Source organism: Pristiophorus japonicus, unplaced genomic scaffold, assembly GCF_044704955.1.
Source record: "Pristiophorus japonicus isolate sPriJap1 unplaced genomic scaffold, sPriJap1.hap1 HAP1_SCAFFOLD_89, whole genome shotgun sequence".
Taxonomy (NCBI): domain Eukaryota; kingdom Metazoa; phylum Chordata; class Chondrichthyes; family Pristiophoridae; genus Pristiophorus; species Pristiophorus japonicus.
The window spans coordinates 2,707,340-2,779,428 of NW_027254813.1; the positions used below are offsets into that span (position 1 = coordinate 2,707,340).

The window sequence follows — 72,089 nt, forward strand, 5'->3', positions numbered from 1 at the left end:
CAGGACTTAGCATGTGCCTACAGCAGTTATTGAGAGAAGCGACTGCATCTCTTTCGACACTCAGCTGGTAAACGGCCTCTCCCTGATGTGTTTTCACCTAACGTACATCTGCATCCATTCCCACTGTCCCCACATTCACAGTGTTGAATCAGCTGGGCACACGAGTCTCACAGGCTAGAAAATTGGTTGAAGGTGCATCCATACACAAAACATATGTCCTGTTTCTCCTCGCTGTGATTGGTGTTTTCCCAAAGGCTGATGATAAGGTGATCCTGATGAAACTGATGATTCCCTCAAATCATGACGTGATGGTTGGTTTGAGCTTCCAAGCTGCAGATCCTCCCCTTCTAATACCCTGCAAATGGAGGTTACAAAAGTAGTTACTTTAAGTAAAGGATAGACATTTCCACTCTGATAGGCCTCAGAGCCGAGTTCAATCCTGCCCTCAAGTGACATCCACACAATTCCCAGTTGATGTCACTGGATCGGTATCAATAGCAAGGGCAATGAATAATTCTTACTTATATTTAGCCCAGTGGTAGTGACGACAATTAGAACCCCTGAACTGCTGCCTTGACTGAGAACAACTAACAGCCCAGATCAAGGACCGAACTTGGGCCGGTCCCAGTCAGTATTGCAGAGCGTTCTAAAATTTGTGGAGTTGGGGGAGGGTTAGAAAGAATATTTTCAAAGAAAATTAAATTCTCCTTTAAACAAAACCTTCGTCACAATGCACAATTCTGAAATCCTTTCAAATTAGAAAAGCAAATCAAATGGATCATCAAAAACAACTGAGACATTATAGAAAGGCTCAAGTCACTGAAAATAAACAGCTCTACAATCACTTCACAATACAGAAGGGAGCGACTGTTAATGGGAGCACGGCTTGTGAAGTCCTCCGACACTCCGAGATAAACTGGACTGTTCTTTTAAGTATAACTAGGCAGAGAAAAGGGAGTCCCTGTCCCTTTAAATATCTGCTCCATTCCTCCAGGTAGCGGGAGGAGCAGTAGCGTGCGGTATCTTTATATCCTGACACAGCAAGACCTAATAAAACATATTGCATCAGCTTAAGTACAACAACTGAAAAGTGTGCACACAAAGTCTTTGCTACATATATATGTGTAAGTGTGTGTGTGTGTAAACTAAACACATAATTTTTATTGTTTGCTCGTGAATTCCACAGAGATAAGCTATTATCTTCGCCAGTTATTTTTCAGCATTTATTTCCTATTATTTACAATGTAATTGCAGAGTGTTTAATCCCTTTACCATTTATTGATGACCCATTGCCTTGTGTGCCCTTGTTTAGAAAGTGATGTCACACTGACCATTCCGTTACCGAGGTGACCATCTGTACGCAGTATTCAGTGGGAAAGCGGATTAAATTACACCGAGGGTAATGAGCAGCCACCCACCAGTCTCTGCACTTTATTGTCCAATGACCACCGCACCATCACACAGACGCTCCTCAGATTTAACTCCAGTGTGGATGACTTGTTTCAGTGATGTTGAAAATGAAATTGTAGGGGTGAAATAGGAGTTGGGGGACGGGTTTGGAGAGAAGGGTGAAAGAGAAGTTTGGGTGAGGGTTTGAAAGAAATGGGGTGAGAGAGGAGTTGGGGTGAGGGGTTTGGAGAGTAGGGGCGAAAGAGTAGTTGGTGAGGAGGAGTTGGAGAGTCGAGGTGAATGAGGTGTATCAGTGAGGAGTATTTATTGCCCATTAATTTCCTTTGTTGATCGGGTTTATTTTTCCTTTAAAATGTTTTGTATTGTGTGTTCCACCGAAGTTAGACATGGGGCTGCAGTTCCTTGCAGGCACTGGGCTGTTTCTGGTGAATTAATGTGGGTAGTGTTAATTGGGAATAGATTTTCGTGGGATCATTCTGTGCTGAATGCGTTGCTGGGCTGCGGGGCTGTCCATCGTCCCAATGATGAGGTGCTGTTGACAACAAATCCGGGATTCCCTTACATAGTGACACCAAATCAAGGGACCACTTACATTGTGACACCAAATCTGACATGTCCTTACTATACCGTATAAATGCACACGAGGCCCATACGTGAGAGAAGGTCACTCTGTGACCAGTTACCTTTATTACCAAGACCTCAAGTGATGAAGGTGGGTGGTGCTTCCCCTTTTATACTTGAAAGTTCAGATTAGGAGTGTCTCCCACAAGTTCACCCCCTTGTCTTCAATGTTCTCACGGTGTACAACTTCGGTCAGCTTATACATGGATTACAATGATAGTTGAATATATGACATCATCTCCCCGCAAAGTCTTATTGAGATCACAGGTTAAGTCTCTCTGGTGGTTTACACTCCCTTGTAGAGCGCCTGAGTTGGGGCTCCGGTTGTGGGGCGCTGGCCTGATTGTCTGCTGTTTGCGGTGCCTCAGGACTGTCTGGACTGCCGACAGTGACTGGGTTCTCCTCCACTTGGTTCCGGTGTTCAGTCACCTGTGGTGGAGTAAACTCTACGTCGTGTTCTTCCACTGCTTTTTCTATGGGGTTGGTGAACCTCTTTTTAGTTTGATCCACATGTTTGCGGCAGATTTGTCCATTGGTAAGTTTAACTACCAAATCCCTAAATCCCGTCTTTGGCAATCAGAGTGCCTGGATGCCATTTGGACCCTGCAGCGTAATTAAGGACGAAAACAGTGTATTGACATCAATAATGGCGCCCTCGCATTCCTCTCATGATAGTCAAATTGTGACTGGCGCCTGCTCTCAATAATTTATTTTCATAGCAGGTTGTATAAGGGATAATCTGGTTTTGACCGTCCTTTTCATTAGCAGCTCTGCGGGTGCAATCCCTGTGAGCGAGTGTGGTCGGGATCTATTGGCCTACAGGAGGCGTGATAAAGCAGCTTTAAAGGGAACCCCCTTGGATTCTGAGCATCCCCTGTTTGATTATCTGCACTGCTCGTTATGCCTGGCCATTTGAGGACGGCTTGAACAGTGCCGTTCTGACATGGTTGATTCCATTGGCTGCCATGAAGTCTTGGAAATCAATGCTTGTGAAGCACGGGCCATTGTGGCTGACCATGACATCCGGTAGACCACGGGCGGCGAACATTGCCCGTAGACTTTCGACCACAGAGGATGTGCTTGAATTTAAAATGGCACACTCAATCCATTTTCAGTAGGCATCTACAACAACCAAAAACAGTTTTCCCATGAAAGGACCCGCGTAGTCCACATGGATGCGTCACCATGGCTTGGCGGGCCAGGACCAGGGGATAAGGGGGGCTTCCCTCGGTGCGTTGACCAGCAGAGCACACGTGTTGCACCTGCGAACACAAAGTTCCAGGTCTGCATCTATCCCTGTCCACTAAATGAGTGACCTGGCATTTGCCTTCATCATGACAATGACCAAGTGCTCATTGTGAAGTTTTCTGATAAACACCTGTCTGCCCCTCTGGGACATGACGACTCGATTTCCCCATAGCAGGCAATCGGCCTGAATGGAGAGTTCAACCTTGCGCCTATGAAACGGTTTAATTTTCTCAGGGCATGCCCTGTACGTGGCTTTCCAGTCCCCATTCAAGACACATTTCTTAACTAAAGACAGTAGCGGGTCTTTATTTGTCCAGACTTTAAGCTGACGGGCTGTCAGGGGTGAACCTTCGCTTTCGAAAGCTTCAACAGCCATGACCATCTCAGCATCGTGCTCAGTTGCCCCCTCAGTGGTGGCTAGTGGGAGCCTGCTGAGTGCATCGGCAGAGTGTTCAGTGCCCGATCTGTGCTGAATTGTGTAGTCATAGGCGGCTAACGTAAGTGCCCACCTCTGTATGTGGGCCGACGCATTAGCATTTATGGCCTTGTTGTTAGGGATTTGTGATCTGTCTCCAGCTCAAATTTCCTGCCAAACTAGGGCCTTACAAGAGCAATTCTTGTACCTCAGCCTGAGCCAGAAGCAGTGTGGGAGGTGTCTGCTCTTTACAAAGGAGGTGCTCACAGATCTCTGCCACTACTTGTAACCAAACCTGCAGCCTCACTCTATGACAAGGACAGCGCTGCTACTTGCTGTGAAGGTGACCGTGATTCTTAATTTCCTCACTCTGGGATCCTTCCAGGCAGCCTTCTCTCTTTCCAGAGAGATGCAGGTAGAGCATGGGTCATATAATGTTAACAGTTTGTTGGAGCATAACAAGTTGCGTGCTCTATCAAAAGCCCTTTCCTGGTTGTTCCCCCAGACCCAATCGCGACCTTTGCGTGGGAGCACGTGTAGCGGCTCTAACAGCATGCTCAATTTCGGAAGAAAGTTACCAAAAAAGTTTAAGAATGAATGCAGCTCCGTCGTGTTACGGGGTCTGGGTGCTCTCCGGATCGCTTCCGTTTTGGACAAAGTAGGTCTGATCCCATCTGCTGCTACCATCCTCCCCAGGAATTCCACCTCTGGAGCTAAGAAGATGCACTTTGCCTTTTTCAGTCGCAGCCCTACCCGGTCCAGACTGCGTAGCATCTCATCCACGTCGTGGAGATGTTCTTCAGCATCGCGACCCATGATGAGGATGTTGTCCTGAAAAACCACCATCCTTGGAATCGACTTGAGGAGGCTTTCCATATTTTGCTGAAAGATCACGACGGCTGAACGAATCCCAAACAGATATCTGTTATACTCAAACAACCCCTTGTGTGTCGTGATGGTGGTCAGCCTTTTTGAATCACTCGCCAGCTCCTGGGTCATGGGAGCTGAGGTCAGGTCCAATTTTTGAAAAAAGTTTGCCAGCGGATAGTGTCGCAAAGAGGTCCTGCACTCTCGGTAGCGGGTACTGGTCTTGGAGTGAGACCCGGTTGATGGTGGCCTTGTAAGCGCCTCATACCCTGACCGACCCATCCGCTTTGTGCACTGGCACGATCGGGCTCGCCCAGTCACTGAATTCAACTGGCAAGATGATGCCTTCCCTCTGCAGGCGGTCGAATTCGCATTCTATTTTTTCCCGCATCACGTACGGCACCGCTCTTGCCTTGTGGTGTACTGGCCTGGCGTCCGGGTTAATGTGAATCACTACCTTAGCCCCCATGAAAGTGCCGATGTCGGGTTGAAATAATGAGTCAAATTTGTCTTGGACCTGTGAGCATGATACTCGCTCCACAAAAGAAATGCATTGACATCGCCCCATTTTCAGTTCATGACAGCAAGCAAACTCCTCCCCAGGAGTGTGGGATCTTCCGCCGGGACAATCCAGAGTGGCAACCTGTTCTCCGAATATAGCACCGGAATAATCTCCTTTGTATATGTCCGTAGCTGTGCATCAATCGGCAATAATTTTGGTCTCCTGGCCTTGGACACCCACAACCTTTCTAACTGGTTGATACTCATCAAGGACTGGCTGTCCCCCGTGTCTAGCTCCATTAATACTGGGATGCCATTGAGGAGCACTTTCATCATTATTGGTGGCGTCCTGGCATATAAACTGTATATGTGCTCCACATGAACTCGCTGAACTTCAGCTTCCTGTGAATTTCCACAGTATTAATTTGGCCTCGTAGGGCTTACATCCAGCTTGTCCTCCTCGTACTTCAACCTGGCTGCAGGCTTCCTGCATATACGCGCCAAATGACCGCTGACGTTGCAGTTTCTGCAGGTATATTGCTGATAGCTGCAGGCTCTGTCTGGATGTTTGGCTTCACACCTCCAGCATGAGCTGGAGGACCCGTTGTTGGAAACAAAAGGTCCATTACCAGTCGATCGTCTCTGACTGTCTCTGTAACTGTCCTTAAATGCACCATTAACAGGTGTTGATGGCCCCATTACTGGCCGCATTGCCCATGAAAATGGCATGATTCACCGTTCAGCTATCCATTGTCTCTGTTGAATTCCCCTGTCGGGTTCGACTGCATGGTGGGACATGTCCGATTGCCCTTGTCTGCCTCGAGAACTGTGTGCCGCGATAACAATGTTGACTCCCTGGTCATTTGCCGCATTTGAGCCAAGATTTTTGTCATACATCATTCTGGTCTCTTGCTCCCCTGAGTTAAAGTCTGGGCTGTCAGAGCCGCTTCCAAGGTCAAGTCTTTGGTCTCAATCAGTTTCCTGAAAACCCCAGCATGCCCGATGCCCTCAATAAAAAAGTCTTGCATCATTTCTGCTCTGCCGGCATCTGTGAACTTACATAGGCTCGCCAGTCGCTGGAGATCTGCCACGATGTCAGGACCGCTTTGCCCTTCTCACCGCCAGTTCATGTAAAACTGGTGTCTCGCTTTCTGCATGCTGCTCGCAGGTTTAATGTGTTCCGCGATCAATTTACTGAACTCTTCGAATGTCTTGTCTCCGGCTTCTCTGGTGCTAAAATGGCCTTCATCAGGAAGTACATTCTGGATCCACAAACCGTCGCGATGAGCCCTGCGTTTGTCGGCCGAATCCTGTCCCAAACTTTCCTTAGTGACAAAACTTTGCTGTAGTCTCTCAATAAAGTCGTCCCAATCACCACCAACAGAGTACCTCTCTTCTCTGCTGCTAGTGGCCATACTCGCGTGGTTTAAATCCCAGTTTCTCGTCGCCAATGATATGTCCTTACTATACAGTATAAATGGACACGAGGCCCATACTTGAGAGAAGGTCACTCTGTGACCAGTTCCCTTTATTACCAAGATCTCAAGCGATGAAGGTGGGTGGAGCTTCCCCTTTTATACCTGAAAGTCCAGGTTAGGAGTGTCTGCCACAAGTTCACCCCCTTGTGGTCAATGTTCTCAAGGTGTACAACTTAGGTCAGCTTATACATGGGTTACAATGATAGTTGAATACATGACAAAATCCAGGGACCACCAACATTAAGACACCAAATCCAGGAACCACTTTCATGGTAACTCCAAATCCAGGGACCACTTGCACTGGGGCATCAAATCCAGGGGCCATTTGCACTGGGGCATCAAATCCAGGGACAACTTACACTGAGGCACCAAATCCAGGGACCCCTTACACTGAGCAATCAAATCCAGGGACCACTTACACTGAGGCATCAAATCCAGGGACCCCTTATACTGAGGCATCAAATCCAGGGACCCCTTACACTGAGACATCAAATGCAGGGACCCCTTACACTGAGACATTAAATCCGGGGACCCCTTACACTGAGGCACCAAATCCAGGGACCCCTTACACTGAGGCACAAAATCCAGGGACCCCTTACACTGAGTCAGCAAATCAAGAGACCCCTTACACTGAGGCACCAAATCCAGGGACCCGTTACACTGAGGCACCAAATCCATGGACCCCTTACACTGAGGCACCAAATCCAGGGACCCCTTACACTGAGGCACAAAATCCATGGACCCCTTACACTGAGGCACCAAATCCAGGGACCCCTTACACTGAGGCACCAAACCCAGGCACCCCTTACACTGAGGCACCAAATCCAGGGACCAGTTACAATGAATCATCAAATCCAGGGAACACTAACAATGAGACTACAAAATTACAGAATTACACAGAAATGAGCCACTCGGACTAACCAGTCTGTGCCGGTGATTATGCTCTGCTTGATAATGAGATAGCCTCAGTATGGAGAATGGTCATGCCGGTGAAAACAGCTCCAGTTAGGGGGAATGGTGGATAATGAATGAAGAGACGGTGGAGGAATCAGACGGTGACTGGTGGGGCCTGGTGACAGATTATTGCCAGAAGTCCTTTTCAGGCAGGTTGATGATTAGATGTAACCAGTGCAACAACTGTATCCATCTGTTATTGTTCCAAAATACCCAAATCTAATGTCACTAATTTATTTTTCCATGAGAAATGTTGAGATTACGATGTGTTGTTGACAGAAAGAAATGAGGCTTGTGCAGGAAAGCTGGTTCCTTGAATGAACACATTGTGAGGCTGTTTTGTGGCTCGGATTTGTGAGGTTAAAAACATGAAATGGAAAAGGGCATGTCCAGTAACACTTATATTGCCAATAGTGCTTTCTAATTTAATCATTATATCCTAAGCCGAATATCCTATTGACTATACCAATCACTAATTCCAATCCTAAACAAATAACCACAAACCACAACCACTAAACCTACATCTAAATCCAGCCCCTAACCAACGCTAACAACATAAGAAATAGGGGCAGCAGCAGCTATCTGGCCCCTTCAGCCCACCCTGCCATTCAATAAGATCTTGGCTGATCTGATCTTGGCCTCAATTCCGCTTCCCTGCCCTCTCCTCATAAACCTTGACTCCACTCTCTTTCAAAAATCACTCTATCTGCAACTTAAATATTTTCAATGACCCAGACTCCACTGTTCTTTGGGGTAGAGAATTTCAGAGATTCACAACCCTCTGAGAGAAGAAATTCCTCTTCATTTCCATGTTAATTGGGGCCCTCCTTAAGCTCAGATTTTGCCACCTACTTCTCGATTCTCCCACAAGAAGAAACAGAGATCAGTGGGGAAGCTAAAAACCTGATAAAGAAAGTATTTAAACAATTATTTTGATGCAAGAAATACTGCAAGGTATGTTAGTAACAAGTAATTGTAATCAACTAACCCATCAAAATTAGCAAAGGCAATTACAAAGATCAGAAAATTTCAAAGTTGATCACATGCAGTATGTGTGAAGATCTATTAACCGCATTCAGCAATCGTTAAATACAGGAAATAACAGATTTACAGTCTTACGAAAGATAGTTCTTTCAAGGGTTGGTTGAAAGGAACGTTAAATGAGTGTAAAGTGAGACACGCCGGTTCAGTCTGAGACATCCACAACCCGGATACTCAAATGAAACAAGTTTGGGATTTGATGTGGGAAAAGATGAATTACGTGAGAAGTGAAACAATCTAGAGTAAGAAAAGTCCCAGAATGGAAGTGAAGGGAACATTAATTAGTCTATTTTTGTGGAGAAATCCAATATTGGACACAGGGTGTTTGAAACAATACTGAGACAGAACATTACTGTCCAGCTCAGGGACAGGGTTATACAGAGCAGCAGGAACAATGACTGAGTGCCAGAATGACCATGTTCAGTGGCCAATGGGGGCCCAGGAAATCCTGTCCCAGTCATGACGTTCCATTCCTATTTACCCAGCATTCCCCGCGACGGAGGACGTGCCGAGCCCAGACTACAGGGGCCCAGTGCGCAGGTGCGAGACCGAGCTGTGTTTGGAGCATGCGCGGTGCGTGTAATGGCGGTCAGGACATGGTGAAATGTGTTCCGCAAAACATTCCTTTCTCCGCGGGGCGGAGGGGAGTAATGGAGCAGCGGGGAGCCGTCATAAACAACCGATGCCCGCCGGAAGCCCGGAATAACAACCGGAATATCGGCGGCTGCAGCCTCGAGGCTTTCTCCCGGTCACAGGCCGAGGGTAACGGCGGCCATCTTTGTACAGGAAGGCAGGGTCAGTCCTCCGCCATCTTGGTTCAGTGAGCAGCAAAGCGCATGCGCGGCCAGCTTGGTAAAGTAACAGCTGAGTTCCTTTGCTCAGATTCTGATAAAAGTAAATTGATTTTTACAGATTGAATTAATACAGAGAGCTGCACATGCGCGGTTCAGCCCACCCCCTGTGTCATTCCCAGTGAGCAGAATAGCACATGCACCCTCCCCTGCCCCAGCCCTGCCTGGGATCACCATTCACTCAGTGAGTGGAAGAAGGTGGTTTAAAACAGCCGGGATTGGAGACACCACGACCCCGGGGTAAGGCTCAGAGATCAGCATTGAGTCCGGGGGGAGTTCAGGGGGAGTCGGGGGCTGTGTGTAAGGGGCAGAGTGGACCAAGAACCAGTCTCAGTGCGTGGTGTGAGTGGGGGAAGGGAGAGGCCATTCTCGGGCTGTGTGTGGACAGTGTGTGTCCAGGGTAAGGGAGACAGAATGGTCAGAATCCGCTATTTACAATCTGCTGCTTTCTCTCTCCAAACCAGGAGTGAACGTTCTGGTTTAGTTCCCTCGGGGGCTGTGTGTAAGAGGCAGAGTGGAGCAGGAACTCGTTCCGGGACATGGTGTGAGTGGGGGAAGGGGGAGGCCATTCTCGGGCTGTGTGTGGACAGTGTAAGGTAACAGAGAAAGTAAACCACCTCGCTCTTTCAAATCATTGCTGCTTTCTTTCCCCAAATCAGTAGTGAATGTTCCTGATTCAGTTACAATCTCACCGTGTCTGTTCTTGGACAGTGAGCAGTGGAAACACAGTCTGACAGTGAGGATGTGGGAAATTTCACAAAGTGCATCTATTGCAGGTACCAGGAGAGGAGAGTGGGAGAAAATATTTTAAAGACGCGTTATATTTCGGTGAACTGAGTTCCCCAAAACCGTGTTGCTGATGATCGCGAGCTACATTGTCACTCCCTCAGATACATCGTATTGTCCCCCGAATCCATATCTTAGAACTAATAATGTTCTCGTATTATTATTCTCACAGCAAAATTCTTCAACCAGCCAGAACAAATTAGATCTTTCCTCCACCCAGAATACAAGGAACAGTGCAGGCAGGTCCTTCTCACACACAGTAAGTAGATTATCACTCAGAGTGCACAGACACACAGAACTGGCCTCAATCCTATTGTCACAGACAGCAGAAGCTGTCAGTCCCACAGTGATCCGAAGTGACAGAGTTACATTGTGAATCTTACAGCCACATGGAGCAGTAGAATCAGATGCTGTTTCACCATTGAAACAGATCACACTGACAGGTACATTAAACACACACACTCACTTGCCAGAAACTGGCAGGTAGAGAATAAAACACAATCATCTATCAGAAAAAATGTCAAACAGAAAGTATAAACCACACTCGCATATCAGAAGCTGACGGGTACAGAGCAAAAGCCATATTCATGTTTCAGAATCTGACGTATTCAGTATTTAACCCGCCGAACATACCAGAAGATGACAGGTGCAGAATACAACCTACATTCCCGTACCACAGACTGACAGATACAGTATACAACACACACCCACATATATGAAAGTGACAGTAACAGAATAAAATCCCCACTTACATACCAGAGAGTGACAGGTAAAGTGTAAATCCCATGTGCACATGTCGGAAAACTGAAAGACAGTAAGTAAAATTGTTACTTACTTCGCAGAAACTGATCGGGGCAGAGTAAAACCCACACACACACATCTGAAAAATGACATGTGGAAGGCAAAATCTTCACTAACATATCAGAGAAATACAGGTTTAAAAAGTTAAATTGATTATCACGTTCACATACCAGAGACTGGCAAATACAGATTAAACCCAGACGACCATCGCAGAAACTGAGAGGCACAGATTAAACCTCAACACACACCAAAACCTGACAGTTACAGAAAAATACACACACTTGCATATCAGAGACTGAGAGATACAGTATAAAACCCACACTCACATATCAGAGGCTCACATGTTAAAATCCATATTCCCATAACATAAATTGACATACAGTGACATGCCCATACTCAGGAACCAGGAATTGACAGGTACAGGGTAAAGAACTCTCTTTCATTCCAGAAACTGACAGGTACAAAGGAAAGTCCACTCATAATTAAACAGAAACAGGCAGTTATAGAGTAAGGCCCACAATCACATATCAGAGCTTGACGGGTACAGAATAAAACCCAGGCTCCTATAACAGAAATGGAGAGATACAGAGAAAGGCCCACACTCACATACCAGAGGCAGCTCGATACAGAGTAAAACTCAGATTCAATTACCAGGACCGACAGATTCAGCATAAAACTCACCTCCATAACACAAATTGACAGTTGGAAAGCAAAACCAATACTCTATCAGGAATTGGTGGTACACAGTAAAACAATACCAACATACTGGAGAATGCCGGGTATGGAGTAGAGCTCACATTCACATTACAGAGATGGACAGATACAGCACAGAACACACACTCACACACCAGGAATGGAAAGAAATATAGAAACATAGAAAATAGGTGCAGGAGCAGGCCATTCAGCCCTTCGAGCCTGCACTGCCATTCAATATGATCATGGCTGATCATGCAGCTTCAGTACCCCACTCCCGCTTTCTTTCCATACCCCCTGATCCCCTTAGCCGTAAAGACCTCATCTAACTCCCTCTTGAATATATCCAACGAACTGGGCTCCACAACTTTCTGTGGTAGAGAATTGCACAGGTTTACCACTCTCTGGGTGAAAAAGTTTCTCCTCATTTCAGTCCGATATGGCTTACCCCTTATCCTGAGACTGTGACCCCTGATTCTGGACTTCCCCAACATCGAGAACATTCTCCTGCATCTAACCTGTCCAGTCCTGTCATAGTTTTATATGTTTCTATGAGATCCCCTCTCATTCTTCTAAATTCCAGTGAGTGTTAGCCTAGCCGATCCAGTCTTTCGTCATATGTCAGACCTGCCATCCCGGGAATCAGTCTGGTGAACTTTCGCTGCACTCCCTCAATAGCAAGAATGTCCTTGCTCAGATTAAGACATCAAACCTGCACACAGTAGTCAAGGTGTGGTCTCACCAAGGCCCTGTACAACTGTAGTAAGACTTCCCTACTCCTATACTCAAATCCTCTTGCTATGAAGGCCAGAATGCCAGTTGTTTTCTTTACTGCATGCCTACCTTCAGTGACTGATGTACCATGACACCCAGATCTCTTTGCACCTCCCATTTTACTAATCTGTCACCATTCAGATAATAATCTGCCTTCCTGTTTTTGCCACCAAAGTGGATAACCTCAATTTATCCACATTATACTGCATCTGCCATGCAATTGCCCATTCACCTAACCTGTCCAAGTCACCTTGCAGCCTCTGAGCATCCTACTCACAGCTCACACTGCCACCCAGCTAAGTATCATCTGCAAACTTGGTGATATTACCTTCTATTCCATCATCTAAATCATTAATATATATTGTAAATATATGGGATCCCAGCACTGAACCTTGCGGCACCGCACTAGTCACTGCCTGCCATTCTGAAAAAGACCTGTTTATTCCTACTCTTTGCTTCCTGTCTGCCAACCAGTTCTCTATCCACGTCAATACATTACCCCCAATACCATGTGCTTTAATTTTGCACGCTAATCTCTTGTGTGGGACCTTGTCAAAAGTTTTTTGAAATTCCAAATACATCACATCCACTGATTCTCCCTTATCCACTCTACGAGTTACATCCTCATAAAACTCTAGAAGATTTGTCAAGCATGATTTCCCTTTCATAAATCCAAGCTGACATGGACCAATCCTGTCACTGCTTTCCAAATGATCTGCTATTACATCTTTAATAATTGATTTCAGCATTTTCCCCACCACCGATGTCAGGCTAACCGGTCTATAATTCCCTGTTTTCTCTCCCCCTCCTTTTGTTTAAAAAGTGGGGTTACATTTGCTACCCTCCAATCTATAGATACTGATCCATAGTCCATGGAATTCTGGAACATGACCACTAATGCATCTACTATTTCTAGGGCCACTTCTTTAACTACTCAGACTATCAGACCCTGGGGATTTATCGGCCTTCAGTCCCATCAGTTTCCCTGCAAACATTTCCTGACTAATAAGGATTTCCCTCAGTTCCTCCTTCCCGCTAGATCCTCGGGAGGTTATTCGTGTCTTCCTTAGTGAAGACAGAACCAAAGTATTTGTTCAATTGGTCTGCCATTTCCTTGTTCCCTATTATGAATTCACCTGATTCTGACTGCAAGGGACCACGTTTGTCTTCGTTAATCTTTTTCTCTTCACATACCTCTTGAAGCTTTTGCAGTCAGTTTTTAATGTTCCCTGCAAGCTTACTCTCATAGTCTATTTTCCACCTCCTAATTAGACCCTTCGTCCTCCTCTGCTGAATTCTAAATTTCTCCCAGTCCTCAGGTTTGCTGTGTTTTCTGGCCAATTTATATGCCTCTTCCTTGGATTGAACACTGTCCCTAATTTTCCTTGTTAGCCACGGTTGAGCCACCTTTTCGGTTTTATTTTTATGCCAGACAGGGATGTACAATAGTTGTAATTCATCCATGTGATCTTTAAATGTTTGCCATTGCCTATCCACCGTCAACCTTTTAAGTATCATTCGTCAGATAATCCAAGCCAAATCACGTCTCATACCATTGAAGTTTCCTTTAAGTTCAGGACCCTAGTCTCTGAGTTAACAGTGTCACTCTCCAGCTTAATGAAGAATTCTACCATATTATGGTCACTCTTCCCCAAGGGGCCACGCATGACCAGATTGCTAATTAATCCTCTCTCGTTGCACACGACCCAGTCTAGGATGGCCAGCTCTCCAGTTGGTTCCTCGACATATTGGTCTAGAAAACCATCCCTTATACACTCCAGAAAATCCTCCTCCACAGTATTGCTACAAGTTTGGTTAGCCCAATCAATATCTAGGTTAAGGTCACCCATGATAACTGCATTATCCTTATTGCACGCATCCCTAATTTCCTGTTTGATGCCATCCCCAACCTCCCTACTACTGTTTGGTGGTCTGTACACAACCCCAACTAACGTTTTCTGCCCTTTGGTGTTTCGCAGCTCGACCCATATAGGTTCCACATCATCCCAGCCAATGTCCTTCCTTACTATTGCATTAACCTCCTCTTTAACCATTAACACTACCCCACCTCCTTTTCCTTTCTGGCTATCCTTTCTGAATATTGAATTCCCCTGGATGTTATGTTCCCAGCCTTGGTTACCCTGGAGCCATGTCTCAGTAATCCCAATTACATCATATCCATTAACAGCTATCTGTGCATTTAATTCGTCCACCTTATTACGAATGCTCCTCGCTTTGAGACTCAGAGCCTTCAGGCTTGTTTTTTTAACAATCTTTGTCCTTGAAGAATTATGTTGTAATGTGGCCCTTTTTGATACAGAATGAAACCCACAGGCAATTACCAGAAATTGACAGGTACAGGATAAAATCCACCTCTCGTATCAGAAACTAACATGCAGAGTAAAACCCTCATCCACATACCAGAGATGGACAGATACATAGTCAAATCCACACTCCCACACCAGGCACCCACTATATAAGAAAATAAGAACATAAGAAATAGGGGCAGGAGTAGCCATACGGCCCCCCGAGCATGTTCCACCATTTAATATGATCATGGCTGATCCAATCATGGACCCAGGTCCTCTTCCCTGCCCGCTCCCCATAACCCCTTATTCCCTTATCGGTTAAGACAATGTCTATCTCTGTCTTAAATATATTCAATGTCCCAGCTTCCACAGCTCTCTGAGGCAGCGAAATCCACAGCATTACAACCCTCTGAGTAAAAATTCCTCCTCACCTCAGTTTTAAATGGTGGCCCCTTATTCCAAGATTATGCCCCCTAGTTCTATTCTCCCCGATCAGTGAAAACATCCTCTCTGCTACCACCTTGTCAAGCTGCCTCATTATCTTATACGTTTTGATAAATCACCTCTCATTCATTCTTCTGAATTCATTGAGTAGAGGCCCAACCTCCTCAACCTTTTCTCATAAGTCAACCCCTCATCACCGGAATCAACCGAGTGAACCTTCTCTCAACTTCCTCCAAAGCAAGTATATCCTTTCATAAATATAGAAACCAAAACTGCACGCAGTACTCCAGGTGTGGCCTCACCAATAACTTGTATAACTGTAGCAAGACTTCCCTGCTTTTATACTCCATTCCATTTGCAATAAAGGCCAAGATTCAGTTGACCTTCCTGATCACTTGCTGTACCTGCATACTAACCTTTTGTGTTTCATACACAAGTACACCCAAGTCCCGCCGTACTGCAGCACTTTGTAATCTTTCTCCATTTAAATAATAACTTGCTCTTTGATTTTTTTTCTGCCATAGTGCATGACCTCACACTTCCCAACATTATACTACATCTGCCAAATTTTTGCCCACTGACTTAGTCCATCTGTGTCCTTTTACAGATTATTTGTGTCCTCCTCACACATTGCTTTTCCTCCCATCTTTATATCGCCAGAAAACTCGGCTACGTTACAGTCAGTCCCTTCTTACAAGTCTTTAATATAGATTGTAAATAGTTGGGGTCCCAGCACTGATCCCTGCGGCACCCCACTAGTTACTGATTGCCAACCCAAGAATTAACATTTATCCCGAATCTTTGTTGTCTGATAGTTAGACAATCCTCTATCCATGCTAATATATTACCCCCAGCCCCGTGAACTTTTATCTTGTGCAGTAACCTTTTATGTGGCACCTTGTCAAATGCCTTCCGGAAATCCATATACACCACACTCACTTTATCCACCCTGTTCATTACATGCTCAAAGACTTCCAGCAAATTTGTCAAACTTAACTTCCCCTTCATAAATCCATGCTGAATGCCTGACCGAATTATGCTTTTCCAAATGTCGTGCTAATGCTTCTTTAAGAATGAACTCTTCAACATTTTCCCAACCACAGATGTTAGGCTAACTGGTCTATAGTTTCCTGCTTTTTGTCTGCCTCATTTTTAACTGAGTGCGGCTCTCAGTCCCCGGGCAACACCGAGTGTGGCTCTCAGTCCCCGGGCAACACGGAGTGTGGCTCTCAGTCTCCGGGCAATGTCAAGTGTGGCTCTCAGTCCACTAGCAACGCCGAGTGTGGCTCTCAGTCTCCGGGCAACACCGAGTGTGGCTCTCAGTCTCCTGGTAACTCCGAGTGTGGCTCTCAGTCCCCGGGCAACACCGAGTGTGGCTCTCAGACCCCGTGCAACACCGAGTGTGGCTCTCAGTCTCCGGGCAACACCGAGTGTGGCTCTCAGTCTCCGGGCAACACCGAGTGTGGCTCTCAGTCTCCGGGCAACACCGAGTGTGGCTCTCAGTCACCGGGCAACACCGAGTGTGGCTCTCAGTCCCCGGGCAACACCGAGTGTGGCTCTCAGTCCCCGGGCAACACGGAGTTTGGCTCTCAGTCCCCGGGCAATATCAAGTGTGGCTCTCAGTCCCCTGGCAACGCCGAGTGTGGCTCTCAGTCTCCGGGCAACACCGAGTGTGGCTCTCAGTCTCCTGGCAACACCGAGTGTGGCTCTCAGTCCCCGGGCAACACCGAGTTTGGCTCTCAGTCCCCGTGCAACACCGAGTGTGGCTCTCAGTCTCCGGGCAACACCGAGTGTGGCTCTCAGTCTCCGGGCAACACCGAGAGTGCCTCTCAGTCTCCGGGCAACACCGAGTGTGGCTCTCAGTCACCGGGCAACACCGAGTGTGGCTCTCAGTCTCCGGGCAACACCGAGTGTGGCTCTCAGTCCCTGGGCAACACCGAGTGTGGCTCTCAGTCACCGGGCAACACCGAGTGTGGCTCTCAGTCACAGGCAACGCCAAGTGTGGCTCTCAGTCACCGGGCAACACCGAGTGCGGCTCTAAGTCCCCGGTCAACACCAAGTGTGACTCTCAGTCCCCGGGCAACACCGAGTGTGGCTCTCAGTCCCTGGGCAACACCGAGTGTGGCTCTCAGTCCCTGGGCAACACCGAGTGTGGCTCTCGGTCTCCAGGCAAAACCGAGTGCGCCTCTCAGTCCCCGGGCAACACCGAGTGTGGCTCATTTTCCCCGGGCAACACCGAGTGTGGCTCTCAGTCCCCGGTCAACACCGAGTGTGGCTCTCAGTCCCCGGGCAACACCGAGTGTGGCTCTCAGTCCCCGGTCAACACCGAGTGTGGCTCTCAGTCCCCAGGCAACACCGAGTGTGGCTCTCAGTCCCCGGGCAACACTGAGTGTGGCTCTCAGTCCCCGGGCAACACCGAGTTTGGCTCTCAGTCCCCGGGCAACACCGAGTGTGGCTCTCAGTCCCTGGGCAACACCACGTTTGGCTCTCAGTCGCCGGGCAAAACCGAGTGTGGCTCTCAATCCCTGGGCAAAAACGCGTGTGGCTCTCGGTCCACGGGCAACACCGAGTGTGGCTCTCGGGGCCGCCGGGCAACGCCGAGTGCGGCTCTCAGTCCCCGGGCAACACCGAGTGCGGCTCTCAGTCCCCGGGCAACACCGAGTGTGGCTCTCAGTCCCCGTGCAACACCGAGTGTGGCTCTCAGTCCCCGTGCAACACCGAGTGTGGCTCTCAGTCCCCGGGCAACACCGAGTGTGGCTCTCAGTCCCCGTGCAACACCGAGTGTGGCTCTCAGTCTCCGGGCAACACCGAGTGTGGCTCTCAGTCTCCGGGCAACACCGAGAGTGCCTCTCAGTCTCCGGGCAACACCGAGTGTGGCTCTCAGTCACCGGCCAACACCGAGTGTGGCTCTCAGTCTCCGGGCAACACCGAGTGTGGCTCTCAGTCCCTGGGCAACACCGAGTGTGGCTCTCAGTCACCGGGCAACACCGAGTGTGGCTCTCAGTCACAGGCAACGCCAAGTGTGGCTCTCAGTCACCGGGCAACACCGAGTGCGGCTCTAAGTCCCCGGTCAACACCAAGTGTGACTCTCAGTCCCCGGGCAACACCGAGTGTGGCTCTCAGTCCCTGGGCAACACCGAGTGTGGCTCTCAGTCCCTGGGCAACACCGAGTGTGGCTCTCGGTCTCCAGGCAAAACCGAGTGCGCCTCTCAGTCCCCGGGCAACACCGAGTGTGGCTCATTTTCCCCGGGCAACACCGAGTGTGGCTCTCAGTCCCCGGGCAACACCGAGTGTGGCTCTCAGTCCCCGGTCAACACCGAGTTTGACTCTCAGTCCCCGGTCAACACCGAGTGTGGCTCTCAGTCCCCGGGCAACACCGAGTGTGGCTCTCAGTCCCCGGTCAACACCGAGTGTGGCTCTCAGTCCCCGGGCAACACCGAGTGTGGCTCTCAGTCCCCGGGCAACACTGAGTGTGGCTCTCAGTCCCCGGGCAACACCGAGTTTGGCTCTCAGTCCCCGGGCAACACAGAGTGTGGCTCTCAGTCCCTGGGCAACACCACGTTTGGCTCTCAGTCGCCGGGCAAAACCGAGTGTGGCTCTCAATCCCTGGGCAAAAACGCGTGTGGCTCTCGGTCCACGGGCAACACCGAGTGTGGCTCTCGGGGCCGCCGGGCAACGCCGAGTGCGGCTCTCAGTCCCCGGGCAACACCGAGTGCGGCTCTCAGTCCCCGGGCAACACCGAGTGTGGCTCTCAGTCCCCGTGCAACACCGAGTGTGGCTCTCAGTCCCCGTGCAACACCGAGTGTGGCTCTCAGTCTCCGGGCAACACCGAGTGTGGCTCTCAGTCTCCGGGCAACACCGAGTGTGGCTCTCAGTCTCCGGGCAACACCGAGTGTGGCTCTCAGTCACCGGGCAACACCGAGTGTGGCTCTCAGTCCCCGGGCAACACCGAGTGTGGCTCTCAGTCCCTGGGCAACACCGAGTGTGGCTCTCAGTCACAGGCAACGCCAAGTGTGGCTCTCGGTCCCCGGTCAACAGCAAGTGTGACTCTCAGTCCCCGGGCAACACCGAGTGTGGTTCTCAGTCCCTGGGCAACACCGAGTGCGGCTCTAAGTCCCCGGTCAACACGAAGTGTGACTCTCAGTCCCCGGGCAACACCGAGTGTGGCTCTCAGTACCTGGGCAACACCGAGTGTGGCTCTCGGTCTCCAGGCAAAACCGAGTGCGGCTCTCAGTCCCCGGGCAACACGGAGTGTGGCTCATTTTCCCCGGGCAACACCGAGTGTGGCTCTCAGTCCCCGGGCAACACCGAGTGTGGCTCTCAGTCCCCGGGCAACACCGAGTGCGGCTCTCAGTCCCCGGGCAACACCGAGTGTGGCTCTCAGTCCCCGGGCAACACTGAGTGTAGCTCTCAGTCCCCGGGCAACACTGAGTGTGGCTCTCAGTCCCCGGGCAACACCGAGTGAGGCTCTCAGTCCCCGGGCAACACCGAGTTTGGCTCTCAGTCCCCGGGCAACACCGAGTTTGGCTCTCAGTCCCTGAGCAACACCGCATTTGGCTCTCAGTCGCCGGGCAACACCGAGTGTGGCTCTCAGTCCCTGGGCAACACCGAGTGCGGCTCTCAGTCCCCGGGAAACACCGAGTGCGGCTCTCAGTCCCCGGGCAACACCGAGTGCGGCTCTCAGTCCCCGGGCAACACCGAGTGTGGCTCATTTTCCCCGGGCAACACCGAGTGCGGCTCTCAATCCCTGGGCAACACCGAGTGCGGCTCTCAGTCCCCGGGCAACACCGAGTGCGGCTCTCAGTCCCCGGGCAACACCGGGTGTGGCTCATTTTCCCCGGGCAACACCGAGTGTGGCTCTCAGTCCCCGGGCAACACCGAGTGTGGCTCTCAGTCTCCGGTCAACACCGAGTGTGGCTCTCAGTCCCCGGGCAACACCGAGTGTGGCTCTCAGTCCCCGGGCAACACCGAGTGAGGCTCTCAGTCCCCGGGCAACACCGAGTTTGGCTCTCTTTCCCTGGGCAACACCGAGTTTGGCTCTCAGTCGCCGGGCAACACCGAGTGTGGCTCTCAATCCCTGGGCAACAACGCGTGTGGCTCTCGGTCCCCGGGCAACACCAAGTGTGGCTCTCAGTCCCGGGCAACACCGCGTGCGGGTCTCGGTCCCCGGGCAACACCAAGTGTGGCTCTCATCCCCGGGCAACACCGAGTGCGGGTCTCGGTCCCCGGGCAACCCCAAGTGCGGCTCTCAGTCCCCGGGCAACACCGAGTGCGGGTCTCGGTCCCCGGGCAACACCGAGTGCGACTCTCAGTCCCCGGGCAACACCGAGTGCGGCTCTCAGTCCCCGGGCAACACCGAGTGCGGCTCTCAGTCCCCGGGCAACACCGAGTGCGACTCTCAGTCCCCGGGCAACACGGAGTGTGGCTCTCAGACCCCGGGCAACACCGAGTGTGGCTCTCAGTCCCCGGGCAACACCGAGTGTGGCTCTCAGTCCCCGGGCAACACCGAGTGTGGCTCTCAGTCCCCGGCCAACACCGAGTGTGGCTCTAAGTCCCCGGGCAACACCGAGTGTGGCTCTCAGCCCCCGGGCAACACCGAGTGCGGCTCCCGGTCCCCGGGCAACACCGAGTGTGGCTCTCGGTCCCCGGGCAACACCGAGTGTGGCTGTCGGTCCCCGGGCAACAGCGAGTGCGGCTCTCAGTCCCCGGGCAACACCGAGTGTGGCTCTCGGTCCCCGGGCAACAGCGAGTGCGTCTCTCAGGCCCTCAGTCAGAGCCACTGGCCCCAGCAGCAGCAACCCCAGGGGCAGCACCTCCACCACAACAGGAAAACAACAACTTACATTTAGACAGCAGGCCCAGCAATTCCCAGCCGCTCTGTATCAGGGGGCGCTGGATGTGGAAGTCACTCACTGGCCTCCTGTGTGGGTCTGTTTGTTACATCAGTTTGAGCTGGATGGAGAGAGGGAGAAGCTGCTGGGTATCACCCCCAGTAATTCTGGGCCCAGTGGGACCAGCAATTTCCCATGTGGGCCTGTCGAGGGAGTGTGTTCCCTTCCCTGAATGACAACAGTGACCCAGATGTGTTTTTACGACAATCCGGCAGCTTTCATGGTCACTTTTTTCTGGTGCCGGCCCCACAAATGAACAGACTCATTAAGCTCAATTTCACAACCTGCCTTTGTGTTTTTGTGGGTTCTCTCTCTCACTCACTTTTCCTGTTTGAAATTCACTTTACAGGGTGTTAAAAGGGGAGGATTTGTAGACTGGAAGCTCAAACCAAACATCACCTCAAGATCTGACAGTCACTCGGTACATCGGGACTGGAATATCATCAGCTTTTGACCATAGAAACATAGAAAATAGGTGCAGGAGCAGGCCATTCGGCCCTTCTAGCCTGCACCGCCATTCAATGAGTTCATGGCTGAACATGCAACTTCAGTACCCCATTCCTGCTTTCTCACCATACCCATTGATTTCCCTAGTAGTAAGGACTTCATCGAACTCCTTTTTGAATATATTTAGTGAATTGGCCTCAACAACTTTCTGTGGTAGAGAATTCCACAGGTTCACCACTCTCTGGGTGAAGAAGTTCCTCCTCATCTCGGTCCTGAATGGCTTCCCCCTTATCCTTAGACTGTGACCCCTGGTTCTGGACTTCCCCAACATTGGGAAAATTCTTCCTGCATCTAACCTGTCTAACCCCGTCAGAATTTTAAATGTTTCTATGAGGTCCCCTCTCATTCTTCTGAACTCCAGTGAATACAAGCCCAGTTGATCCAGTCTTTCTTGATAGGTCAGTCCCGCCATCCCGGGAATCAGTCTGGTGAACCTTCGCTGCACTCCCTCAATAGCAAGAATGTCCTTCCTCAGGTTAGGAGACCAAAACTGTACACAATACTCCAGGTGTGTCCTCACCAATGCCCTGTACAACTGTAGCAACACCTCCCTGCCCCTGTACTCAAATCCCCTTGCTATGAAGGCCAACATGCCATTTGCTTTCTTAACCGCCTGCTGTACCTGCTGTACCTGCATGACTGATGTACCATGACACCCAGGTCTCTTTGCACCTCCCCTTTTCCTAATCTGTCACCATTCAGATAATAGTCTGTCTCTCTGTTTTTACCACCAAAGTGGATAACCTCACATTCATCCACATTATACTTCATCTGCCATGCATTTGTCCACTCACCTAACCTATCCAGTCACTCTGCAGCGTCACAGCATCCTCCTCGCAGCTCACACTGCCACCCAACTTAGTGTCATCCGCAAATTTGGAGATACTACATTTAATCCCCTCGTCTAATTCATTAATGTACAGTGTAAACAGCTGGGGCCCCAGCACAGAACCTTGCGGTACACCACTAGTCACTGCCTGCCATTCTGAAAAGTCCCCATTTACTCCTACTCTTTGCTTCCTGTCTGACAACCAGTTCTCAATCCATGTCAGCACACTACCCCCAATCCCATGTGCTTTAACTTTGCACATTAATCTCTTGTGTGGGACCTTGTCAAAAGCCTTCTGAAAGTCCAAATACACCACATCAACTGGTTCTCCCTTGTCCACTCTACTGGAAACATCCTCAAAAAATTCCAGAAGATTTGTCAAGTATGATTTCCCTTTCACAAATCCATGCTGACTTGGACCTATCATATTACCTCTTTCCAAATGCACTGCTATGATATCCTTAATAATTGATTCCATCATTTTACCCACTACCGATGTCAGGCTGACCGGTCTGTAATTCCCTGTTATCTATCTCCCTCCTTTTTTAAAAAGTGGGATTACATTGGCTACCCTCCACTCCATAGGAACTGATCGAGAGTCAATGGAATGTTGGAAAATGACTGTCAATGCATCCGCTATTTCCAAGGCCACCTCCTTAAGTACTCTGGGATGCAGTCCATCAGGCCCTGGGGATTTATCGGCCTTCAATCCCATCAATTTCCCCAACACAATTTCCCGACTAATAAGGATTTCCCTCAGTTCCTCCTCCTTATGAGACACTCTGACCCCTTTTGTATCCGGAAAGTTGTTTGTGTCCTCCTCAGTGAATACCGAACCAAAGTACTTGTTCAATTGGTCCGCCATTTCTTTGTTCCCCGTTATGACTTCCCCTGATTCTGACTGCAGGGGACCTACGTTTGTCTTTACTAACCTTTTTCTCTTTACATATCTATAGAAACTTTTGCAATCCGTCTTAATGTTCCCTGCAAGCTTCTTCTCGTACTCCATTTTCCCTGCCCTAATCAAACCCTTTGTCCTCCTCTGCTGAGTTCTACATTTCTCCCAGTCCCCGGGTTCGCTGCTATTTCTGGCCAATTTGTATGCCACTTCCTTGGCTTTAATGCTATGTCTGATTTCCCTTGATAGCCACGGTTGAGCCACCTTCCCTTTTTTATTTTTACGACAGATAGGAATGTGCAATTGTTGTAGTTCATCCATGCGGTCTCTGAATGTCTGCCATTGCCCATCCACAGTCAACCCCTTCAGTATCATTCGCCAATCTATCCTTGTCAAGTCACGCCTCATACCTTCAAAGTTACCCTTCTTTAAGTTCTGGACCATGGTCTCTGAATTAACTGTTTCATTCTCCATCCTAATGCAGAATTCCACCATATTATGGTCACTCTTCCCCAAGGGGCCTCGCACAATTAGATTGCTAATTAATCCTCTCTCATTACACAACACCCAGTCTAAGATGGCCTCCCCCCTAATTGGTTCCTCGACATATTGGTCTAAAAAAACATCCCTTATGCACTCCAGGAAATCCTCCTCTACCGTATTGCTTCCAGTTTGGTTAACCCAATCTATGTGCATATTAAAGTCACCCATTATAACTGCTGCACCTTTATTGCACGCACCCCTAATTTCATGTTTGATGCCCTCCCCAACATCACTACTACTGTTTGGAGGTCTGTACACAACTCCCACTAACGTTTATTGCCCTTTGGTATTCTGCCCATGGAAGCAGAAGGCACCGTTCACAGTGGGGAGAAACGGTACACGTGCTCTGTATGTGGACAAGGCTTCAGCCGATCATCCAAACTGGAGAGACACAAGTGCAGTCACACTGGGGAGAAACCGTGTAAATGTGGGGATTGTGGGAAACTTTTCAACTACCCATCCCAGCTGGAAACACATCGGCGAGTTCACACTGGGGAGAGTCCATTCACCTGCTCCGAGTGTGGGAAGGGATTCACTCACTTATCCAACATGCTGACACACCAGCGAGTTCACACTGGGGAGCGGTCATTCACCTGCTCCGACTGTGGGAAGGGATTCACTCACTTATCCAACCTGCTGATACACCAGCGAGTTCACACTGGGGAGAGGCCATTCACCTGCTCCGACTGTGGGAAGGGATTCACTACATCATCTGACCTGCTGATACACCAGTGAGTTCACACTGGGGAGAGGCCGTTCACCTGCTCCGACTGTGGGAAGGGATTCACTACATCATCTGACCTGCTGATACACCAGTGAGTTCACACTGGGGAGAGGCCGTTCACCTGCTCCGACTGTGGGAAGGGATTCAGTACTTCATGCCACCTGCTGACATACCAGCGAGTTCACACTGGGGAGAGGCCTTTCACCTGCTCCGACTGTGAGAAGGGATTCCCTCAATTATCCCACCTTCTGACACACCAGCGAGTTCACACTGGGGAGAGGCCGTTCACCTGCTCCGACTGTGAGAAGGGATTCCCTCAATTATCCCACCTTCTGACACACCAGCGAGTTCACACTGGGGAGAGGCCGTTCACCTGCTCCGACTGTGAGAAGGGATTCACTCAGTTATCCCACCTGCTGAAACACCAGCGAGTTCACAGTGGGGAGAGGCCGTTCACCTGCTCCGACTGTGGGAAGGGATTCACTGCATCATCCAGCCTGCTGAGACACCAGCGAGTTCATAATGAGTAGAGACCTTGTAAATGTTCTGACTGTGAGAAGAGTTTTAAAAGCAAAGAGCAACTGATGAGACACCAGCGAGTTCACACCGGGGAGAGGCCGTTCAGCTGCTCTGAATGCGGGAAAGGATACATTACCTCAACCAACCTGCTAACACACCAGCTAGTTCACAGTGGGGAGAGGCCATTCACCTGCTCTGAGTGTGACAAGGGATTCTCTCTGTCAGGCAACCTGCTGAGACATCAGCGAGTTCACAAGTGACCGCAGGGGTTGGATTCTGCTATTATTCACATCCCGGACTGAATCGTGTTCATTCTGACAGTTGGGGTTTATAAATCCTGTAACGCTGATGTTAATAACTCCTGAAATCGACTGGAGTTTAATATTTGGGATATAGACACATACATTAGTTTTGCTTTCAACACATTGCTGTGGATTTTTGTCTTTCTCACCTGAGTGTTTAGCATCACCTGACTGGAGCTGAGAAAGGACATTCTGTGGGGAGGATCTTACAGGGGGATCAGAATTTCAGCCTGGACACTGACCTTCAGGGCCACACTTAGATCTCATTCTTCTGAACTCCAATATGTTTAATCCAACCTCCTCAACCTACTCAACCATAAGTCAAACCCCTCAACTCGGGAATCAACTCTGGAATCTGCAGCAGACATGAGCAAGGACCTGAGGCTTATTAAAAGACACATATTTAATTACAGACAAGGTTACGCTGGGAGAAATGTTCAGTTAGAACATAAGAAAAAGGAGCCGGAGTAGGCCATTTGGCCCCTCGGGCCTGCTCCACCATTCAATAAGATCATGTCTGATCTGATCATGGACTCCGTTCCACTTCCCTGCCCACTCCCCATAATCCTTTACTCACTTATCGCTCAAAATCTGTCTATTTCCACCTTAAATATATTCAAAGACCCAGCCTCCACAGCTCTCCTTGGCAGAGAATTCCAGAGATTAATAACCCTCAGAGAAGAAATTTCTCTTCTCAGTTTTAATTGGGTGGCCCCTTATTCTAAGACGATGTCCCCAAGTTTTAGTTTCCCGTTTAACTGGAAATATCCTCTCTACATCCACCTATCAAGCCCCCTCATTATCTTATATTTTAATAAGATCACATCTCATTCTTCTGAACTCCAATGTGTTTAGGCCCAACCTACTCAAGCTATCTTCATAAGTCAACCCCCTAATCTCCGGAATCAACCGAGTGAACATTCTCTGAACTACCACCAATGCAGATATATCCTTCCTTAAATACGGAGACCAAAATACAGAGTCCATTACAGGCAAAATGCCAATCAAATCAGCAGCACACTGGCACCTTAACAGTGTCTCATTGGCCTACAGGTATTTCTTAAATAGATTTGCTGAGTGGATATAAATTTAACCAGGTTTTCAGGCGCGATGCTCTATTCACATATTGAAGGTAGAAGAGATGCTGTGGGACACATGCTAAGTCCAGTAGCTGAAAGTGATTAACAGACTGGGTTTTGTGTTTACTGATCCCAGGCGTGTTACCAATACCAGCAAAATCGAGGCCCATGGAATAACGGGGACAGTGGCAGCATGGATATGAAAGTGGCTAAGTGACACACACAGTGTAGTGGTGAACGGTTGTTTTTCAGACTGGAGGAAGTGGTGTTCCCCAGAGGTCGGTATTGGTGCCACTGCTTTTTTTGATCTATATTAATGAGCTAGACTTGGGTGTACAGGGCACAATTTCCAAATCTACAGCTCACACAAAACTTGGAAGTACAGTGAACAGTGAGGAGGTAGTGATAGACTTCAGAAAGACACAGACATGCTGGTGGAATGGGCAAACGTGGCAGATCAAACTTAACGTGGAAAAGTTCAAAAATGATACATTTTGGTAGGAAGAAAGAGGAGAGGAAATATAAACTAAAGGGTACAATTGTAAAGGGGGGCGTGAACAGAGAGACCCAGGAGTATGTGTACACCAATCACTGAAGGTGGCAGCACAGGTTGAGAAAGTGGTTACAACGACTTACGGGATCCTAGGCTTCATGAATAGAGGTATAGAGTACAGGAGTGTGGAATTATGTTGAACCCACGTAAAACTCTGGTTCGGCCTCAACTGGACTGTTGTGTCCAATTCTGGTTCATCATCATCATAGGCAGTCCCTCAGATTGCGGAAGACTTGCTTCCACTCTAAAAATGAGTCCTTAGGTGGCTGAACAGTCCAATACGAAGCTACAGTCCCGGTCACAGGTGGGATAGATAGTCGTTGAGGGAAGGGATGGGTGGGACAGGTTTGCCGCACGCTCTTTCTGATGCCTACGGTTGATTTCTGCATGCTCTCGGCGATGAGACTCGAGGTGCTCAGCGCCCTCCCAGAAGAACTTCCTCCACTTAGGGCGATTTTTAGCCAGGGACATCCAGGTGTCAGTGGGGATGTTGTACTTTATCAGGGAGGTTTTGAGGGTGTCCCTGTAACATTTCCTCTGCCACACCTTTGGCTCGCTTGCTGTGAAGAAGTTCTGAGTAGAGTGCTTGCTTTGGGTATCTCGTGTCTGGCATGTGAACAATGTGGCCTGTGCAGTGGAGATGATCAAATGTGGTCCGTGCTTCAATGCTGGGGATGTTGGCCTGGCCGACGACGCCAACGTTGGTGCATCTGTCCTCCCAGGGAATTTGTAGGATCTTGCGGAGACCTCGTTGGTGTTATTTCTCCAGCAATTTGAGGTGTCTACTGTACATAGTCCATGTCTCTGAGGGTGGGTATTACTACAGCCTGTAGACCATGAGCTTAGTGGTAGATTTGAGGGCGTGGTCTTCAAACACTCTTTTCCTCAAACGGCCGAAGACTGCACTGGAGGCGGTGTTGAATCTTGTCGTCAATGTCTGGTCTTGTTGATAACAGGTTCCCGAGGTATGGCAAATGGTCCACGTTTTCCAGGGCCGCGCCATGGATTTTGATGACTGCAGGGTGGGGGGTGGGTGGAGTGGGGAGTGCTATTTGGCGAGGACAGGCTGGTGGAGGACCTCAGACTTACAGATGTTTAGTGTAAGGCCCATGCTTTTGTACGCTTCACTAAATACGTTGACTATGACTTGAAGTTCAGCCTCTATATGTGCGCAGACACAGGTATTGTCCGCGTACGGTAGCTCAACGACAGAGATTGGGGTGGTCTTGGACCTGGCCTGTAGACGATGATGGTTGAAAAGGTTCCCACTGGTTCTGTAGTTTAGTTCCACTCCAGCAGGGAGCTTGTTGACTGAACTGGAGCAATTCTGGCTTCCACATTTTAGTAAGTATACAAAGGCTTTTTGAGAGCGTGCAGAAAAGATTTACGAGTATGATTCCAGGGATGAGGAACTTCAGTTACGTGGATAGTCTGCAGAAGTTGGGGTTGTTCTCAGAACAGAGAAGATTGAGAGGAGATTTGACAGAGGTGCTCAAAATCATGAGGGGTCTGGACAGAGTAGATAGAGTGGGATTCGTAGAAGCTCTTGCAGATAGCCGGCATAGGCTCGATGGGCCAAATGGCCTCCTTCCATGTTGTAACCAGTCTCTGATTCTATGATGATGAAAAGTGTGTTGCCCAGGATGCTCCATCTCCCGGGCACTGGGACCCAGTTGGGAACAGAGACCCTGAAGCCCCGCCCACTCTCAGTTCCTGAACCAAGATGGCCGCACATGCGCCCTGATCCCGCCCTGTGCAAGAAGACGGCCCGTGACCCTGCTCCCCCGGGCCTGTCAGCACGGGGCCTGTGGGCTCTAATTCGGGGCCTGAGATTTATTCTGTATCTAAGCCGTGCTGTACCTGCTCTGGTAGTGTTCGATGGGACAGTGTAGAGGAAGCATTTTAATACATACGAAAAATGACGGACAGGTAAAGACCATCGGTCCATCAAGCCTGTCCCACACAATTGCGATATGTCACAGCGTATACACTCCACTCCACCCGAATCCATGTGATCTCCTGGGAGAGGCAAAAATACAGATTTAAAAAAAAACGAGGACAATTTGGGAAAATAAATCTGGGAAATTCCTCTCCAAGGCATCTAAGTGATGGAAACTAGTCCAGGAGATCACTCTGGCCATTAAACTCCCTGCAGTACCTACCTTCTGTAAGTGTTAATCTCCGCCGCAGCCAGAAACAAATCCAGCTTTTACTTGAAGGAATTCAGTGAGTCTGCATCCACCACATGAGAGGGCAGCTTGTTCCAGAGGTCTACTGTTCTCTGGGAAAAGAACCACCTCCTGATGCCTAACCTAGATCTATCCTTATACAACTGAAATTTGTATCCCCTGGTGCTGCCTAACCTATTTAATTGACATAAACAAACAGTCAGCTGGAACAATCTCTTTCACCTTCATTATCTTATAAACCTCAATCATATTGCCCTAATTCTGCACTATTCTAAGGTAAAGAGTCCCAACTCTTTTAACCTATCTTGGTTACTAAGATGCTTTAGACTTGGAATTAGTCTAGTGGCCCTTTCCAGAACCTCAATATCACCCACCATGATAGGAGACCAAAACTGGACACAGTATTCCAAGTGTGGCCTGACAAAGTCTTGTATAAGGACAAAACAGTACTCCTCGTCTTATACTGAATTGTCCTATGGATACACCCCAACACCTTATTTGCTCTAACTGTCACTACACTGCATTGCTCGTGTACCTTTAAGGATGTATTCACTAGAATGTCTAAATCTCGTTCTCTCTCCACCATCTTTAATGCCTTTCCCTGGAGGGTGTATGAATGTTGAGCATTTGCCCTGCCCACATGCATAACACTGAACTTATCTAAGTTATACATCATTTTCCAGTCATGAGGCCAGTGTCCCAACACATTAAGATCTGCCTGAATCAGACGAGCCTCTTCTACAGTTCGAGCACTCGCACAGATCTTGGTATCATTTCAAAATTTGCAAATTGTGCCCCCAACCCCAAAATCCAGATCATAAATACAAATAGTAAAATGAAATGGTCCCAACACTGATCCCTGCTGGACACCACTGGTGACCGGTACCAAACAGATCCAAATCCATCTATAACTGCTCTTTACCTACATCCTGCCGGCCAGTTCTGTATGCAGCTCAATATATTATCACCACCAGAGGCTCCTATCTTATAGAGAAGCCTCTTGTGTGGCACCTTGTCAAAAGGGTTTTGGAAATCGAAGCAGACAATGTCTACTGGGCTTCCCTCATCCACCAACTTTGTAACTTCTTCAAAAAGTACAATTAGAGTATGGAGACATGAACTCTTTATAATGGGTTGTGTAGTTCCTAATATGTCCCTCCCTATCCAAGTATTCATATATTGCATCCGTTATGATTCTTTCAAGCATCTTACCTATTACTGATGTTAACCTTATGGGCCTCTGGTAACCCGGGTCTGCCTTGTCACATTTTTATTAAAATGGGGACTTCATTAGACTCCTTCCAATCTGTCGGAACTATTTCAGAATGAGCTATTAAACGTACATGTCAGGGGCTCGCACAACACAAGTCCCATCTCCCGGAGGGGTTTTCACAGCACGTGTCCCATCTCGCGGATAACCCTCACACAGCACATGTCCCCATCTCCCGGAGGACCATCACACAGCACATGTCCCATCTTCCATCTCCCAGAGGGGTTCACACAGCACATGTCCCATCTCCCGGAGGGGCTCACACAGCACATGTCCCATCTCCCCGTGGACCCTCACACAGCACATGTCCCATCTCCCGGAGGACCCTCAGATGTATATACTCCGGCCCTGCTGCTCTATCTCTTTTTAAGTTCTGAATGTTTTCTAAAACAACATGTTTATCTAAGTTAATGTTACTGAAAAAACTAGTATCATTATTAAATTCTAATATTTGAGCATGATGTTAAAGGGTGAAGACTGATGCACAGTACTCACTAATATTCCCGCCATACTCAGTGAGTCCTGTGTAACCTGTCCTTGAATACCCTTCAGTGGATCAATATAGACTTTGATAGTTCTCGGACTCTCCACATAACTGAAAAAGCTCTGCCCATGACGGCCAGTTGAATACAATCCTTTTATTCCCAGAGCCTTTTTGCTGATCAAATAGCAGCCTTCGTTTTCTTTAGTTGTTCCTTGTATTCACCCTATTTATTTACGGTAAAATTATTTAATTTATGGAAACTTTTCTGTTTACATCTTTGTACAGAGCCAGTCGGCCACCTCGGCTTTTTCTTACCATATTTCTGTCTTTTAATTTTGACCACGTTTGTTTACCACATTTTTAAACTTGTTTTTAAAACCTTTCCATTGATATCCAACATCGGTCACATCACCACCGAGGAGGGTTGACCAATTTACCTGTTACAGTCCTCTGCCAGTTTGGAGAAGATTGCACTGAAATGCGGTCCGTGTCGCAGGTTCTCAGTCCCTTTGGTTCTCCCGGCCAATCGGGAAGGTATAATGTGATCAGTGTTGCCCAGATGTTCCCCACACGGAGGCCTGATCCGAGGTCAGGCTCACTATTAAACACCAGATCCAATCTCTGGTTTTCCCCAGTTACTGCATTAACATGTTGTGGCTGGAAACACTGCTGTATATTGTCACTCAATCTTTCAGCTGCACTGTCCCCAGCAGCAGGTAAAGCCCCGTGACCCTGAATGTCAGGCCAATGACAATGATCTTCCTTCAGCTCCATTCTCTCTCTCTTCCCCCACACACACTACCTGAGCTCTCAGGCTGACTGTTCCCAGCACCTTCTCTCTTTATTCTCTCACATTGCAGCATTCCCGCTGCTGGGCTCAGGGGCTGTGTGGGTGGGGCCCTTACCTCACACACGGTGGGCGGGGCCCTGACCTCACACACGGTGGGCTGTCCCTCTCTCAGACAGGAATTGAGAGCGAATTGAATGTCCATTGTTGTCTCTCCGGACACAGAGAGAGCCCCAGACAGTGGGAGGGAGAAAGCCCATGTTAATCAATGTCATTAAAGCTGGCCAACGCTCCAGGGAAGTTGCTGAATGTCTGAGCTGAATATATAGTCTCTCAGCTCTCTCTTTGCCTGAGGTGTCACTGAGAGAAAGCAAAACACGAGGGACAGACAGACAGGTCGAGACGGGGCGGGTGTGTCCTGGATGGGCTTCAGCCAGGAATATAAAGGAATGGGCAGTGATTGTAGATAGCGGAGAAAGCATGCTGGCCTTCATAGCGAGAGGATTTGAGTATAGGAGCAGGACAGTCTTACTGCAGTTGTACAGGGCCTTGGTGAAGCCACACCTGGAATATTGTGTGCAATTTTACTCTCCTAATCTGAGGAAGGACATTCTTGCTATTGAGGGAGTGCAACGAAGGTTCATCAAACTGAGTCGGGGGATGGCAGGATTGAAATATGAGGAAAGACTGGATCGGCTAGGCTTATCCTCACTGGAATTTTGAAGAATGAGAGGCGATCTCATAGAAACATAAACAATTCTGATGGGATTGGACAGGGTAGATTCAGGAAGAATGTTCCCGATGTTGGGGAAGTCCAGAACCAGGGGACATAGTCTAAGGATAAGGGGTAAGCCAGTTAGGACCGAGATGAAGAGAAACATCTTCACTCAGAGAGTGGTGAACCTGTGGAATTCTCTACCACAGAAAGTTGTTGAGGCCAGTTCACTAAATATATTCAAAAGGGAATTAGATGTGGCCTTTAGGGCTCAAGGGATCAAGGGGTATGGAGAGAAGGCAGGGATGGGATACTGAGGTTGAATGATCAGCCATGATCTTATTGAATGGCGGTGCAGGCTAGTACGGCTGAATGGCCTGCTCCTGCACCTATTTTCTATGTTTCCAACTTCAATATGTGACCTACTCCTGGAAAATGCACGTCCAGTATATGAGGAGTCTCTAATCGCGGAATATGGAATTATTTTTACTTGAATGTTTTGTTTCGACCAGTAACTACAAGGTAGGTTAACATCGCACTCTATTTCACCCCGATAATATTGTTCTCATTTTCTGTCCTGATTAGATATCCCGGTGAATGTAGGAGTGCTTGAGAAAATTCCAGCTGTGGACCTAACAGGGATTGTAGACTGAGGAACAACACCAGGTGAACGAGCCCAGGATTTTGATAGCACCAAACAGAGAAAACTATCGATTCAAAGAACTTTCATCCATCGATACGGGCGAAAGGTAAGAGAGAGTCCCATGGATTCAGATACAGACTGGTCCTGGGGATGGACAATGGCGAAAGGTCAGAGAGAGTCCCATTGACTCAGATAAACACTGCTCCTGGGGATAGACTGGGGAGAAAGTTCAGAGAGTACCATTGACTCAGATACACACTGGTCCTGGGGATAGAATGGGGAGAAAGGTCAGAATGAGTCCCATTGACTCAGATAAACACTGGTCCTTGGGATAGACTGGGGAGAAAGGTCAGAATGAGTCCCATTGACTCAGATAAACACTGGTCCTGGGGATAGAATGGGGAGAAAGGTCAGAATGAGTCCCATTGACTCAGATAAACACTGGTCCTGGGGATAGACTGGGGAGAAAGGTCAGAGAGAGTCCCATTGACTCAGATACACACTGGTACTGGGGGACTAGGGAGAAAGGTCAGAGAGAGTCCCATTGTCTCAGATACACACTGGTCCTGGGGATAGACTGGGGAGAAGGATCAGAGAGAGTCCCATTGACTCAGATAAACACTGATCCTGGGGATAGACTGGGGAGTAAGTTCAGAATGAGTCCCATTGACTCAGATAAACACTGGTCCTGGGGATAGACTGGGGAGAAAGGTCAGAGAGTCCCATTGACACCAATACACACTGGTCCTGGGGATAGACTGGGAAGAAAGATCAGAGAGAGTCCCATTGACTCAGATACACTCTGGTCCTGGGGATAGACTGGGGAGAAAGGTCTGAGAGAGTCCCATTGACTCAGATACACACTGGTCCTGGGAGTCTGGGGAGAAAGATCAGAGAGAGTCTCATTGACTCTGATACACATTGGTCCGGGGGATAGACTGGGGAGAAAGGTCAGAGAGAGTCCCATTGACTCAGATACACATTGTTCCTGGGGATAGACTGGGGAGAAAGGTCAGAGAGAGTCCCATTGACTCAGATACACACTGGTCCTGGGGGACTGGGGAGAAAGGTCAGAGAGTCCCATTGACTCAGATAAACACTGGTCCTGGGGATAGACTGGGGAGAAAGGTCAGAGAGAGTCCCATTGACTCAGATACACACTGGTCCTGGGAGTCTGCGGAGAAAGATCAGAGAGAGTCTCATTGACTCAGATAAACACTGGTCCTGGGAGTCTGGGGAGAAAGATCAGAGAGAGTCTCATTGACTCTGATACACATTGGTCCGGGGGATAGACTGGGGAGAAAGGTCAGAGAGAGTCCCATTGACTCAGATAAACACTGGTCCTGGGAATAGACTGGGGAGAAAGGTCAGAGAGAGTCCTATTGTCTCAGATACACACTGGTCCTGGGGATAGACTGGGGAGAAATGTCAGAGAGAGTCCCATTGACTCAGATACACACTGGTCCTGGGGATGGACTGGGGAAAAAGGTCAGAGGGAGTCCCAATCCACGTCACTTTATCAATATTTATAGAAACATAGAAAATAGGTGCAGGAGTAGGCCATTCAGCCCTTCTAGCCTGCACCGCCATTCAATGAGTTCATGGCTGAACATGAAACTTCAGTACCCCCTTCCTGCTTTCTCGCCATAACCCTTGATCCCCCGAGTAGTAAGGACTTCATCTAACTCCCTTTTGAATATATTTAGTGAATTGGCCTCAACTACTTTCTGTGGTAGAGAATTCCACAGGTTCACCACTCTCTGGGTGAAGAAGTTTCTCCTCATCTCGGTCCTAAATGGCTTACCCCTTATCCTCAGACTGTGACCCCTGGTTCTGGACTTCCCCAACATTGGGAACATTCTTTCTGCATCTAACCTCTCTAAACCCGTCAGAATTTTAAACGTTTCTATGAGATCCCCTCTCATTCTTCTGAACTCCAGTGAATACAAGCCCAGTTGATCCAATCTTTCTTGATAGGTCAGTCCCGCCATCCCGGGAATCAGTCTGGTGAACCTTCGCTGCACTCCCTCAATAGCAAGAATGTCCTTCCTCAAGTTAGGAGAGCAAAACTGTACACAATACTCCAGGTGTGGCCTCACCAAGGCCCTGTACAACTGTAGCAACACCTCCCTACCCCTGTATTCAAATCCCCTCGCTATGAAGGCCAACATGCCATTTGCTTTCTTAACCGCCTGCTGTACCTGCATGCCAACCTTCAATGACTGATGTACCATTACACCCAGGTCACGTTGCACCTTCCCTTTTCCTAATCTGTCACCATTCAGATAATAGTCTGTCTCTCTGTTTTTACCACCAAAGTGGATAACCTCACATTTATCCACATTATAATTCATCTGCCATGCATTTGCCCACTCACCTAACCTATCCAAGTCACTCTGCAGCCTAATAGCATCCTCCTCGCAGCTCACACTGCCACCCAACTTAGTATCATCTGCAAATTTGGAGATACTGCATTTAATCCCCTCGTCTAAATCATTAATGTACAATGTAAACAGCTGGGGCCCCAGCACAGAACCTTGCGGCACTCCACTAGTCACTGCCTGCCATTCTGAAAAGTACCCGTTTACTCCTACTCTTTGCTTCCTGTCTGACAACCAGTTCTCAATCCACATCAGCACACTACCCCCAATCCCATGTGCTTTAACTTTGCACATTAATCTCTTGTGTGGGACCTTGTCGAAAGCCTTCTGAAAGTCCAAATATACCACATCAACTGGTTCTCCTTTGTCCACTTTACTGGAAACATCCTCAAAAAATTCCAGAAGATTTGTCAAGCATGATTTCCCTTTCACAAATCCATGCTGACTTGGACCTATCATGTCACCATTTTCCAGATGCACTGCTATGACATCCTTAATAATTGATTCCATCATTTTACCCACGACTGAGGTCAGGCTGACCGGTCTATAATTCCCTGTTTTCTCTCTCCCTCCTTTTTTAAAAAGTGGGGTTACATTGGCTACCCTCCACTCCATAGGAACTGATCCAGAGTCAATGGAATGTTGGAAAATGACTGTCAATGCATCCGCTATTTCCAAGGCCACCTCCTTAAGTACTCTAGGATGCAATCCATCAGGCCCTGGGGATTTATCGGCCTTCAATCCCATCAATTTCCCCAAAACAATTTCCCGACTAATAAAGATTTCCCTCAGTTCCCCCTCCTTACTAGACCCTCTGACCCCTTTTATATCCGGAAGGTTGTTTGTATCCTCCTTAGTGAATACCGAACCAAAGTACTTGTTCAATTGGTCCGCCATTTCTTTGTTCCCCGTTATGACTTCCCCTGATTCTGACTGCAGTGGACCTACGTTTGTCTTCACCAACCTTTTTCTCTTTACATACCTATAGAAACTTTTGCAATCCGCCTTAATGTTCCCTGCAAGCTTCTTCTCGTACTCTATTTTCCCTGCCCTAATCAAACCCTTTGTCCTCCTCTGCTGAGTTCTAAATTTCTCCCAGTCCCCAGGTTCGCTGCTATTTCTGGCCAATTTGTATGCCACTTCCTTGGCTTTAATACTATCCCTGATTTCCCTAGATAGCCACGGTTGAGCCACCTTCCCCTTTTTATTTTTACGCCAGACAGGAATGTACAATTGTTGTACTTCATCCATGCGGTCTCTAAATGTCTGCCATTGCCCATCCACAGTCAACCCCCTAAGTATCATTCGCCAATCTATCCTAGCCAATTCACGCCTCATACCTTAAAAGTTACCCTTCTTTAAGTTCTGGACCATGGTCTCTGAAATTACTGTTTCATTCTCCATCCTAATGCAGAATTCCACCATATTATGGTCACTCTTCCCCAAGGGGCCTCGCACAATGAGATTGCTAATTAATCCTCTCTCATTACACAACACCCAGTCTAAGATGGCCTCCCCCCTAGTTGGTTCCTCAACATATTGGTCTAGAAAACCATCCCTTATGCACTCCAGGAAATCCTCCTCCACCGTATTGCTTCCAGTTTGGCTAGCCCAATCTATGTGCATATTAAAGTCACCCATTATAACTGCTACACCTTTATTGCATGCACCCCTAATTTCCTGTTTGATGCCCTCCCCAACATCCCTATTACTGTTTGGAGGTCTGTACACAACTCCTACTAACGTTTTTTGCCCTTTGGTGTTCTGCAGCTCTACCCATATAGATTCCACATCATCCAAGCTAATGTCTTTCCTAACTATTGCATTAATTTATCTAATTTTCTGTCTCGCATAATTAGATCTCGGGTAAATGATGGAGTGATAGAGAAAGGTCCACAGCTGGATGTGAACAGGGGTTCCAGACTGAGGAACAACAGCAGGTGAACCATCTATTGCTGAAAACCTTATCTCATCCTTTGCTACCTCTAGACTTGAATATTCCATCATTCTCCTGGCCGGCCTCCCTTCTTACAGCCTCCGTAAACTTCCACTCATCCAAAACCCTGTTGCTCATTTCCTAACTCCTCACAAATTAATGCCAGAGAATAACTTCAACACCTGTTTGGAGAAATTCCTTATCCGAGACTGAATCGCTTGCATTTCCACAGTGGGGAGAGGAAAGGATGCTCAGAGTTAACCTGCATGAGCGTGTGTCTGCACACGCACAAGTGGAGAATTGTGATTGTAAAACATCAGCTAATTCTACCAATGATATATTTATGGTGTTTTGAGATTGTAAAACACCTAAAGATAATGAAACAAATCAATGTTATGTATCCCCTGACTGTGAAGGTACATAATTCATTCTACATTATGTTATCAGTGGGACAGTGGGAAATGTCCTCACCCCCTAAAGTGCTCATTCTTCATCATCGCAGGCAGTCCGTTAGAATCGAGGAAAACTTGCTTCTACTCTAACAGTGAGTCCAATACGAGAACCACAATCTCTGTCACAGATGGGACAGACAGTGGTTGAGGGAAAGGGTGGGTGGCGCTGGTTTGCCGCACGCTCCTTCCGCTACCTGAGCCTGATTTCTGCATGCTCTTCGCAACGAGACTCGAGGTGCTCAACGTCCTCCCGGATGCACTTCCTCCACTTAGGGCGGTCTTTGGCCAGGGACTCCCAGATGTCGATGGTAATGTTGCATTTCATCAAGGACGCTTTGATGGTGTCCTTGAAATGTTTCGTCCGTCCACCTTGGGCTTGTTTGCCGTGAAGGAGTTCCGAGCAGAGCGCTTGCTTTGGGAGTCTTGTGTCAGGCATGTGAACAATGTGGCCCGCCCAGTGGAGTTCATTAGTCAGGTGCTGACACCATGAGATATGGTCAATATAAAATAGAAGCAACAACCAGTTCACATCTCCCTGAACACACGGACAATATCACTGCCCATAGAGACCAGAGGAATTACACCCAGCTATATGTTGTGTATGTGGATAGATATAATAGTCATAAAATGCCATAAATTAATATCCCAACTCAAAAATATTAAACACACATCTGTGAATAAAAATAATACAATACCACCATTAAATGGCGGAGCAGGCTTGAGGGCCAGATGACCTACTCCTCCTATTTCATATGTTCTTATGCCAGACCAAGTAAAACTGAATGAAGGATCATTTAATTCATCAATTATCACCCGCTCCACATTTACCTGCTGAATATTCCCTACCTTGGGAATAATGGTTTGGGCCGACACTGTGAGTAAATCTCACCAATGGGTGCTCCCAGTGCGGACTCTCGGCCGACGGGAGCCCGTCTGGAACTGGGTTGTGGAGATCAGTGGGACTCACTGGATATACTGGGCAGCTTTCTGTGTCACACCTGATGTGAAGAGTTCATCGTAACATTCGGGAAATGCTCGATCCCAGAGCTAACCGCTGTTGTACCGGTGGGGGAGGAGGGACTGGGTATCATGTTTACCAAGGCAATGTCCTCCTTCCCATTTAAATATTTCCCTCTAACCCTCCCATTAATATATTTATTATAGAGCATCAGAACCTGGGAACGCCTGTCACCACCATGGCTGAAGGTCCAAACATGGGGAGAAGATCCAACATCTTCAACAAGAATGAGAATAGACACAGCTAGGTTCACTTCACCACTCCCAGAGCAGGTACAGCACGGGTTATATACAGAGTAAAACTCCCTCTACACTGTCTCATCAAACACTCCCGGGGCAGGTACAGCACGGGGTTAGATACAGAGTAAAGCTCCCTCTACACTGTCCCATCAAACACTCCCAGAGCAGGTACAGCACGGGTTATATACAGAGTAAAACTCCCTCTACACTGTCCCATCAAACACTCCCGGGGCAGGTACAGCACGGGGTTAGATACAGAGTAAAGCTCCCTCTACACTGTCCCATCAAACACTCAGGCAGGTACAGGGGGTTACATACAGAGTAAAGCTCCCTCTACACTGTCCCATCAAACACTCCCAGGGCAGGTACAGGGGGTTAGATACAGAGTAAAGCTCCCTCTACACTGTCCCATCAAACACTCAGGCAGGTACACCACGCGTTGGATATAGAGGAAAGCTACTTCTGCACTGTCCAACTAAACACACCCAGGGGCAAATACAGCATGGGTTGGATACAGAGTAAAGCTCCCTCTGCATGGTCCAATTACCAGGACAGGTACATCCGGTTAGATACAGAGTAAAGCTCCCTCTATACTGTCCCATCAAACACTCCCAGGACTGGTACAGGGGGTTAGATACAGAGTAAAGCTCCCTCTACACTGTCCCATCAAACACTCAGGCAGGTACACCACGCGTTGGATATAGAGGAAAGCTCCTTCTGCACTGTCCAACTAAACACTCCCAGGGGCAAATACAGCATGGGTTGGATACAGAGTAAAGCTCCCTCTGCATGGTCCAATTACCAGGACAGGTACATCCGGTTAGATACAGAGTAAAGCTCCCTCTATACTGTCCCATCAAACACTCCCAGGACTGGTACAGGGGGTTAGATACAGAGTAAAGCTCCCTCTACACTGTCCCATCAAACACTCCCAGGGCAGGTACAGCACGGGTTAGGTGCAGAGTAAAGCTCCCTCTACACTGTCCCATCAAACACTCCCAGGGCAGGTACAGGGGGTTAGATACAGAGTAAAGCTCCCTCTACACTGTCCCATCAAACAATCCCAGGGCAGGTACAGCACGGGTTAGGTGCAGAGTAAAGCTCCCTCTACACTGTCCCATCAAACATTCCCAAACACATACAGCAGAGGTTACATGCTGAGTGAAGCTCCCTCTACAATGTCCCATGAAACAATCTCAGGACACCTACCACATGGGTTACAAACATAGTAAGGCTTCCTCTACACTAACCCATCAAATACTTCCAGTACAGGTTCAACATTGTTTAGATACAGAATAAAGCTCCCTCTACATTGTCCCATCAAACACTCCCTGTACAGGTACAACATGGGTTAAATACAGAATAATGCTCCCTCAAAAGTAGTAATCTCAAGATTGCTACCAGTGCCACGTGCCACGTGCTAGTCAGAGTAGGAATCTCAGAAAAGGACATTCTTGCTATTGAGGGAGTGCAGCGAAGGTTCACCAGACTGATTCCCGGGATGGCGGGACTGACCTATCAAGAAAGATTGGATCAATTGGGCTTGTATTCACTGGAGTTCAGAAGAATGAGAGGGGACCTCATAGAAACGTTTAAAATTCTGACGGGTTTAGACAGGTTAGATGCAGAAAGAATGTTCCCAATGTTGGGGAGGTCCAGAACCAGGGGTCACAGTCTGAGGATAAGGGGTAAGCCATTTAGGACCGAGATGAGGAGAAACTTCTTCACCCAGAGAGTGGTGAACCTGTGGAATTCTCTACCACAGAAAGTAGTTGAGGCCAATTCACTAAATATATTCAAAAGGGAGTTAGATGAAGTCCTTACTACTCGGGGGATCAAGGGTTATGGCGAGAAAGCAGGAAGGGGGTACTGAAGTTTCATGTTCAGCCATGAACTCATTGAATGGCGGTGCAGGCTAGAAGGGCTGAATGGCCTGCTCCTGCACCTATTTTCTATGTTTCTATGTTTCTATGAATATGTGGCTTGAGGAGTGGTACAAACGGGAGGGATTCAAATTCCTGGGACATTGGAACCGGTTCTGGAGGAGGTGGGACCAGTACAAACTGGACGGTTTGCACCTGGGCAGGGCTGGAACCAATGTCACAGGGGAAGTGTTTGCTCATGCTGTTGGGGAGGAGTTAAATTAATATGGCAGGGGGATGGGAACCTATGCAGGGAGACAGAGAAGTAGAATGGGGGCAGAAGCAAACGATAGATAGAAAGAAGAAAAGTAAAAGTGGAGGGCAAAGAAACCTAAGGCAAAAAGGGCCACATTACAGCAAAATTCTAAAGGGGCAAAGTGTGTTAGAAAGACTGGCCTGAAGGCTCTGTGCCTCAATGCGAGGAGTATTCGGAATAAGGTGGACAAATTAACTGCGCAGAGAGCAATTAACTGGTATGATGTAATTGGCATCACGGAGACATGGCTCCAGGGTGACCAAGGCTGGGAACTCAACATCCAGGGGTATTCAACATTTAGGAAGGGTAGACAGAAAGGAAAAGGAGGCAGGGTGGCATTGTTAAGTAAAGAGGAAATTAATGCAATAGTAAGAAAGGACATTTGCTTCGATGATGTGGAATCGGTATGGGTGGAGCTACGGAATACGGAAAGGCAGAAAACGCTAGAGGGAATTGTGTACAGAGCACCAAACAGTAGTAGTGAGGTTGGGGACAGCTTCAAACAAGAAATTAGGGATGCATGCAATAAAGGTACAGCAGTTATCAGGGGCGACATTAATCTACATATAGATTGGGATAACCAAACTGGTAGCAATGCGGTGGAGGAGGATTTCTTGGAGTGTATTGGGGATAGTTTTCTAGACCATAAGGTTGAGGAACCAACGAGGGAGCTGACCATCCTAGACTGGGTGATATGTAATGAGAAGGGACTAATTAGCAATCTAGTTGTGTGAGGCCCCTTGGGGAAGAGTGACCATAACATGGTAGAATTCTTTATTATGATGGAGAGTGACACACTTAATTCAGAAACTAAGGTCCTGAACTTAAGGAAAGGTAACTTTGATGGTTTGATGTGTGAATTGGCTCGAATAGACTGGCAAATGATGCTTAAAGGTTTGACGGTGGATAGGCAATGAAAAACATTTAAAGATCACATAGAAACATAGAAACATAGAAAATAGGTGCAGGAGTAGGCCATTCGGCCCTTCTAGCCTGCACCGCCATTCAATGAGTTCATGGCTGAACATTCAACTTCAGTACCCCATTCCTGCTTTCTCGCCATACCCCTTGATCCCCCTAGCAGTAAGGACCTCATCTAACTCCTTTTTGAATATATTTAGTGAATTGGCCTCAACAACTTTCTGTGGTAGAGAATTCCACAGGTTCACCACTCTCTGGGTGAAGAAGTTCCTCCGCATCTCGGTCCTAAATGGCTTACCCCTTATCCTTAGACTGTGACCCCTGGTTCTGGACTTCCCCAACATTGGGAACATTCTTCCTGCATCTAACCTGTCTAACCCCGTCAGAATTTTATATGTTTCTATGAGGTCCCCTCTCATTCTTCTGAACTCCAGTGAATACAAGCCCAGTTGATCCAGTCTTTCTTGATAGGTCAGTCCCGCCATCCCGGGAATCAGTCTGGTGAACCTTCGCTGCACTCCCTCAATAGCAAGAATGTCCTTCCTCAGGTTAGGAGACCAAAACTGTACACAATACTCCAGGTGTGGCCTCACCAATGCCCTGTACAACTGTAGCAACACCTCCCTGCCCCTGTACTCAAATCCCCTTGCTATGAAGGCCAACATGCCATTTGCTTTCTTAACCGCCTGCTGCACCTGCATGCCAACCTTCAATGACTGATGTACCATGACACCCAGGTCTCTTTGCACCTCCCCTTTTCCTAATCTGTCACCATTCAGATAATAGTCTGTCTCTCTGTTTTTACCACCAAAGTGGATAACCTCACATTTATCCACATTATACTTCATCTGCCATGCATTTGCCCACTCACCTAACCTATCCAAGTCGCTCTGCAGCCTCACAGCATCCTCCTCCCGCAGCTCACACAGCCACCCAACTTAGTGTCATCCGCAAATTTGGAGATATTACATTTAATCCCCTCATCTAAATCATTAATGTACAGTGTAAACAGCTGGGGCCCCAGCACAGAACCTTGCGGTACCCCACTAGTCACTGCCTGCCATTCTGAAAAGTACCCATTTACTCCTACTCTTTGCTTCCTGTCTGACAACCAGTTCTCAATCCATGTCAGTACACTACCCCCAATCCCATGTGCTCTAACTTTGCACATCAATCTCTTGTGTGGGACCTTGTCGAACGCCTTCTGAAAGTCCAAATATACCACATCAACTGGTTCTCCCTTATCCACTCTACTGGAAACATCCTCAAAAAATTCCAGAAGATTTGTCAAGCATGATTTCCCTTTCACAAATCCATGCTGACTTGGACCTATCATGTCACCTCTTTCCAAATGCACTGCTATGACATCCTTAATAATTGATTCCATCATTTTACCCACTACCGATGTCAGGCTGACCGGTCTATAATTCCCTGTTTTCTCTCTCCCTCCTTTTTTAAAAAGTGGGGTTACATTGGCTACCCTCCACTCCATAGGAACTGATCCAGAGTCAATGGAATGTTGGAAAATGACTGTCAACGCATCCACTATTTCCAAGGCCACCTCCTTAAGTACTCTGGGATGCAGTCCATCAGGCCCTGGGGATTTATCGGCCTTCAATCCCATCAATTTCCCTAACACAATTTCCCGGCTAATAAGGATTTCCCTCAGTTCCTCCTCCTTACTAGACCCCCCGACCCCTTTTATAACCGGAAGGTTGTTCGTGTCCTCCTTCAAGAATACCGAACCAAACTACTTGTTCAATTGGTCCGCCATTTCTTTGTTCCCCGTTATGACTTCCCCTGATTCTGACTGCAGGGGACCTACGTTTGTCTTTACTAACCTTTTTCTCTTTACATATCTATAGAAACTTTTGCAATCCGTCTTAATGTTCCCTGCAAGCTTCTTCTCATACTCCATTTTCCCTGCCCTAATCAAACCCTTTGTCCTCCTCTGCTGAGTTCTAAATTTCTCCCAGTCCCCAGGTTCGCTGCTATTTCTGGCCAATTTGTATGCCACTTCCTTGGCTTTAATACTATCCCTGATTTCCCTTGATAGCCACGGTTGAGCCACCTTCCCTTTTTTATTTCTATGCTAGACAGGAATGTACAATTGTTGTAGTTCATCCATGCGGTCTCTAAATGTCTGCCATTGCCCATCCACAGTCAACCCCTTAAGTATCATTCGCCAATCCATCTCAGCCAATTCACGCCTCATACCTTCAAAGTTAGCCTTCTTTAAGTTCTGGACCATGGTCTCTGAATTAACTGTTTCATTCTCCATCCTAATGCAGAATTCCACCATATTATGGTCACTCTTCCCCAAGGGGCCTCGCACAACGAGATTGCTAATTAATCCTTTCTCATTACATAACACCCAGTCTAAGATGGCCTCCCCCCTAGTTGGTTCCTCGACATATGGGTCTAAAAAACCATCCCTTATGCACTCCAGAAAATCCTCCTCCACCGTATTGCTTCCAGTTTGGTTAGCCCAATCTATGTGCATATTAAAGTCACCCATTATAACTGCTGCACCTTTATTGCACGCACCCCTAATTTCCTGTTTGATGCCCTCCCCAACATCACTACTACTGTTTGGAGGTCTGTACACAACTCCCACTAACGTTTTTTGCCCTTTGGTGTTCTGCAGCTCTACCCATATAGATTCCACATCATCCAAGCTAATGTCCTTCCTAACTATTGCCTTAATCTCCTCCTTAACCAGCAATGCTACCCCACCTCATTTTCCTTTTATTCTATCCTTCCTGAATGTTGAATACCCCTGGATGTTGAGTTCCCAGCCCTGCTCATCCTGGAGCCACGTCTCCGTAATCCCAATCACATCATATTTGTTAACATCTATTTGCACAGTTAATTCATCCACCTTATTGCGGATACTCCTTGCATTAAGACACAAAGCCTTTAGGCTTGTTTTTTTAACACCCTCTGTCCTTTTAGAATTTTGCTGTACAATGGCCCTTTTTGTTCTTTGCCTTGGGTTTCTCTGCCCTCCACTTTTCCTCATCTCCTTTCTGTCTTTTGTTTTTGCCTCCTTTTTGTTTCCCTCTGTCTCCCTGCATTGGTTCCCATCCCCCTGCCATATTAGTTTAACTCCTCCCCAACAGCACTAGCAAACACTCCCCCGAGGACATTGGTTCCGATTCTGCCCAGGTGCAGACCGTCCGGATTTTACTGGTCCCACCTCCCCCAGAACCGGTTCCAATGCCCCAGGAATTTGAATCCCTCCCTGCTGCACCATTGCTCAAGCCACGTATTCATCTGAGCTATCCTGCGATTCCTACCCTGACTAGCACGTGGCACTGGTAGCAATCCCGAGATTACTACTTTTGAGGTCCTACTTTTTAATTTAGCTCCTAGCTCCTTAAATTCATTTCGTAGGAACTCATCCCTTTTTTTACCTATGTCATTGGTACCAACGTGCACCACGACAACTGGCTGTTCTCCCTCCCTTTTTAGAATGTCCTGCACCCGCTCCGAGAACTTCAGCAATTGTACATCCCTGTCTGGAGTAACAATAAAACTGGGAAGGTGGCTCAACCGTGGCTAACAAAGGAAATTAAGGACAGTGTTAAATTGAAGAAAGCGGCTTTTAAATTGGCCAGAAAAAGCAGCAAATCTGAGGACTGGGAGAAATTTAGTATTCAGCAGAGGAGGACAAAGGGTATAATTAAGATGGGGGAAATTGAGTACGAGACGAAGCTTGCCGGGAACATAAAAACTGACTGCAAAAGCTTATATAGATATGTGAAGAGAAAAAGTTTAGTGAAGACAAACGTAGGTCCCTTGCAGTCGGATTCAGGTGAATTTATAATGAGGAACAAAGAAATGGCAAACCAATTGAACAAATAATTCGGTTCTGTCTTCACGAAGGAAGACACAAATAACCTTCTGGAAGTACTAGGGGACAGAGTGCCAGTGAGAACTGAAGGATATCCATATTAGGTTGGACATTGTGTTCAGGAAATTGATAGGATTGAAGTCCGATAAATCCCCGGGGCCTGATAGTCTGCAACCCAGAGTACTTAAGGAAGTGGCCCTAGAAATAGTAGATTCATTGGTGATCATTTTCCAACAGTCTATCGACTTTGGATCAGTTCCTATGGACTAGAGGGTAGCGAATGTAACAACACTTTTTAAAAAGGGAGGGAGAGGGAAAGCGGGTAATTATCGACTGGTTAGCCTGACATCAGTAGTGGGGAAATTGTTGGAATCAATTATTAAAGATTAAATAGCAGCACATTTGGAAAGCAGTGACAGGATCGGTCCTAGTCAGCATGGATTTATGAAGGGGAAATCATGCTTGACAAATCTTCTGCAATTCTTTGAGGATGTAACTAGTAGAGTGGATAAGGGAGAACCAGTGGAAGTCATGTATTTGGCCTTTCAAAAGGTTTTTGACAAGGTCCCACACAAGAGATTGGTGTGCAGAATTAAAGCACATGGTATTGGGGGTAATATACTGACATGGATAGAGAACTGGTTGGCAGACAGGAAGCAGAGAGTCGGGATAAACGGCAGGCAGTGACCAGTGGAGTGCCGCAGGGCTAAATGCTGGGACCCCAGCTCTTTACAACAGACATCAATGATTTGGATGAAGGAATTGAGTGTAATATCTCCAAGTTTGCAGATGACACTAAAGTGGGTGGCAGTGTGAGCGGTGAGGGGGACGCTAAAAGACTGCAGGTTGACTTGGATAGGTTAGGTGAGTGGGCCAATGCATGGCAGATGCAGTATAATGTGGATAAATGTGAGGTTATCCACTTTGGGGGCAAAAACGCGATGACAATATTATTTGAATGGTGGCAGATTAGGAAAAGGGGAGGTGCAACGAGACCTGGGTGTCATGGTTCATCAGTCATTGAAAGTTGGCATGCAGGTTCAGCAGGTGGTGAAGAAGACAAATGGAATGTTGGCCTTCATAGCTAGGGGATTTGAGTATTGGAGCAGTTATACAGGGCCTTGGTGAGGCGTCACCTGGAATATTGTGTTCAGCTTTGGTCTCCTAATCTGAGGAAGGACGTTCTTGCTATTGAGGGAGTGCAGCGAAGATTCACCAGACTGATTCCCGGGATGGCAGGACTGACAAATGAGGAGAGACTGAATCACCTGGGCCTTTATACATAGGAATTTAGAAGGATGAGAGGGGATCTCATAGAAACATAAAAGATTCTGACAGGACAGGATAGATGCGGGAAGAATGTTCCCAATGTTGGGGAAGTCCAGAACCAGGGGACACAGTCTTAGGATAAGGGGTAGGCCATTTAGGACTGAGATGAGGAGAAACTTCTTCACTCAGTGAGTTGTTAACCTGTGGAATTCCCTGCCGCAGACAGTTGTTGATGCCAGTTCATTGGATATATTCAAGAGGGAGTTAGATATGGCCCTTACGGCTAAGGGGATCAAGGGGTATGGAGAGAAAGGGATACTGAGGGAGTGATCAGCCATGATCTTATTGAATTGTGGTGCAGGCTCGAAGGGCCGACTGGCCTACTCCTGCACCGATTTTCTATGTTTCTATGAATGAGAGGTGATCTTATAGAGACATATAAGATTATGACAGGGCTTGACAAGGTGGATGCAGAGAGGATGTTTCCACTGATGGGGGAGACTATAACTAAATGGCTTGATCTTAGAATAAGGGGCCGCCCATTTAGAACTGAGATGACGAGAAATTTCTGCTCTCAAACGGTTGTGAATCTGTGGAATTTGTTGCCTCAGAGAGCTGTGGAAGTTGGGACATTAAGAAACTGTCTATTTCTGTCTTAAATTTATTTAAACGATAAGGGATTAAGGGGTTATGGGGAGCGGGCAGGGAAGTGGAGCTGAGTCCATGATCGGATCAGCCATGATCTTATTGAACGGAGGAGCAGGTTCAAGAGGCCTTATGGCCTACTCCTGCTCCTATTTCTTCTGTTCTTATTTATTGAATATATACAGGAATGTTTCCTGACTCAAAATGTTAATGACGTAACTTGGGAAAATTATATATTGGATGTGGTGTTTAGTAGTGAGCCTGACCTCGTATCAGGTCTCCGTGTGGGGGAACATCTGGGCAACAGTGATCACATTGTAGGGTCCCAATTGGCCGGGTAAACCAAAGTGACTGAGAACCTGCAACTCGCACCGCATTTCAGAAAGGCAAACTTCTCCAAAATGGCAGAGGACTTGCAACAGGTAAATTGGTCAACCCTACTCGGTGGTGATGTGACCGATGTTGAATACAAATGGAACGTATTTCTGAATTAAAATGTGGAAAACTAACGTAGCCAAAATATAAAGATGGAAATGTGGTAAGAAAAAGCCAAGGTGGCTGACTGGCTCTGTCCAAAGACAAATAACATGTAATCAGAAATGTCTCTATAAATTAAAGAAATTTAACACTCAAATAAATAGCGTTGAATTCAAAGAAAACGGAAGCTGCTATTCGATCAGCAAAAAGGTTATTTGGAAAAAAGAATTGTAGGCAACTGTGGCAGTCATGGGAAGAGCCTTTTCTATTTATGTAAAGAGTCAGAGAACTATTAAAGACTGTGTTGGGCCACTGAAGGGTGTTCAAGGACAGGTTACAAAGGACTCACTGAGTATGGCGGAAATATTAATGAGTACTTTGCATCAGTCTTCACCCTTGAAGATCATCCTCAAATATTAGAATTTAATAACACTAGTTTTCCTCAGTAACATTAACATAGATAAGAATATTGCTTTAGAAAAAAATTAAGAACTTAAAAATACATAGAGTAGCCAGCCGAGGGTCCTCCAGGAGATTGGACATGTGCTGTGTGAGGGTTCTCCGGGAGATGGGACATGTGCTGTGTGAGGGTCCTCCGGGAGATGGGACATGTGCTGTGTGAGCCCCTCCAGGAGATGGGACATGTGCTGTGTGAGCCCCTCCGGGAGATGGGACATGTGATGTGTGAGGGTCCTCCGGGAGATGGGACATGTGCTGTGTGAGGGTCCTCCGGGAGATGGGATATGTGTTGTGTGAGGGTCCTCCGGGAGATGGGACATGTGCTGTGTGAGGGTCCTCCGGGAGATGGGACATGTGCTGTGTGAGCCCCTCCGGGAGATGGGACATGTGATGTGTGAGGGTCCTCCGGGAGATGGGACATATGCTGTGTGAGCCTCTCCCGGAGATGGGACATGTGCTGTGTGAGCCCCTCCGGGAGATGGAACATGTGCTGTGTGAGGGTCCTCCGGGAGATGGGACATGTGCTGTGTGAGCCCCTCCGGGAGATGGGACATGTGCTGTGTGAGGGTCCTCCGGGAGATGGGACATGTGCTGTGTGAGGGTCCTCCGGGAGATGGGACATGTGCTGTGTGAGCCCCTGGCCTGTATGTTTAATAGCTCACTGCACTCTGGAATGGGCCTTACAGATAGGAAGGAGGCTAAAGTAGTCCCCATTTTTAAAACAATGTGACAAGGCAGGCCTGGGTAACTATAGGCCCATCAGTTTAATATCAGTAATAGGTAAGATGCTGGAAAGAATCATAAGCGATGCAATATATGAATACTTGTATCGGGAGGGACATATTAGGGAAAGCCAACATGGCTTCATAAAGAGTTCATGTCTCACAACTCTAATTGTATTTTTTGAAGAAGTTACAAAGTTGGTGGGTGAGGGAAGCCCAGTCGACATTGTCTGCTTAGATTTCCAAAAACCTTTTGATAAGGTATCGCACAAGAGGCTTCTCTAAGATCGGAGTCTCTGGTATTAGTGAAATATATTGAACTGGATACAGAACTGGCCGGCAGGATGTCGGTAAAGAGCAGTTATAGATGGATTTGGATCTGTTTGGAGACCATCCACCAGTGGTGTCCTGCAGGGATCAGTGTTGGGACCATTGCTTTTCCCTATTTTTATTAATGATCTGGATTTTGGGGTTGGGGCACAATTTTGAAATGATACCAAGATCTGTGCGAGTGCTCGCACTGTAGAAGAGGCTCGTCTGATTCAGGCAGATGTTGAAGTGTTGGGACACTGGCCTCATGACTGTGTTGTAGGTATTAGGCACCCTCGGGCAACGGCACCTGTAGGATAAGGTTAGAATTAAATATGCAACATGTAACTTGTACCATAAAATGGTTACCAGGGAAGCCTCAAGGGATTTCTGTTAGCTGAAATAGACTGCATTCCTGGAGACTGATACTTGTTGTTTCCCACACACAGGACCAGCATGCATGCTCTGCAGGTGTCTCTAATCAGCAAGGCCTCAGGACCAAATGTTCTAGTAACAATACGGCTCTGTAGCAGGATGGGGATAAGGAGGCTACCCAATTCCAGCATCCAAGGACAGTAAGATAACAGAAGCCCAGGCCATGTTACAAGACACATGAGTCATCCCTAGCAACACACCCCTTAGCAACACATCTCTTGGCAACACATGAGCCACTTTACGTTTAGAGACTAACGCTATTGGTCTAATGTAAGTGTAGTAAACTGTTGTATGTAACTGTAGTAAACTGTTGTAAAACCTATAAAGATCCATGAAACCCTTTGTTCAGCGGAGAGAAGCCTGGACTCAGTCTTGTGATTTCCTCCCCGCTGGCGTAAATAAAGGCCGCACTGGCGTTGGAACCGACTCTGAGTGTTGAGTGATTCTTCTGATTAAAAACTAACACTAACAACTGGAAAATGATGTATAACTTAGATAAGTTCAGTGTTATGCATGTGGGCAGGGCAAATGCTCAACATTCATACACCCTCCAGGGAAAGGCATTAAAGGTGGTGGAGATAGAAAGAGATTTAGACATTCTAGTGAATACACCCTTAAAGGTACACGAGCAATGCAGTGCAGCGACAGTTAGAGCAAATAGGGTGCTGGGGTGTATCCATAGGACAATTCAGTATAAGACGAGGAGTATTGTTTTGTCCCGAGTACAAGACCTTAGTCAGGCCACACTTGGAATACTGTGTCCAGTTTTGGTCTCCTCACATGGTGGGTGATATTGAGGTTCTGGAAAGGGTCACGAGACTAATTCCAAGTCTAAAGCATCTTAGTTATCAAGATAGGTTAAAAGAGTTGGGACTCTTTACTTAGAGCAGTGTAGACTTAGGGCGATATGATTGCGGTTTATAAGATAATGAAAGTGAAAGAGAGTGTTCAAGCTGACTGTTTATTTCACTTAAATAGGTTAGGCAGGACCAGGGGACACAAATTTCAGTTGTACAAGGCTAGATCAAGGTTAGACATCAGGAGGTGGTTCTTTTCCCAGTTAACAGTAGACCTCTGGAACAAGCTGCCCTCTCATGTGGTGGATACAGACTCATTGAATTCCTTCAAGTAAAAGCTGGATTTGTTTCTGGCTGCGGCGGAGATTAACACTTACAGAAGGTAGGTACTGCAGGGAGTTTCATGGCCAGAGTGATCTCCTGGACTAGTTTCCATCACTTAGATGGGTTGGAGAGGAATTTCATAGATTTTATTTTCCCAAATTGTCCTAGGTTTTTTTTAAATCTGTACTTTAGCCTCTCCCAGAAGATCACATGGATTCGGGTGGAGTGGAGTGTATACGCTGTGATATATCGCAATTGTGTGGGACAGGCTTGATGGACCAGATGGTCTTTACCTGTCCGTCATTTTACGTATGTATTAAAATGCTTCATCTACACTGTCCCATTTAACACTACCAGAGCAGGTACAGCACGGCTTAGATACAGAATAAATCTCAGGCCCCGAATTAGAGCCCACAGGCCCCGTGGTGACAGGCTCCGGGTGAGCGGTGTCACTGGCCGCCATCTTGCACAGGGCGGGATCAGGGCGCATGCGTGGCCATCTTCGTTCAGGATCAGAGAGTGGGCGGGGCTTCAGAGTCTCTGTTCCCAACTGGGTCCCAGTGCCCGGGAGATGGAGCATCCTGGGCAACACATTTTTCTTCTTCATAGAATCAGAGACTGGTTACAAAATGGAAGGAGGCCATTTGCCCGTCGAGCCCATGCCGGCTCTCTGCAAGAGCTTCTGCTAATCCCACTCCAGCTACTCTGACCAGACCTCTAATGATTTTGAACACCTCTGTCAAATCTCCTCTCAATCTTCTCTGTTCTGAGAACAACCTCAACTTCTCCAGACTATCCACGTAATTGAAGTCCCTCATCCCTGGATTCATTCTCGTAAATCTTTTCTGCACGCTCTTAAAAGGCCTTCGCATGCTTACTAAAATGTGGTAGCCAGAATTGCTCCAGTTCAGTCCACAAGCTCCCCGCTGGAGTGGAACTATACTGCAGAACCAGTGGGAACCTGTTCAACCTTTCTTCGTCTCCAGGCCAGGTCCAAGACCACCTCAATCTCTGTCGTTGAGCTACCGTACGCGGATAATACCTGTGTCTGCGCACATATAGAGGCTGAACTTCAAATCATAGTCGACGTATTTACTGACGTTACGAAAGCATAGGCTTTACACTAAACATCCATAAGAGAAAGGTCCTCCACCAGCCTGTCCTCGCCACATAGCACTCCCCACTTCACCCACCCCCCGTAGTCATCAAAATCCATGGCACGGCCCTGGACAGTGTGAACCATTTCCCATACCTCAGGAACCTCTTGTCAGCAAGAGCAGACATTGACGACAAGATTCAACACCGCCTCCAGTGCAGCCTTCGGCCGCTTGAGGAAAAGTGTCTTTGAAGACCACGTCCTCAAATCTACAACCAAGCACATGGTCTACAGGGCTGTTGTAATACCCACCCTCCTGTATGGCTGAGAGACATGGACTATGTACAGTAGACACCTCAAGTTGCTGGAGAAATACCAATAACGATGTCTCCGCAAGATCATACAAATTACCTGGGAGGACAGACACACAAACGTTAGCGTCATCGACCAGGCCAACATCTGCAGCATTGAAGCACTGACCACATTTGATCAGCTCCGCTGGGCAGGCCACATTGTTCGCATGCCAGACACGAGACTCCCAAAGCAAGCACTCTACTCAGAACTCCTTCACAGCAAACGAGCCAAAGGTGTGGCTGATGAAATGTTACAAGGACACCATCAAAGCCTCCCTGATACACCTGGGAGTCCCTGGCTAAAGACCGCCCTAAGTGGAGGAAGAGCATCCGGGAGGGCGCTGAGCACCCCTAGTCTCATCGCCGAGAGCATGCAGAAATCAACCGTGGCATCAAAAAGGGCGTGCGGCAACCTGTCCCACCCACCCCTTCCCTCAACGACTATCTGTCCCACCTGTGACAGGGACTGTGGCTCTCGTATTGGACTGTTCAGCCACCAAAGGACTCATTTTTAGAGTGGAAGCATGTCTTCCTCGATTCGAGGGACTGCCTATGATGATGATGACGACCCAGAACTGCACACAATACTCCAGTTGAGGCCGAACCAGTGTTTTATGCAGGTTCAACATAATATCCACACTTCTGTACTCTATACCTCTATTCATGAAAAATAGGATCCCGTAAGTCTTTGTAACCACTTTCTCAACCAGCACTGCCACCCTCAGTGATTGGTGCACACATACTCCTGGGTCTCTCTGTTCACGCACCCCTTTACAATTGTACCCTTTAGCTTATATTTCCTCTCCTCTTTCTTCCGACAAAGATGTATCACTTTTGAACATTTCTACGTTAAATTTCATCTGCCACATAGACACGCTGGTGTAATGAGTGGGCTGTTCAGCCACCAAAGGACTCATTTTTAGAGTGGAAGCTAGTGGGTCTAAACACATTGGAGTGCAGAAGAATGAGAGGTGATTTTATCGAAACATAAGGTAATAAGGGGGTTCGAAGTCTATCACCACCTCCTCACGGTTCACTGTACTTCCAAGTTTTGTGTGAGCTGTAGATTTGGAAATTGTGCCCTGTACATAGGTCATTAATATAGATCAAAAAAAGCAGTGGACCCAATACCGACCCCTGGGGAACACCACTTCCTCCAGTCTGAAAAACAACCATTCACCACGACTGTTTGTGTCACTTAGCCACTTTCATATCCATGCTGCCACTGTCCCCGTTATTCCATGGGCTTCGATTTTTCTGGTATTGGTAACACGCCTGGGATCAGTAAACACAAAACCCAGTCTGTTAATCACTTTCAGCTACTGGACTTAGCATGTACCCCACAGCATCTCTTCTACCTTCAATATGTGAATAGAGCATCACGCCTGCAAACCTGGTTTAAGTTTATATCCACTCAGCAAATCTATTAAAGAAAAGCCTATAGGCCAATGACACACTGTTAAGGTGCCAGTGTGTTGCTGGTTTGATTGGCATTTTGCCTGTAATAGACTCTGTATTTTGGTCTCCATATTTACAAAAGGATATATCTGCATTGGAGTCTGTTCGGAGATGGTTCACTCGGTTGATTCTGGAGATGAGGGGATTGACTTATGAAAATAGGTTGAGTAGATTGGGCCTAAACACATTGGAGTGCAGAAGAATGAGAGATGATTTTATCGAAACATAAGATAATAAGGGGGTTCGACAAGGTGGATGCTGAGAGGATATTTCCACTCATAGGGGAAACTAAAAGAAGGAGACATAGTCTTAGAATCAGGGACCACCCAATTAAAACTGAGATGAGGAATTTCTTCTCTGAGGGTTGTAAATCTGTGGAATTCTCTGCCCAGGAGAGCTGTGGAGGCTGGGTCTTTGAATATATTTCAGGCGGAAACATAGACAGATGTTTGAGCGATTAAGGGAGTAAAGGATTATGGGCAGTGGGCAGGGAAGTGGAACTGAGTCCATGATCAGATCAGCCATGATCTTATTGAATGGCGGAGCAGGCCCGAGGGGTCAAATGGCCTACTCCAGCTCCTATTTATTATGTTCTCATGTTCTAACTGAACATTTCTCCCTGTCTAACCTTGTCTGTAATGAAATATGTGTCATTTAATAAGCCTCAAGTCCTTGCTCATGTCTGCTGCAGATTCCAGAGTTGATTCCAGAGATGAGGGGGTTGACTTATGACGATAGGTTGATTAGGTTGGACCTAGACACATTGGAGTTCAAAAGAATGAGGTGATCTCTGTGTGGCCCTGAAGGACTGTGTCCAGGCTGAAGTTCTGTTCCCCCACAGAATGTCCTTTCTCAGCTCCAATCAGGTGATGCGAAACACTCAGGTGGTAAAGACAAAAATCCACAGCAATGTGTTGAAAGCAACACTAATTTGTGTGTCTATATCCCAAATATTAAACTCCAATCCAGTTACAGGAGTTATTAACATCAGCGTTACAGGATTTATAAACCCCAACTATCAGAATTAACACAATTTAGTCCAGGATGTGATTACCAGCAGCAATAACAACAGAATCCAACCCCTGCAGTCACTTGTGAACTCGCTGGTGTCTCAGCAGGTTGCCTGACAGAGAGAATCCCTTCCCACACTCAGAACAGGTGAACGGCCTCTCCCCAGTGTGAACTCGCTGGTGTGTCAGCAGGTGGGATGACCGAGTAAATCCCTTCCCACACTCAGAACATTTAAAAGGTCTCTCCCCAGTGTGAACTCGCTGGTGTTTCAGCAGGTGGGATGATGCAGTGAATCCCTTCCCACAGTCAGAGCAGGTGAACGGCCTCTCCCCAGTGTGAAGTCGCTGGTGTATCAGCAGGCTGGATGATGCAGTGAATCTCTTCCCACACTCGGAGCAGGTGAATGGCCTCTCCCCAGTGTGAACTCCCTGGTGTATCAGCAGGCTGGATGATACAGCGAATCCCTTCCCACACTCGGAGCAGGTGAACGGCCTCTCCCCAGTGTGAACTCGCTGGTGTATCAGCAGGCTGGATGATGAAGTGAATTCCTTCCCACAGTCGGAGCAGGTGAACGGCCTCTCCCCAGTGTGAACTCGCTGGTGTATCAGTAGGTGGGATAACTGAATGAATCCCTTCCCACAGTCGGAGCAGGTGAATGGCCTCTCCCCAGTGTGAACTCGCTGGTGTTTCAGCAGGTGGGATGATGTAGCGAATCTCTTCCCACAGTCGGAGCAGGTGAACGGTCTCTCCCCAGTGTGAACTCGATGGTGTATCAGCAGGTCGGATGACTGAATGAATCCCTTCCCACAGTCGGAGCAGGTGAACGGCCTCTCCCCAGTGTGAACTCGTCGATGTGTTTCCAGCTGGGACGGGCAGTTGAAACGTTTCCCACAATCCCCACATTTACACGGTTTCTCCCCAGTGTGACTGCACTTGTGTCTCTCCAGGTTGGACGATCGACTGAAGCCTTGTCCACACACAGAGCACGTGTACCGTTTTTCCCCACTGTGAACGGTGCCTTCTGCTTCCATGGTCAAAAGCTGATGATATTCCAGTCCCGATGTATTGAGTGACAGTCAGATCTTGAGGTGATGTTTGGTTTGAGCTTCCAGTCTACAAATCCTTCCCTTTTAACACCCTGTAAAGTGAATTTTAAACAGGAAAAAGTGAGTGTGAGAGAGAACCCACAAAAACACAAAGGCAGGTTGTGAAATTGAGCTTAATGAGTCTGGTCATTTGTGGGGCCGGCACTAGAAAAAAGTGACCATGAAAGCTGCCGGATTGTCATAAAAACACATCTGGGTCAGTACTGTCCTTCAGGGAAGGGAACACACTCCCTCGACAGGCCCACATGGGAAATTGTTGTTCCCACTGGGCCCAGAATTACTGGGGGTGATACCCAGAAGCTTCTCCCCCATCTCAATCCAGCTCAAACTGATGTAACAAACAGACCCACACAGGAGGCCAGTGAGTGACTTCCACATCCAGCGCCCACCCTGATACAGAGCGGCTGGGAATTGCTGGGCCTGCTGTATAAATGTAAGTTGTTGTTTGCCTGGTGTGGGGGAGGTGCTGCCCCCAGGGGTTGCTGGGGCCGGGCCCGGTGGCTCTGACTCGGGGCCCGAGAGCCGCGCTTGGCATTGCCCGGGGACCGAGAGCCGCACTCGGTGTTGTCCGGTGACCGAGAGCCTCACTCGGTGTTGCCCGGGGACTGAGAGCCACACTCGGTGTTGTCCGGGGACTGAGAGCCACACTCGGTGTTGCCCGGGGACTGAGAGCCACACTCGGTGTTGTCCGGGGACTGAGAGCCACACTCGGTGTTGCCCGGGGAATGAGAGCCACACTCGGTGTTGCCCGGGGCCCGGGAGCCGCACTCGGTGTTGCCCGGGGACTGAGAGCCACACTCGGTGTTGTCCGGGGACTGAGAGCCACACTCGGTGTTGCCCGGGGACTGAGAGCCACACTCGGTGTTGTCCGGGGACTGAGAGCCGCACTCGGTGTTGCCCGGGGAATGAGAGCCACACTCGGTGTTGCCCGTGTACTGAGAGCCGCATTCGGTGTTGCCCGGGGCCCGGGAGCCGCATTCGGTGTTGCCCGGTGACTGAGAGCCGCACTCGGTGCTGCCCGGGGACTGAGAGCCGCACTCAGTGTTGCCCGGGGCCCGGGAGCCGCACTCGGTGTTGCCCGGTGACTGAGAGCCGCACTCGGTGCTGCCCGGGGCCCGAGAGCCGCACTCAGTGTTGCCCGGGGCCCGGGAGCCGCACTCGGTGTTGCCCGGGGACTGAGAGCCGCACTCGGTTAAAAAGGAGGCAGACAAAAAGCAGGAAACTATAGACCAGTTAGCCTAACATCTGTGGTTGGGAAAATGTTGAAGAGTTCATTTTTAAAGAATCAATAGCACGACATTTGGAAAAGCATAATTCGGTCAGGCAGAGTCAGCATGGATTTATGAAGGGGAAGTTAAGTTTGACAAATTTGCTGGAATTCTTTGAGCATGTAATGAACAGGGTGGATAAATTGGGTCTTTTGTATTTGGATTCCCAGAAGACATTTGACAATATGCCACATAAAAGGTTACTGCACAAGATAAAAGTTCACGGGGCTGGGGGTAATATATTAGCATGGATAGAGGATTGGCTAACTAACAGAAAACAGAGAGTTGGGGTAAATGGTTCATTCTTGGGTTGGCAATCAGTGACTAGTGGGGTGCCGCAGGGATCAGTGCTGTGACCCCAGCTATTAACAATCTATATTAACGACTTGGAAGAAGGGACCAACTTTAACGTAGCCAAGTTTGCTGACGATATGAAGATGGGAGGAAAAGCAACGTGTGAGGAGGACACAAATAATCTGTAAAAGGACATAGACAGGCTAAGTGAGTGGGCAAAAATTTGGCAGATGGAGTATAATGTTGGAAAGTGTGAGGTCATGCATTATGGCAGAAAAAAATCGAAGAGCAAGTTATTATTTAAATGGAGAGAGATTGTAAAGTGCCGCAGTACAGCGGAACCTGGGGGTAATTGTGCATGAAACACAAAAGGTTAGTATGCAGGTGCAGCAAGTGATCAGGAAGGCCAATGCAATCTTGGCCTTTATTGCAAAGGGGCTGGAGTATAAAAGCAGGGAAGTCTTGCTACAGTTACACAGGGTATTGGTGAGGCCACACCTGGAATACTGCATGCAGTTTTGGTTTCCATATTTATGAAAGGATACACTTGCTTTGCAGGAAGTTGAGAGAAAGTCCACTGAGTTGTTTCCGGAGATGAGGGGGTTGACTTATGAGAAAAGGTTGAGGAGGTTGGGCCTCTACTCATTGAATTCAGAAGAACGAATGAGAGGTGATTTATCGAAACGTATAAGATAATTAGGGGGTTTGACAAGGTGGTAGCAGAGAGGATGTTTTCACTGATCGGGGAGACTAGAAATAGGGGCCATAATCTTAGAATAAGGGGCCCTCCATTTAAAACTGAGATGAGGAGGAATTTCTTCTCTGAGGGTGGTAAATCTGTGGAATTCGCTGCCTCAGAGAGCTGTGGAATCTGGGACATTGAATATATTTAAGACAGAGATAGACAGTGTCTTAACCGATAAGGGAATAAGGGGTTATGGGGAGTGGGCAGGAAAGTGGACCCGAGTCCATGATCGGATCAGCCATGCTCGTATTAAATGGTGGAGCAGGCTCGAGGGGCCGTATGGCCTGCTCTTGCTCCTATTTTTTATGTTCTTATTTTCTAATGTAGTCTCGTATGGGATTGTGGATTTTACTCATATCTGTCCATCTCTGGTATGTGGATGAGGATTTTACTCTGTATGTTAGTTTCTGATACGAGAGCGTGGATTTTATCCTGTTCCTGTCAATTTCTGGTAATTGCCTGTGGGTTTCATTCTGTATCAAAAAGGGCCACATTACAACATAATTCTAAAAGGATAAAGAGTGTTAAAAAAAAAGCCTGAAGACTCTGAGTCTCAAAGTGAGGATCATTGGTAATAAGGTGGACAAATTAACTGCACATATAGCTGTTAATGGATATGATGTAATTGGGATTACAGAGACATGGCTCCAGGGTAACCAAGGCTGGGAACATAATATGCAGGGGTATTCAATATTGAAGAAAGAAAAGGAGGTGGGGTAGAGTTAATGGTAAAAGAGGAGGTTAATGCAATAGTAAGGAAGGACATTGGCTGGGATAATGTGGAATCTGTATGGGTCGAGCTGCGAAACAACAAAGGGCAGAAAACGTTTGGTGGTCTGTAAACAAACCCAACTAACAGTAGTAGGGAGGTTGGGGATGGCATCAAAAAGGAAATTAGGGAGGCGTGCAATAAGGGTACAGCAGTTACCATAGGTGACTTTTACCTACATATTGATTGGGCGAACCAAACCGGTAGCAATATTGTAGAGGAGGATTTCCTGGAGTGTATAAGGGATGGTTTTCTAGACCAATATGTCGAGGAACCAACTAGAGAGCCGGCCATCCTAGACTGGGTCTTGTGTAACGAGAGAGGATTAATTAGCAATTAGTCGTGCGTGGCCCCATAGGGAAGAGTGACCATAATATGGTAGAATTCTTCATTAAGATGGAGAGCGACACAGTTAACTCAGAGACTAGGGTCCTGAACTTGAAGGAAACTTCGATGGTATGAGACGTGATTTGGCTGGGATAAACAGGCGAATAATACTTAAAGGGTTGATGGTGGATAGGCAATGGCAGACATTTAAAGATCACATGGATGAATTAAAACTATTATACATCCCTGTCTGGCGTAAAAATAAAACATGAAAGGTGGCTCAACCGTGGCTAACCAAGGAAATTAGGGACAGTGGCACATAAATTGGCCTGAAAAAGCAGCAAACCTGAGGACTGGGAGCAATTTAGAATTCAGCAGAGGAGGACTAAGGGTGTAATAAGGAGGGGGAAAATAGAACATGAGAGTAAGCTTGCAGGGAACATAAAAAACTGACTGCAAAAGCTTCTATAGATATGTGAAGAGAAAAAGATTAGTGAAATCTAATGTCGGCCCCTTGCAGTCAGAATCAGGTGAATTTATAATGGGGAACAAGTAAATGGCAGACCAATTGAACAAATGCTTTGGTTCTGTCTTCACTAAGGAAGACACGAATAACCTCCCGAAAATACTAGGGGACCGAGGGTCTAAGGGGAAAGATGAACTGAGGGAAATCCTTATTAGTCAGGAAATGGTTGCAGGGAAACTGATGGGACTGAAGGCCGATAAATCCTCAGGGTCTGATAGTCTGCGTCCCAGAGTAATTAAAGAAGTGGCCCTAGAAATAGTAGATGCATTGGTGGTCATTTTCCAACATTCTATAGATTCTGGATCAGTACCTATGGATTGGAGGGTAGCTAATGTAAACCCACTTTTTAAAAAATGAGGGAGAGAGAAAACAGGGAATTATAGACCGGTTAGCCTGACATCGGTGGTGGGGAAAATGCTGGAATCAATTATTAAAGATGTAATAGCATAGCATTTGGAAAGCAGTGACAGGATCGGTCCAAGTCAGCATGGATTTATGAAAGGGAAATCATGCTTGACAAATCTTCTTGAGTTTTTTGTGGATGTAACTAGTAGAGTGGATAAGGGAGAACCAGTGGATGTGATGCATTTGGAATTAAAAAAGGCTTTTGACAACGTCCCACACAAGAGATTAGTGTGCAAAATTAAGGTACATAGTATTGGTGTGGAGGGAGAACTGCTTGGCAGACAGGAAGCAAAGAGTGGGTATAAACGTGTCCTTTTCAGAATGGCAGGCATTGACTAGTGGGGTGCCGTAAGGTTCAGTGCTGGGATCTCAGTAATTTACAACATCCATTAATTATTTAGATGAGGGAATTTAACGTAATATCTACAAATTTGCAGATGATACTAAGCTGGGTGGCAGTGTGAGCTGTGAGTAGGATGCTAAAAGGCTGCAGGGTGACTTGGACAGGTTAGGTGAATGGGCAATTGCATGGCAGATGCAGTATAATGTGGATAAATGTGAGGTTATTCACTTTGGGTGCAAAAACAGGAAGGCAGATTATCTGAATGGTGACAGATTAGTAAAATGGGAGGTGCAAAGAGACCTGGGTGTCATGGTACATCAGTCACTGAAGGTAGACATGCAGGTCCAGCAGGCAGTAAAGAAAGCAACTGGCATGCTGGCCTTCATAGCAAGGCGATTTGAGTATACGAGCAGGGAAGTCTTACTGCAATTGTACAGGGCCTTGCTGAGACCACACCTTGAGTATTGTGTGCAGTTTTGGTCTCTTAATCTGAGGAAGAACGTGCTTGCTATTGAGGGACTGCAGCGAAGGTTCACCAGACTAATTCCCGGGATGGCAGTACTGACATATGAAGAAAGACTGGATCGGCTAGGCTTACACTCACTGGAATTTAGAAGAATGAGAGGGGATCTCATAGCAACATATAAAATTATGATGGAACTGGACAGGTTAGAGGCAGGAAGAATGTTACTGATGTTGGGGAAGTCCAGAATCAGGGGTCACAGTCTAAGGATAAGGGGTAAGCCTTATCGGACTGAAATGAGGAGAAACTTTTTCACCCAGAGTGGTAAACCTGTGAAGTTCTCTACCACAGAAAGTTGTGGAGTACTGTTTGTTGGATTTATTCAAGAGGGAGTTAGATGTGGCCCTTACGGTTAAGGGGCTCAGGGGGTATGGAGAGAAAGCGGGAGTGGGGTACTGAAGTTGCATGATGAGCCATGATCATATAGAATGGTGGTGCAGGCTAGAAGGGCCGAATGGCCTACTCCTGCACCTATTTTCAATGTTTCAATGTATCTTTCCATTCTTGGTGAGTGAGTGTGTATTTTGTGCTGTATCTGTCCATCTCTGTGATGTGAATGTGAGCTCTACTGCATACCCGTCATTCTCCAGTATGTTAGTATTGTTCTACTGTGAACCCCCAATCTCTTATAGTATTGGTTTTACTTTCTAACTGTCAATTTGTGTTATGGAGGTGAGTGTTTATGCTGAATCTGTCGGTCTCTGGTAAATGAGTCTGAGTTTCACTCTGTTTCTATCTGTGTCTGCGATGTGAGTGTGGGCCTTTCTCTGTATCTCCATTTCTGTTATGGGAGTCTAGGTTTTATTCTGTACCCGTCAAGTTCTGATATGTGATTGTGGGCCTTACTCTATAACTGCCAGTTTCTGTTTAATTGCGAGTGGGCTTTCCTTTGTACCTGTCAGTTTCTGGAATGAAAGAGAGCTCTTTACCTTGTACCTGTCAATTACTGGTTTGTGAGTCTGTGCATGTCACTGTATGTCAATTTATGTTATGGGAATATGGATTGTAATAAGTCAGCCTCTGATGTGTGAGTGTGGGTTTTATACTGTATTTCTCAGTCTCTCATATGCAAATGTGTGTATTTTTCTGTAACTGTCGAGTTTTGTTGTGTGTTCAGGTTTAATCTGTGCTTCTCAGTTTCTGCTATGTTAGACTGTACCTATTTGTTCCTGCTTCTTGATTGTATGTTTTAGACTGTACCTGTCAGTTGCTGCTATGTGAGTGTGGAATTTACTCTGTATCTGCTTGTCTCTGGTATGTGAACATGAGAATCAATTGAACTTTTAACCTGTATTTCTCTGATATGTGTGTGAAGATTTTGCCTTCTACCTGTCATTGTTCAGATATGTGTGTGTGGGTTTTATTCTGCCCCTATCAGTTTCTGCGATGCAAGTAAAAACTTTACTGACTGCCTTTCAGTTTTTCGATATGTGCTCATGGGATTTACACTTTACCTGTCACTCTCTGGTATGCAAGTGGGGATTTTATTCTGTTACTGCCACTTTCATATATGTGGGTGTGTGTTGTATACTGTATCTGTCAGTCTGTGGTACGGGAATGTGGGGTTTATTCTGCACCTGTCATCTTCTGGTATGTTCGGGGGGTTTAAATACTGAATCTGTCAGATTCTGAAACATGAATATGGCTTTTGCTCTGTACCCATCAGCTTCTGATATGCTAATGTGGTTTATACTATCTGTTTGACATTTTTTCTGATAGATGATTGTCTTTTATTCTCTACCTGCCAGTTTCTGGCAAGTGAGTGTGGGTGTTTAATGTACCTGTCAGTGTGATCTGTTTCAATGGTGAAACAGCATGTGATTCTACTGCTCCATGTGGCTGTAAGATTCACAATGTAACTCTGTCACTTCGGATCACTGTGGGACTGACAGCTTCTGCTGTCTGTGACAATAGACTTGAGGCCAGTTCTGTGTGTCTGCGCTCTGTGAGTGATAATCTACTTACTGTGTGTGAGAAGGAGCTGCCTGCACTGTTCCTTGTGTTCTGGGTGGAGGAAAGATCACATTTGTTCTGGCTGGTTGAATAATTTTGCTGTGAGAATAATAATACGAGAACATTATTAGTTCTAAGATATGGATGCAGGAGAGAATATGATGTACCTGAGGGAGCAACAATGTAGCTCTCAATCACCAGCAACACGGTTTTGGAGAACTCAGCTCACCGAAACAATATAACCCGTCTTTAAAATATCTTCTCCCACACTCCTCTCCTGTTGCCTGCAATAGATGACTTTGTGAGACTCCCCACATCCTCACTGTCAGGCTGTTTCCCCCGGACTCAATGCTGATCTCTGAGCCCATCTGCGGACACGCTCCCAAAGTGCTGTGCTGCTGTAAGGAGGCTGCTGCTCGCTGCCTTCCCCCGGGGCTACTGTGTCACCATTCCTGGCTGTTTTAAACCATCTTCTTCTGCTCACTGAGTGAATGGTGATTGCAGGCAGTGCTGGGGGAGGGGAAGGTGCATGTGCTCTTCTGCTCACTGGGAATTGACACAGGGGGTGGGGCTGAACCGTGCATGCGCAGCTCTCTGCAATAATTCAGCCTGTTAAAATCAAAGTGCACTTTTCCCAATTTACTTTTATCAGAATCTGAGCAAAGGAACTGGGCTTGGGGGGAAAGGACAGAGAATGATTAAAGCTGGGAGCTTTGTCCCTTGGAGATGCTCAATTTGAGATCATTCTGTGCAGGGTGTTTCTCTCCATGAGCCCATCTTCACAAAGCTATCCTGCAGCAACATCGGAGGGGTGAGGGAGTGGGAGTGTTTGCTGGGACCGTGCAGGAGTTAATATCTAACAGAAACAATCTGAGATCAGTTTAATTAGAGTAAAATACTCGGTCACTGAGAGTAATACCGAAGTGGATAATCAAGGGGCTTTCATGAGGCAGGAACTTAATACAATCACTATTCATTATGAAGTAGAACTCGATAAAATAATGGGACTAAAGGCATACAAGTCACCTTGCCCTGATGGCTTACATCGTAAGGTCTTAAGAGAAGTGGCTGCAAAGATGGTGGACACATTAGTTGTAATCTACCAAAATTCCATGGATTCTGGGGTGGTCCCAACAGATTGGAAACCAAAAATGTAATGCCTCTATTTAAAAAAGGAGGCAGACAAAAAGCAGGAAACTATAGACCAGTTGGCCTAACATCTGTCATTGGGAAAATGCTGGAGACCATTATTAAGGAAGCAGTCGCGGGACATTTGGAAAAGCATGATTCAATCCAGCAGAGTCAGTATCGCTTTATGAAAGGGAAATCATGTTTGACAAATTTGCTGGAGTCCTTTGATGATGTAAGAAGCAGAATAGATAAGGGGGAACCAGTGGATGTGGTGTATTTGGATTTCCAGAAGGCATTTGATAAGGTACCACATAAGAGGTTACTGCACAAGATAAACCTCATAGTGTTGGGGGCAGTATATTAGCATGGAGAGAGGATTGGTTAACTAACAGAAAACAGAGAGTCAGGATAAATGGGTCTTTTTCCGGTTGGCAAATGGTGACTAGTGGGGTACCGCAGGTATCGGTGCTGGTTCCTCAACTATTTACAATCTATATTAATGACTTGGAAGAAGGCACCGAGTGTAATAGAGCCAAGTTTGCCGATGATACAAAGATGGGGGGGAAAGCAAATCGAGAACACAAAAAATCTGCAAAGGGATATAGACAGGCGAAATGAGTGGGCAAAAATTTGTCAGATGTAGTATAATATGGGAAAATGTGAGGTTATCCACTTTGGCAGAAATAATAGAAAAGCAAATTATAATTTAAATGGAGAAAAATTGCAAAGTGCTACAGGACAGAGAGACCTGAGGATGTTTGTGCATAAAACACAAAAAGTTAATGTGCAAGTACAGCAAGTAATCAGGAAGGCAAATGGAACATTGGCCTTTATTGCAAGGGGGATAAAGCAGATAAGTCCTGCTACAACTGTACAGGGTATTGGTGAGACCACACCCAGAATACTGCATGCAGTTTGGTCTCTGTATTTAAGGAAGGATATACTTGCATTGGAGGGTCTTCAGAGGTTAATTCTGGCGATGAGGAGATTGTCTTATGAGGATAGGTTGATTAGGTTGGTCCGATACACATTGGAGTTCAAAAGAATGAGAGGTGATCTTATTGAAACATATAACGAGGGGACTGGACAAGGTGGATCCAGAGAGGATATTTCCACTCAGGGTAAACTAAAACTAGTGTGCATAGTCTCAGAATAAGGGGCCACCCATTTAAAACTGAGATGAGTAGAAATTTATTCGCTCAGAGGGTTGTAAATCTGTGGAATTCTCTGCCCGAGAGCTGTGGAGGCTGGGTCATTGAATGTATTTAAGGCAGAGATAGACAGATTTTTGAGCAATAAGGGATTAAAGGGTGATGGGGAGCGGGCAGGGAAGTGGAGGTGAGTACATGAATAGATCAGCCATCATCTTATTGAATGGCAGAGCAGGATCCAGGGGCCAAATGATCCACTCCTGCTCCTATTTCTTAGATTATTATGTTCTTATGAGATAATAACCCTGTGACTGTATATGGGGACTCTAACCCTGGGACTGTACATGGGGACTCTAACCCTGGGACTGTACATGGGGACTCTAACCCTGGGACTGTGCGTGGGGACTCTAAACCTGGGACTGTACGTGGGGACTCTAACCCTGGGACTGTACATGGGGACTCTAACCCTGGGACTGTACCTGGGGACTCTAACCCTGGGACTGTACATGGGGACTCTAACCCTGGGACTGTACATGGGGACTCTAACCCTGGGACTGTACATGGGACTCTAACACTGGGACTGAACATGGGGACTCTAACCCTGGGACTGTACCTGGGGACTCTAACACTGGGACTGTACATGGGGACTCTAACCCTGGGAGTGTACCTGGGGACTCTAACCCTGGGACTGTACATGGGGACTCTAACCCTGGGACTGTACGTGGGGACTTTAACCCTGGGACTGTACATGGGGACTCTAACACTGGGACTGTACATGGGGACTCTAACCCTGGGAGTGTATATGGGGACTCTAACCCTGGGACTGTACATGGGGACTCTAACCCTGGGACTGTACATGGGGACTCTAACCCTGGGACTGTACATGGGGACTTTAACCCTGGGACTGTACATGGGGACTCTAACACTGGGACTGTACATGGGGACTCTAACACTGGGACTGTACATGGGGACTCTAACCCTGGGAGTGTATATGGGGACTCTAACCCTGGGACTGTACATGGGGACTCTAACCCTGGGACTGTACATGGGGACTCTAACCCTGGGACTGTACATGGGGTCTCTAACCCTGGGACTGTACATGGGGACTCTAACACTGGGACTGTACATGGGGACTCTAACCCTGGGAGTGTATATGGGGACTCTAACCCTGGGACTGTACATGGGGACTCTAACCCTGGGACTGTACATGGGAACTCTAACCTTGGGACTGTAGCAGGGGACTCTAACCCTGGGACTGTACATGGGGACTCTACCCTGGGACTGTACATTGGTTCTCTAACCCTGGGACTGTACATGGGGTCTCTAACCCTGGGAATGAACAGCTCTGGGGCTTTCCTGTTACAATTGTCTGGGATGTAACCAGAAGCTTAGCACTGAGCAGCGCCTTTAGGAGATGGTGAGAAATCCGAGGTGTCAGAATATAACTCAGCTGTTACTTTACCAAGATGGCCGCGCATGCGCTTTGCTGCTAACTGACAAAGATGGCGGAGGACTGACCCTGCCTTCCTGTACAAAGATGGTCGCCGTTATGCGGCCTGTGACCGGGAGAAAGCCTCGAGGCTGCAGCCGCCGATATTCCGGTTATTATTCCGGGCTTCCGGAAGGCACCAGGTGTTTATGAAGCCTCCCCGACTCCCCGCTGGTCCATTACTCACCTCCGCCCCGCTGAAAGTGAGCTGTTTCACGGAGCACATTTCACCACAGCCGCTCCGCCATTACACGCACCGCGCATGCTCCAAATACAGCCAGTTCCCGCGCGTGCGCACTGGTCCCCTAAAATCTGGGGTCGGCACATTCTCCATCGCGGGGAATGCTGGGTAAATACCCAAGACAACTTAAGTGACTGGGACAGGATTTACTGGCCTCCCATTGGGCACTGAACCATGTTCATTCTGGCACTGAGACTTTGTTTCTGCTGCTCCAATAACCCTGTCCCTGAGCTGGAGATTAGTGTTCTGTCTCAGTATTGTTTCAAACACCGGGTGTCCAATATTTCATTTCTCCACAACCATCATCATCATCACAGGCAGTCCCTGGAAGCGAGGATGATTTGCTTCCACGCCAAAAAGGAATGAGTTCACAGGTGTTTTAATGAAGGACCTAGTATTCCAGATCCCGAGCTACATCTTGAAGGGTGGAACCTGCCTGTGTTTGGATTTTGCACACCAGTCACCACACTGGCTTGTCAGAGCTCGGTCTTGGTCCAGTGGCAAGGATTACCCCAGACGACTGTAGACCAGCTGTGCTGCACGGACTGAGCGCACACATATACAAGTTTGGGCTGGCCCATGCTGCCCTTGGCCCTTGCCGCTTCTGGGCCCTAGACTCATGCCTCTCCTGGGCCCCGGTCACGTCCTTCTATAATCTATTGCCGCTCCTTCGCCCCTCCTGCTGTGCCTGCCCGCACTGCAATTAGCGACGTGACTTTGCAGCCGTTACCATCCTACAATGGAATGCCACCGCCGCACCCTGCTCCCTCTGATGGCCCCGACCTGCTGATGGTCATCCAGGCCGGGTCCGTGCCGCTGCACGGGAGACTAATTCATGTTCCCTTCCCTTCCATTTTGGGCCTTTTCTTACTCTAGATTATTTCACTTCTCACGCAATTCATCTTTTGCGACATCAAATCCCAAGCTTGTTTCGTTTGAGCATACGGCTTGTGGATGTCATACACTGAACCGGCGTGTCTCACTTTACACTCATTTGACGTTCCTTGAAAGAACTATCTTGCTTAAGACTGGAACTCTCTTATTTTCTATATTGTTTAACGATTTTTGAATGCGGTTAATAGATCTCCACACATACTGCATATTGCCTTTGAAATGTTCTGGTCTTTGTAATTGTCTTTGCTAATTTTGATGGGTTATTTGATTATAATTACTTGTTACTAAATGCGTTGCAGAAATTTTTGCATCAAAATAATTGTTTAAACACTTCCTTTATCGGGTCTTTAGCTTCCCCACTGATCTCTGTTTCCTCTTGTGGGGGGAATCTAGAACTAGGTGGCAAAGTCTGAGCATAAGGGGTCACCCATTTTAACCGGAAATGAGGATGAATTTCTTCTCTCAGAGAGTAGTGAATCTATGAAATTCTCTACCCCAGAGAGCAACGGAGGCTGGGTCATTGAATATATTTAAGTTGCAGACAGACTCATTGTTGAAAGATAGGGAAGTCAAGCGTTCTGTGGAGAGGGCAGGGAAGTGGAATTGAGGCCAAGATCAGATCAGCCATGATATTATTGAATGGCAGAGCGGACTCAAGGGGCTAGATGACCTACTTCTGCTCCTATTTCTTATGTTCTTAGCATTAATTATGGGCTGGGTTTAGATGTAGGTTTAGGGGTTAGTGGGTGTGGTTTGTGGCTATGTGTTAGGATTGGGATTAGTGATTGGGCTAGTCAATATGATATTCGGCTTAGGATATAGTGATTAACGTAGAAAGCACTATTGGCAATATAAGTGTCACTGAACTTGCCCTTTTCCATTTCATGTTTTTAACCTCTCACAGACGAGTCACAAAACAGCCTCAAAATGTGTTATTTCAAGGAACCTTCGTTTCTGCGCAAGCCTCATTTCCTCCCTTCTTTTAAATCTCTACAATTCTCACAGAAAAATCAATTAGTGACATTAGATTTGTGGATTTTGGGACAATAACAGACGGATACAGTTGTTGTGCTGGTTACATTTAATCCTCAGCCTGCTTGAAAAGGGCTTCTGACAATAATCTGTCACCAGGCCTCACCAGTCACCGTCTGATTCCACCATCATATCTTCATTCATTACCCACCTTTCCCCTTAACTAGAGCTGCTTTCAGCAGTATGGCCATTCCCCATACTGAGGCTCTCTAATTACCGAGCAGAGCATGAACACCGGCACAGATTGGTTAGTCTGAATGGCCCATTTCTATCCCATATATCTGATGTAATTCTATAGTCTCAGTGTAAGTGGTCCAAGGATTTGGTGCCTCAGTGTTATTGGTCCCTGGATTTGTTGTCACGTTATTAGTAATCCCTCAATTTGCTGTCACGATGTAATTCATCATGGATTTGATGTGTCATTGTAACTGGTCCCTGTATTTGTTGCCTCAGTGTAAGGGGTCCCTGGATTTGATACCTCAATGTAAGTTGTCCCTGGATTTGGAGTCACAATGTATGTGGTCCCTGGATTTGGTGTCAACAACTCCTCGTCGCTGGGACTGAGGGCAAACACGCCGCCCAGCCACGCATTCAGCACTGAATGATCCCACTCAAATCTATTCCCCATTAACACTGCCCACGTCTAACTTCAGTGAAACGCACAATACAAAACATTTTAAAGGAAAAATAAACCCCATGATAGTTCAACAAAGGCAATTAAAGGGCTGTAAATCCCATTCACTCATACACCTTCTTCACCCCTACTCTCCACCTCCCCCTCCCCAACTACTCTTTCAACCCAACTCCCCAACCCCTCACCCCAACTCCTCTATCACCATATTTCTCTCAAACCCTCAACCCAACTCCTCTTTTACGCCTTCTCTCCAAACCCTCCTCACCCAACTCCTCTTTTAACCTACAATTTAATGTTTAACAATACTTACACAAGTCATCCACACTGGAGGTAAATCTCAGGACCTTCTGTGCGATGGTGAGGTGATCACTGGGCAATAAAGTGCAGAGACTGGTGGGAGGCTGCTTATTACCCTCGGTGAGATTTAATCCCCTCTCCCACAGTATACTGCGGACAAGTGGTCACCTTGGTAACATAGAAACATAGAAACGTAGAAACATAGAAAATAGGTGCAGGAGCAGGCCATTCATCCCTTCTAGCCTGCACCGCCATTCAATGAGTTCATGGCTGAACATGAAACTTCAGTACCCCCTTCCTGCTTTCTCGCCATAAACCTTGATCCCCCGAGTAGTAAGGACTTCATCTAACTCCCTTTTGAATATATTTAGTGAATTGGCCTCAACTACTTTCTGTGGTAGAGAATTCCACAGGTTCACCACTCTCTGGGTGAAGAAGTTTCTCCTCATCTCAGTCCTAAATGGCTTACCCCTTATCCTCAGACTGTGACCCCTGGTTCTGGACTTCCCCAACATTGGGAACATTCTTCCTGCATCTAACATGTCTAAACCCGTCAGAATTTTAAACGTTTCTATGAGGTCCCCTCTCATTCTTCTGAACTCCAGTGAATACAAGCCCAGTTGATCCAGTCTTTCTTGATAGGTCAGTCCCGCCATCCCGGGAATCAGTCTGGTGAATCTTCGCTGCACTCCCTCAATAGCAGGAATGTCCCTTCTCAAGTTAGGAGCCCAAAACTGTACACAATACTCCAGGTGTGGCCTCACCAAGGCCCTGTACACTGTAGCAACACCTCCCTGCCCCTGTATTCAAATCCCCTCGCTATGAAGGCCAAAATGCCATTTGCTTTCTTAACCGCCTGCTGTACCTGCATGCTAACCTTCAATGACTGATGTACCATGACACCCAGGTCTCGTTGCACCTTCCCTTTTCCTAATCTGTCACCATTCAGATAATAGTCTGTCTCTCTGTTTTTACCACCAAAGTGGATAACCTCACATTTATCCACATTATACTTCATCTGCCATGCATTTGCCCACTCACCTAACCTATCCAAGTCATTTTGCAGCCTCATAGCATCCTCCTCGAAGCTCACAATGCCACCCAACTTAGGGTCATCCGCAAATTTGGAGATACTGCATTTAATCCCCTCGTCTAAATCATTAATGTACAATGTAAACAGCTGGGGCCCCAGCACAGAACCTTGCGGCACCCCACTAGTCACTGCCTGCCATTCTGAAAAGTACCCGTTTACTCCTACTCTTTGCTTCCTGTCTGACAACCAGTTCTCAATCCACGTCAGCACACTACCCCCAATCCCATGTGCTTTAACTTTGCACATTAATCTCTTGTGTGGGACCTTGTCGAAAGCCTTCTGAAAGTCCAAATATACCACATCAACTGGTTCTCCTTTGTCCACTTTACTGGAAACATCCTCAAAAAATTCCAGAAGATTTGTCAAGCATGATTTCCCTTTCACAAATCCATGCTGACTTGGACCT

The 72,089-nt window shown here is 47.4% G+C and overlaps 2 long non-coding RNA genes across 2 annotated transcripts; one reads left to right on the forward strand and one right to left on the reverse strand.

Annotated features, from left to right (window-relative positions):
* The first annotated feature begins 9,369 nt into the window (after positions 1 to 9,369).
* LOC139257615 (uncharacterized) lies at positions 9,370 to 39,147 on the forward strand. Its single transcript, XR_011592312.1, has 4 exons — positions 9,370 to 9,626; positions 10,345 to 10,431; positions 33,069 to 33,232; positions 39,060 to 39,147. It is a non-coding gene; the product is annotated as an uncharacterized lncRNA (long non-coding RNA).
* A 17,350-nt stretch (positions 39,148 to 56,497) lies between these two features.
* LOC139257624 (uncharacterized) lies at positions 56,498 to 67,748 on the reverse strand. Its single transcript, XR_011592313.1, has 3 exons — positions 67,680 to 67,748; positions 63,734 to 63,820; positions 56,498 to 56,600 (listed from the first exon to the last, which is right to left on the reverse strand). It is a non-coding gene; the product is annotated as an uncharacterized lncRNA (long non-coding RNA).
* Positions 67,749 to 72,089: the final 4,341 nt, after the last annotated feature.